A 72,089-nucleotide genomic window follows, 5' to 3' on the forward strand; every position below is an offset into this window, starting at 1 on the left:
AAATGAAATGAAATTTATGATCAAGAAGTTTCCAACAACACCCACGTTTTATGCACTCCCAAAAATCCACAAGGGGACGTCCCCCTTAAAGGGACGTCCAATTGTGGCGGGGATAGATTCATTAACGCAGAATGTTGGTGTTTATTTGGATTCTGTTCTAAGGCCGTTTGTGACATCTTTATCCTCGTATATAAGGGACACCGGTGACCTCTTGAGTAAAATCGACGGAATCACTATGGATGAGGGAGCCTTCTTTGCGTCCATATACGTAGAATCACTATATAGCTCAATACCACATGACATAGGGATACAAGCAGTAAAATATTTCCTTGAAACAAGAGGCACTCACTTTGAGAGACATAATTGTTTTGTTCTGGATCTTCTGAGGTATATTCTAAATCACAACTTTTTCCTATTTGACAGAAAATATTATCACCAACTCAGAGGCACTGCGATGGGGTGCTCATGCGCCCCATCTTACGCAAATTTGACCCTGGGTTGGTTGGAAGACACTGTTGTCTTCCAAGAGTCAATGTCAAAGTGGACTGATCACCTTATGTTCTGGGGTCGGTTCATAGATGATATATTAATTCTGTGGACCGGCCCCAGAGATCTGTTTGACGGATTTGTGCAAGAACTCAATAAAAATGAATTAGGTCTATTTTTTACATCAGAGATCAGGGAGAACGATCTGCCTTTTTTGAATGTAGTATTGAGCAAGGATGAGCAGGGACTTATACAAACAAAAGTCTATAGAAAACCCACAGCATCAAACAATCTGCTTCACTGGACAAGCCACCATCCAGTACCTCTGAAAAGAGGAATTCCAAAAGGCCAATATTTAAGATTACGTAGAAATTGCTCCTCAAATAATGTTTTTCATAAACAAGCAAAAGATTTACAGAAAAGATTCTCAGAAAGAGGTTACCCCCCTCTTTTTTTGACCAAGGCGTACAAGGAAGAAGCTGAGAGGGACAGACAGGACTTGTTGATACCTAGGGAAAGAGAAATGTCCGACTCAATGGGACGCCTTATTGGCACGTTTGATAACTGCAGCAGAGAAGTACTGTCTATTCTTGAGAAACATTGGGGTATTCTGAGGGCTGACCCTAGCTTAGAAAAATATATCTCACCTAGACCATCAGTGACTTTTAAAAAACGGAGAGCACTGAAGGATCGATTAATCCACAGTTTCTATCAAGCCCCGAAAGCCACAGGAACATGGCTAGAAAGGAAAGTGACGGGGACGTACTAATGTGGCCATTGCAAATTCTGCAAATGGATCATACAGAGTAAAGAAGTGACAAGTGCAAGCACTGGAAAAACTTATCAGATACGGGAATTTGCTAACTGCAGCTCCGAAGGAGTAATCTATTTAATTACCTGCAACTGCCCTATGAATTATATAGGGAAGACGTATAGAGAGCTACGTAAACGAATAGGTGAACATCTGGGAGATATCCGGAACATCAGGGATACCCCAGCATCTAGACATGTACGTATGGTCCACAGTGGGGATTTGCATAGTATAAACTTTAGGGTAATCGAGCAGATTTCCCCGTCACCTAGAAAGGGAGATTGGAACAAGACCCTACTTCAAAAGGAATGTAAGTGGATTTACCGGTTCAAATCAGTCTGCCTTGATGGGCTGAATGAGCAATTGACCTTTAATTGTTTTTTATAAACAATGTAGGAGAAAGTCGTTTGCTTTTTAGTATACCCAATGATATTGGTTCTTTATTTACCTGCCTGGGACGTATTGATCTAAAATTGGTCACCCCGCTTCCTAAAAAGTTTTTGCCCTTAATGGGCTTTTTGACCCCAACTATAAGTGTACATCATGAGAATGCCCTGCACAGGGTCCAGGATACTCCACAGATATAATAGGAGTAAATGCCTTAAACATTACAATACAATTAATAGAATATATCAAAGCACTATATTTAATGAAAAATCTTCCTAAAATACAGAAAAAATGTGGATTTGTTCTTTATCTAATGAACGCCCCTGGGCAAATAAAATATTTAACTTCATGAACTCCTTGTTGGAGGCTCTATGCTCTAAACGCAGAAATTTACCCACATGGGAGATGAGATAGAATATTTGCTGACATGAAAATGATATGTTTCCAGAGCACTTCCTAGAATAACAGATAAGTGACTTGGAATTATTTGCTCCATATCTTGAAACCCTAATCCCAATAAATTGAGAGGGAGTTGAGGGTACATAAGGGAGAGCCACCGAGGAATGGGGGCACTAAGAAATTAAGGGTGTACTCCATTGCCAGGTAGGGGTAAGCCGATCAGAAACATCTATTATAAACAATCCCCTGTACATGAGATATGGTCTAATGTCACTATTGAACTGTCTGCTATCTAGGTAAGGATTCTAAAGTGCACTGAATTTATGAGTGGTAGGTGTTCATATGTTTTTCTATGAGCCCCTAGTGGTAACATTTATTTTTCTTACTTGAGACCCAAGTGACCTGACACGAAAAAGAGCGAGGACCAGAAAAGGGAGAGCCGCCGGGGAATGGGGACATCGTTTACATTAGGATGTACTCCATTGGCAGGCAGTGATATATCTAATTAGGGTGAGAGAAGAGGGAATGAACCCCCCCCTTTTTTGCCTCCCTTTTTGATTATATATCTGTTTTTGGCACTTAGAGGCCTCAGAGTCTTGGAATTGGGCTCATAGTAACCTCCATGCTATCTAAGAATTTTTAGTCCACATATGGTTTTTTGTTTTTGTTTGTTTTTTAATGCATATTAATAAAGAATTTTTTTTTTAAATAAGTAGGTATATTCTGCCACAAAGACTATTTGGAGCCCATTAATCTGTTTTGAAGACTATGTGGGGCTCCTTATTCTCTAAGCAGGACTATGTTGTGCCAATTATTCCTCATGGAGGACTATGTGGGGCACATTATTTTGTACGGAAGACTATTTGGAGCCCATTAATCTGTTTTGAAGACTATGTGGGACTCATTATTCTGTAAGGAGGACTATGGCACACATTTTTCTATATGAAGGACTATTTGGACACCATTTATCTGTTTGTAGGACTGTATGGGGACCATTATTCTGTATGGAGGCCTATGTAGAGCACATTTTTCTATATGAAGGACTATTGGGAACCCATTTTTCTGTTTGAAGGAATATGCTGGGAACATTATTCTGTACGGAAGACTATTTAAAGCCCATTAATATGTTTCGAGGACTACATGGGGCACGTTCTGTATGGAGGATTATACAAGGCACATTTTTCTATATGAAGGACTATTTGGAGCTAATTTTTCTGTTTGAAGGAATATGTGGGGCATTATTATGTACGGAAGACTATTTGGAGCCCATGAATCTGTTTGGAGGACTATATGGGGCCCATTATTATGTAAGGAGGACTATGTGGGGCACATTTTCCTGTATGGAGGACTATGCGATACCCATTATTTTGTTTGGAGGACTATGTGGGGCAGATTGTTCTGTATGGTAAGCAATTTGGGATCAATTAATCTAAATGGAGGATCATGAGGGGACCATTTTTTTGTATGGATGACTATGTAGTTCCTGCGACTAGTTTGGCCGGCGACTTTGTCCGATTTTAAAAATATTTTGGCCCTGTGTGTTTTTGAGTTTGACATTCCCGACTACACTATGTCATCTACTATAGTCATAGACAAATGGGAAATAAGGTGAACAATGTCCCGTATTTTGTTTGCCTTTTTAATGAGTTTGATGTCTAAAAGCTGATTTATAGTCTCAGCAGAAACAATAATGTTTCAGAAAGCTAAAACACACACATGTTTATTTTGCCTGACTGAAATGGGAAATTTCTGCATTATTGAAAGTATGCAAAGTGTGAATATTGCCAGGGGTGGAGCAGGCAGTTTTCTTCTCCAGTTAAATTTGCCTTAGAAACATGTCATTTTACAAGAAAGAATGTTTCCTAACATTTTGTCCATTAAAATATTTGTTATCATCGTTTTTGTACATTTACTTGTCAGTCCATTTGTGACGCCCTGGGCAAGCCAGGGGTCACAGGTCATTGCACCAACACACCCTACACCCCAGTTAGGCACATCAAAGCTAACCAAAAATCCTTGTTGCCTTCCTCCAGAGGCTGATGTTCACACCAGGGGGTGGGCCACCGAGGAGGACACAGCTCTGGAGGCGGGAAAACCCAGCAGTTGAGCCCAGGCAGGGCTAGAGTGAAGTTTAGTAGAGGAGGTGAAAGTGAAAGGAAGTGAAGTGGAAGTGGTAAAGGAGGAGTAGGAGAAGTTGAAGGAAGGTGAAAGGTGACAGAAAGAAAGCCTGAAGAGAGTCCAGCTGTGTGCAGGACAGGGTCAGCAAGGTCAGCAACGGCGGTGACTGTCTGGAGGGGGACCGTTTGGAAGTTCCTGGAAGGACCGCGGACGGGTAGTGGCCCGGCGGTCTGGAGCAGTGTACCAAAGGACAGTCAGCATCAGGGCAGGGGCCTCTCGGACCCCGGCAAGGCTAGGAGTCGCCATAATTTGCCGAATCCGTCAGTGAAGGGGACATAGATCCCCCAACAACCAAGTCCCGATTGAAGGCAACAGCCCAACCATTGTAGCAGAAACGCCGCCACCACCAGGGCACCAGTTTCTCAGGGCCAGCGCCTGCAGGCAAAGAGTAGAGCTCCTCCGGTCCAGCTTGAAGCCGGGGAGAGGGTTACCAGTGGGAACCCATCGCTACCAACACAGAAACAAAGGTGCAAGGAAAAGGGACATCACCGTCACCTACTGGGAGAGCAAGTGCAGCCGTCCGTGGGAACCGTCTTTCCAGCCGTGTGGTTTACCGTAAAACTGTGTCAACGTCTCAGGCTGAGTGAGTACCACAGTGCCGCAAGGCACAGCGCTGCCCCCGCGTCCCTGCGCCCATTAGGCCCTGCATCTCCCATCTCATCACCGGGCCCCGGGATCACCAACCCCTACCCACGGAGGGGCGACACAACACCTGGCTGCTCCGCATCACCATCCCCGGGATCCCCATATTGAGCAGCGATGGTGAAATCACCACAACCGTGGGTGGCGTCACGGACAATCTCCCCAACAAAATCCCCTTTTTCACTCACGGGCGAGGAGTGCCGCTCGAGAACCCCCGGGATCCGGCCCACCACTCGAGCCACCACTGAGCAGCAGCAGCCGGACCCGAGCAGAGGGGTGAGCGCGGTGCCGGCACCCTCCTCCCCGCCCGCGACACATTAAAACGACATAATGCTCTAACAACATTGTTTTCAGCAATGACTTGGGAGTCAGAGATATGTCCAGGCATTGTTCCCATGCTGTTCCTATTCCATTTCAGTGGTGTTTGCATCCATATCAGTTATTTTCAGGCACCATTCTGACCTCCTGGAAAAATGCTTGAGTTTCCCTTGACTTCCATTATGCTCATTACTAGAGATAAGCATCCATTCATGAGAAAATCCTCAACTCAAGTAATGAGTACCAGAGCATTTTAGTGTTAACCCATCGCTACTCATCAGTATGTATATATATATATATATATATATATATATATATATATATATATATATATATATATATATATATATATATGTATATATACAGTACAGACCAACAGTTTGGCCACACCTTCTCATTTAAAGAGTTTTCTTTATTTTCATGACTCTGAAAACTGTAGATTCACATTGAGGGCATCAAAACTAGGAATTAACACATGTGGAATGAAATACTTAACAAAAAGTGTGAAACAACTGAAAATATGTCTTATATTCTAGCTTCTTCAAAGTAGCCACCTTTTGCTTTGATTACTGCTTTGCACACTATTGGCATTCTCTTGACGAGCTTCAAGAGGTAGTTACCGGAAATGGTTTTCACTTCACAGGGGTGCCCTCTCAGGTTTAATAAGTTGGATTTCTTGCCTTATAAATGGGGTTGGGACCATCAGTTGTGTTGTGCAGAAGTCTGGTGGATACACAGCTGATAGTCCTACTGAATAGACTGTTAGAATTTGTATTATGGCAAGAAAAAAGCAGCTAAGTAAAGAAAAATGAGTGGTCATCATTACTTTATGAAATGAAGGTCAGTCAGTCCGAAAAATTGGGAAAACTTTGAAAGTATCCCCAGGTGCAGTGGCAAAAACCATCAAACGCTACAAAAAAACTGGCTCACATGAGGACTGCCCCAGGAAAGGAAGACCAAGAGTCACCTCTGCTGCGGAGGATAAGGTTGTCCGAGTCACCAGCCTCAGAAATCGCAGGTTAACAGCAGCTCAGATTAGAGACCAGGTCAATGCCACACAGAGTTCTAGCAGCAGACACATCTCTAGAACAACTGTTAAGAGGAGACTTAGTGAAGCAGGCCTTCATGGTAAAATAGCTGCTAGGAAACCACTGCTAAGGACAGGCAACAAGCAGAAGAGACTTGTTTGGGCTAAATAACACAAGGAATGGACATTAGACAAGTGGAAATCTGTGCTTTGGTCTGATGAGTCCAAATATGAGATTTTTGGATCCAACCACTGTGTCTTTGTGCGACGCACAAAAGGTGAACGGATGCACTCTACATGCCTGGGTCCCACAGTGAAGCATGGAGAAGGAGGTGTGATGGTGTGGGGGTGCTTTGCTGGTTACACTGTTGGGGATTTATTCAAAATTGAAGGCATACTGAACCAGCATGGCTACCACAGCATACTGCAGCGGCATGCATGCTATTTCATCCGGTTTGTGTTTAGTTGGACCATCATTTATTTTTCAACAGGATAATTACCCCAAACACACCTCCAGGCTGTGTAAGGGCTATTTGACTAAGAAGGAGAGTGATGGGGTGTTTCACCAGATGACCTGGCCTCCACAGTCACCAGACCTGAACCCAATCGAGATGGTTTGGGGTGAGCTGGACCGCAGAGTGAAGGCAAAAGGGCCAATAAGTGCTAACCATCTCTGGGAACTCCTTCAAGACTGTTGGAAGACTATTTCTGGTGACTACCTCTTGAAGCTCATCAACAAAATGCCAAGAGTGTGCAAAGCAGTAATCAAAGCAAAAGGTGGCTACTTTGAAAAACCAAGAATATAAGACATATTTTCAGTTATTTCACACTTTTTTGTTAAGTATTTCATTCCACATGAGTTAATTCATAGTTTTGATGCCTCCAATGTGAATTTACAATTTTCAGTCATGAAAATAAAGAAAACTCTTTGAATGAGAAGGTGTGTCCAAACTTTTGGTCTGTACTGTATATATACTGTATATATATATATATATATATATATATATATATATATATACAGTTAGGTCCAGAAATATTTGGACAGTGACACAAGTTTTGTTATTTTAGCTGTTTACAAAAACATATTCAGAAATACAATTATATATATAATAGGGGCTGAAAGTGCACACTCCCAGCTGCAATATGAGAGTTTTCACATCCAAATCGGAGAAAGGGTTTAGGAATCATAGCTCTGTAATGCATAGCCTCCTCTTTTTCAAGGGACCAAAAGTAATTGGACAAAGGACTCTAAGGGCTGCAATTAACTCTGAAGGTGTCTCCCTCGTTAACCTGTAATCAATGAAGTAGTTAAAAGGTCTGGGGTTGATTACAGGTGTATGGTTTTGCATTTGGAAGCTGTTGCTGTGACCAGACAACATGCGGTCTAAGGAACTCTCAATTGAGGTGAAGCAGAACATCCTGAGGCTGAAAAAAAAGAAAAAATCCATCAGAGAGATAGCAGACATGCTTGGAGTAGCAAAATCAACAGTCGGGTACATTCTGAGAAAAAAGGAATTGACTGGTGAGCTTGGGAACTTAAAAAGGCCTGGGCGTCCACGGATGACAACAGTGGTGGATGATCGCCGCATACTTTTTTTGGTGAAGAAGAACCCATTCACAACATCAACTGAAGTCCAGAACACTCTCAGTGAAGTAGGTGTATCTGTCTCTAAGTCAACAGTAAAGAGAAGACTCCATGAAAGTAAATACAAAGGGTTCACATCTAGATGCAAACCATTCATCAATTCCAAAAATAGACAGGCCAGAGTTAAATTTGCTGAAAAACACCTCATGAAGCCAGCTCAGTTCTGGAAAAGTATTCTATGGACAGATGAGACCAAGATCAACCTGTACCAGAATGATGGGAAGAAAAAAGTTTGGAGAAGAAAGGGAACGGCACATGATCCAAGGCACACCACATCCTCTGTAAAACATGGTGGAGGCAACGTGATGGCATGGGCATGCATGGCTTTCAATGGCACTGGGTCACTTGTGTTTATTGATGACATAACAGCAGACAAGAGTAGCCGGATGAATTCTGAAGTGTACCGGGATATACTTTCAGCCCAGATTCAGCCAAATGCCGCAAAGTTGATCAGACGACGCTTCATAGTACAGATGGACAATGACTTCAAGCATACAGCCAAAGCTACCCAGGAGTTCATGAGTGCAAAAAAGTGGAACATTCTGCAATGGCCAAGTCAATCACCAGATCTTAACCCAATTGAGCATGCATTTCACTTGCTCAAATGCAGACTTAAGACGGAAAGACCCACAAACAAGCAAGACCTGAAGGCTGCGGCTGTAAAGGCCTGGCAAAGCATTAAGAAGAAGGAAACCCAGCGTTTCGTGATGTCCATGCGTTCCAGACTTAAGGCAGTGATTGCCTCCAAAGGATTCGCAACAAAATATTGAAAATAAAAATATTTTGTTTGGGTTTGGTTTATTTGTCCAATTACTTTTGACCTCCTAAAATGTGGAGTGTTTGTAAAGAAATGTGTACAATTCCTACAATTTCTATCAGATATTTTTGTTCAAACCTTCAAATTAAACGTTACAATCTGAACTTGAATTCTGTTGTAGAGGTTTCATTTCAAATCCAATGTGGTGGCATGCAGAGCCCAACTCGAGAAAATTGTGTCACTGTCCAAATATTTCTGGACCTAACTGTAGCAGAAAAGACTCCATCTGAATTATTATAATTAATGGCTTCATAGGCGCACATGCCTAAATAACATTTTGCGCATCTGGATATAAGTCCCGTCAGAGCCATTGAATGTAGGGGCAAACGCTATGGGAACTCAACATGACATCAGAGGGAACATTGTTAAAACAAAGCCTGAGAAGCTGAATTTTTTTTAAATTCCTTGCCTTTAACCTATTTTCATTATATTATACTGTAAAAATGAATATGTTACATACTCCTATGTCAAAAAAATGAAAAAATAATTATTGCTCCTCCTGTAAAAATTAGGGAGAAATGGATAGCACAAAAAAACCCTACCAGTATTTAAAGAGTAACTGTCATTGATTTAGTTTTCTTCTGTCTCCTCCTGTGCTGATAGTTCGTTTCTAAATGTTCAATTATCTGGTGAAATCAATACATAGTGAAGTCAGATTTTTATATAACTAATATAGGAGATGACATTACTACTGATCTGTAGACAAGAAAGGAAGGAAGGAACTCAGACTCTAGATACTTCCTCTTCCTTAAGGTACCGTCACACATAACGAGATCGCTAGCGAGATCGCAGCTGAGTCACCGTTTGGTGACGCAGTAGCGATCCCGTTAGCGATCTCTTTATGTGTGACACTTACCAGCGATCAGGCCCCTGCTGTGAGATCGTTAGTCGTTGCAGAATGGTCCAGGCCATTTTCTTCAAAGGCGATGTCCTGCTGGGCAGGACACATCCCTGTGATTGACACTGTGTGACAGGGTCACAGTGACTGCTGAGATCGTTATACAAGTCGCTACTGCGACCTGTATTGTTCCTGCATCGCTGGTAAGATCTGACTGTGTGACATCTCACCTGTGACCTCCCAGCGACTTACCTGCGATCCCTATCAGGTCGCATCGTTTTCGGGATCGCTGGTAAGTCGTTGTGTGTGACTGGGCCTTTACTCTCACTGTTAAATAAAATCTTATCAGCATTAACTGTCATTCCCTATCTACGTATTATAATGATTTGTCATCAATGAATACAGATTTTACCCACGAATTCAAAATTTTGAAAGTGAATGATCAGTCATGGAGGAGAAAAAAAAGCAGGTTTGTCTGATGAGATATATTACAAAGTTTCTTATTTATATGTGCACTATTGATTTATGAAACAAAAAATAAAATAAAAGCTACTCTTTAAAAGGATAATAGATGTGAAAATACATAGATCACTTGACAACAGCAAACAGTTATACTATATGAAATTGTGTTTTATTCTATTATATTTACTCTTTTTAATACAGTTTGTGACTGTTTTGCTGACCTCTTCAGCATCTGTAAAAACAAGACCAACCAAGAGGACAGTTACCTCTATTCACTTTGCCAAACCTAATGCTAACAAAATGTTTTCCTAATTGTGTTCTTTAGTTAAGTAATCACATTGATAGTGTTATGTCAATGTCAAGATAAGGTTGAAATAGCAACTTTTGTGCATTTAAAAAATGGTTGCTGGGTAAGGATTTCTTACAAAGGTTTACTTACAATAATATTTTCTTCACTTATAACCTTAGTGACGGAGATAATTTTCTGCTTAATAACCATGTACAATTTTTTAATCTATCATGCTACTTTATATGTAAATAAATCTGCAGTGTTTCAACATACCCATGTGATTCTGAGAAAGTTTGTTTGTGGTACTCTGTACGTTACTGATACATTTAAGTTGCTATACTTTTTGTTTTTTAATGAAGACATCTAAAATGTGATGAAGAGGAAAAAGTTCTGCCCAGAGCAAGAAGGAGAATACGTCAGTAAATTTCCAGGTGCTTTATTCTGCTTGGTTTCCAATAAAAACGGTCATATAAACATATGAACAGTTAAGACATGATCCTCCACTTGACAAAGGCTACACTCCAGTAGCCGAAACGCGTCGCTGTTGTGTCAATATCCATGGAGGATCATACATACATATATACACAGGTAACAGCACCTGCAGCCCGAGCAGCAGAAGGAAATCTGAGCACATAGAATGGGTGAGCTGAAAGTTTCTCTTTTTGTATCTAAAATGTGATGACTTTTTTTTTTTAAAATGTACAATATTTCAACATTGAATGCTTATATCACTAAACAAAATAGTTAATAAATAAAATATTCCATATGTCTTGTTCGTACCAAACACCAGGTGTTCTGGTCTCGGACCCAAACACAGACTTTTACCTGTACATCCTGTTCCTGTTTGTCATCCGAATAAAGCTTATTGAAAGACTGCAGAGCAGCCAATCAGCAAGCTTATTTGGTGTGGGCACTTCCGGCCCCATGCCAGCCATGTCATGTATTAGCATGACTGTGGTTCGCCAGCACACCACTGTAAAAAAAATAATTATAAAAAAAAATAAAATGACATGGGCTTCCACATTGTTTTTCATAACCAGCCTTGGTAAAGCAGCACTGCAGGCTGCAACCCTCAGTTGTCAACTTTACCTTGGATGGTTATCAAAATTAGAGAATATCCCATAATGTGTTTTAAAATGATTTAAATACACAATTTAAAAAATGGCATTGAGTCCCTCCAATTTTTGATAACCAGACAAGGTAAAGCAGAGAGCTGGAGGCTGGTATTATCAGGGTTTATTTTTTAAGCTGGGGAGGGCAAATAACACTAGCCTTTACCAGTTTAACAATACTAGCCTGCAGCTGCACCAGAATTGGTGCATTACATTAGACGGCCAAACCTGGTGCTTGACCCGGCTCATTCTGATTAACCTGGTACAGTGGCAAGTGGGGTAATATATGGGGTTGATGATAGCTCTGATTTGTGAAAAATCATAGTTGTCATCAAGCCCTAGGTTACTAATGGGGAGGTGTTTATGAGACACCCTCAGTCCTAACCTTGCAAGTTAAAAGAAATAAACACACACACAGAAAAATCCTTTATTTGAAATAAAAAGTGCAAACACCCTCTTTAACCCCTTTATTAACCCCAAAACACATCTGCAGGTCCAACGTAATCCACAAAATGTCCCACAATGATCCTTAGCTCTGCTACATCCAGAGGCTGCAGTGACAGAAAATGTTACCATTCACTGCAGTCTCCAGAACGTACTGAGGGCAGTGGGGAAGCTGTGAGAATTAGTGCACAGGAAACTCCCAAGCTACCCTGTGTAACCTCAGCTGAACTCACAGCCAGATTGCCAGACTGATCTGCCACCGTGTCCCACAATCTGACTGACCAGCAGTGCGGCAGCGAGTTCAACTGAGGTGCCAGCTGTCATGAAGCCCTAGGTTACTAATGAAGAGGTGTTTATGAGACACCCTCAGTCATAACCTTGCAAGTCAAAAGAAATAAACATACACACACACACACACACACACAGAAAAATCCTTTATTTGAAATAAAAAGTGCAAACACCCTCTTTAACCCCTATATTAACCCCAAAACACGTCTGCAGGTCCAACGTAATCCACAAAATGTCCCACAATGATCCTTAGCTCTGCTACAATCAGAGGCTGCAGTGACAGAAAATGTTACCATTCACCGCAGCCTCCAGAATGTACTGAGGACGAGTGGGGGAGCTGTGAGAAGTAGTGCACAGGAAGCTCCCAAACTACCCTGTGTAACCTCAGCTGAACTCACTGCCAGATTGCCAGACTGATCTGCCACTGTGTCACACAATCTGACTGACCAGCATTCCGGCAGTGAGTTCAACTGAGGTCCCAATTTTAGGCTCCCACAGAACAGATAATACTGTAGGAACCAGCAGCTGTTGAACTTGCTTGCAGATTGCGTAACTGTTGGATTGCACAATTCGGCTGGAGAGCAATTCAGCAGCAAGCTCACCTGCAGTTGTAGAGAGTTCTGTGGGAACGAGCTGTGACGTCAGTTTAACTTGATGATGAATTGCCGAGTTCAGCTGAGGTCATAGAGGGTAGTGTGAGAACCTCCAGCTGTGAACTCCTGACTTGAATGATGTCACTACTTCTCACAGCCAGGGGCTCCCTGTCTGTCCTCAGTGTGTCCCAGATACTGCAGTGACTGGTAATGTTTTCAGCAGTGCTAAAAGCATCGTGGGATTTCATGTGTATCACGTCTGACCAGCATGGGTATTTTGGGGGTAATAAAGGGGTGAAATAGGGTGTTTGTATTTTTTATTTCAAATAAAGCATTTTTCTGTGGATGTGTTTATTTCCTTTGACATACAAGGTTAGTAATGGAGGTGTATCATAGATACCTTTCATTACTAACCTAGGGCTTGATGAGCCAAGTATTGTGCCAGAATTGGTGCATCTAATGGATGATCCAATTCCTAAGGTGGCTGCGGACTACTATATTTATGCTGAGAAGGGTCAATACCATGGCGCTTCCCACCCTGATAATACCAGCCCTCAGCGGTCCACTTTACATTGGCTGGTTATAAAAAATAGGTAGGACTCAAGGCTGTTTTTTTAAATTATTTATTTAAATTATTTAAAAAATTAGTGGGATCCTCTTTATTTTTCATAACCAGCCAAGCTGACAACTAAGGGTTGCAACTTGTAGTGGTCTGTTTCACTCATGCTTGTTATCAATTTTTTTTTTTTACAAAGCAATACAGCAAACTGCTCTGTAACCAATCACAGATGCTGACACAGAGGGCATGGGGCATGTATAGCAGACTACAACCTTTCACAGGCGCTGGCACAGAGGGTGAGCGGGAGAGGCAGTGCATATTCATGAAGTTTAATGAGTGGGACAAAAAAGGGCCCAGAAAAGAGTTGAGTTATTTTCCGTAAAACACAGAATGTTTAATTGGCGTGCTCTAACCTGCATTTTGTTTCTTTTTGCAGCCCTCTTGCCCTTCCTATGACTATTTTACAGCCATTTTTAAGCACAGAAATTTGTGAAGCCATTACTTGTGTGAAGTTAATTTTCTGTGGTCAAGTTCAGTTCATGTTCGGTTCCCGAACCAAACTTTTTTTCAAGTCTGTGCGAATTCAGGGAATCTGAATATTCACACATTCAATCATTTCTAGTCAGCAACATTTTTCAAAACTCATTTACTTGATATTAGAATGGTTGAAATTTAACAGCAGTTTTAATTTTCTTCAAGCAAATTTACAAATTTCATTGACATAATAGAAGAAAATGGACCCTATAATTTATTATTGCATGTCTCCCAAATGTGGCAATATCCCATATGGGAACAAAATCTGCTGTTTGGGGCCATATGGCAGGCCTCAGAAGGGAAAAAGTACTATATGATATTTGAAAAGTACATTTGACCGGAATAGATTGCAGCATAATATCGCTTGTATAAATAACCTGAATACTAAAATAGCAGAAACTACAAGTAACCAAATTTTGCAGATTAGATCTCTCAAGGAATACATCAGGGTGCTTTCACAATTTTTTTTAATCATAAGTGCTTTGTGGAATTTTTTTAATATTTGGACGTATAAATAAAACATTATGTTTTTTCCATGGAAATATGGCTCTAGCCCCAAATTTGTAATTTTAGTAATGGTTAACGGGAAAATTTAGGCCTGATAATTTGTTACTCAATTGCTCTCAAAGGCTGTTATGTCCTATATGTGGTCAAAAACTAATGTTTAACTATATTGACAGTGAAATCTTGACTTTGACCAGCTCTTCTCAATTACCCTTGTGTGATAGATATTGGGGTAATATTTTTGGTGTTGATGTCAGCTGTGTAATGTCAGCTAGAGATGAGTGAACCTTTCAAAGTTTGGTTCGCCGAGCTTTACTGAACAAACGCTACGTTTGCCGAACCATTCGCAAACCGAACTCCGAACCTGTTTGAACAACATTTAATTCAAAGGAAAGCCAAACATAAGGCAAAGAAAACACCTTTAGGGGGTTGAAAGTCTTCCAAAACAGCAAAAATATGTTTAACAGTGCAGAACCAGTGTTATGGCATAGCCATTAGCTTCCTAGACTATTGATCTAAGAAATATACAGGTGGATGAGAGACAGGTGTATGGCTGGTGGTCCCATACCCCTGCCAGTACAGACAAGACACAACTTGGAGACCCATCTTGGAGTCTTGATATTTAAAAATATTTCAGGCAGACATTAGGACAGTGGCATCAGTTGCCCACCCCTTCATTCCTCCATAGTGCCTTTGCACACCAGGGCGGCATGGTCCATGCAACCCACAGGATGGGACCTGACATTTCCATTTTAAAAAGTGAGCACATCGCTACCGTGCCTTCTGCAGCAGTGCATCCAGGCTGGATTAGTGCCCTAGAAATTTCTGTACAACAAGGTTGAGCACATGAGCCATGTAATGCACGTGTGATGTCGCCCAGAAATAATAACGCCACCAGGTTTGCACCATTATCGCACACTGCCTTCCCTAGCTCCAGGTTTAGCGGAGACGGCCATTTATCAAACTGGGCCTGTATAGTGATCCACAACTCTGCAACTGTGTGACTGTGTGACTGTTCTCCAATGCATATTGAGTTAAGAACTGCCTGATTGCGTAGACAGGATGTGGGCTGGCATTTTCATTTTAAAATCAAGAGATGCATATGTGACAGATGTGGGCCTCTTGCTAATAACTTTCAAAAAAAAGTTCCAATACTGAGTGTCAGGAATTCATAAAAATTCTTTAATTTATTCCAAATATTAAAACATCAGAGGAGTCTGTACAGGTATGTTGACACGTTTCGACTCTACATAAGTCTCATCCTTAACACCAGGGAAGTATGGTCCATGCAACACACAGGATGTAGGCTGGCATTATAATTTTGAGTGAAAGGCATAGGATTCCAGAACTCTAGCACTACAAACAAAAGACAATTTGGAGACCCTACATGGAGTCTCCACATTTCCAAAAATTGAGGTCAAGCAAAAGGAAAAGTGGCAACAATCGGCACAGACTACAAATAGTCCAATAAAGCAACATGGATGTTTGGGACTGGCCTGTAGCAAGGCCTGAACCAACATTTTTACCTTCACAAGAGACAGCAAGATGATAGACAGGAGTAGACCTCTTACTTCTGGAACCCTGGTACTACAAACAAAAGAGAATTTTGAGACCCTAGTTGGAGTCTCAATGTTTCAAAAATTAAGGTCAGGTAACAGGAACAGTGGGAACAATTACCACAGACTGCAAATAGTCCAACAAAGCAACATAGATGCTTGGGATCGGCCCTAGAACAAGGCCTGAACCAGCATTTCTACCTTCACCAGAGACAGCAAGATGACAGATAGGAGTAGATCTCTTGCTCCTAGAACCCTGTCACTACACCATTGACTAGTCTACACAGTCTGGAACTGGGGTGGCAAAGTCACTGGACATCCCCGACTTGTTCAACTTTATGAAAGTGAGGTGATCTATTCTTTCAGGGGACAGCTAGATGCACTTATCCATCAATACACTGCCAGCAGCGCTGAAGACATGATCTGAGAGAACGCTGGCTGCCAAGCAGGCCAAACCTTCCAAGGCATGAGTGGCAAGCCCAGGCCACTCTTCCATTTTTGAAGACCAAAATGCAAAAGGGTCCAACCCCCTTATGGCATCAATATTGAGCTCCAGATACTCCTGCACCATCCTCTCCAATCGTTCACAATGTGTCAGACTTCTACTCTGTTTAGTTGGTGCACGCAATGGTCTAAAAACTGTGTGTCAAACCTCAAAGAATTTGCTTATTTCATTTGAACTGCTACTGCTAATGTTTGTGTGTTGATGATGCGATATTGTCATGGTTGGAATTCTAGAATGCATGCTGTACCTCACTGCTGTCTTATGGAAAACTACTGTTAAGATGGTCTACAAGGATGTTTCGATACCTCAGCATCCATGCGTACCTTTTCAGGGGGGGAGGCATCTTGCTAAGTTTACTCTTGTACCTTGGATTTAACAGAGTGGCAACCCAATAGTCAGCACTATTTCTAAACCTAACAATACGGGCATCATTGTGCAGATATTACAGACAAGACAACAAGAGACCTATTTTGGAGTCTTGATATTTAAAAACCATTGAGACAGACAGCAGAACAGAGTCATTACCCCCCCCCCCATTTCCCCATAGTGTATTTGCACAATGGGGAAGTATGGTCCATGCAACACACAGCATGTGGGCTAGCATTTTAATTTTAAAAATGAAGAGATGAATGAGTCAAAGGAGTAGACCTCTTGCTCTCAGAACCCTGGTTATACAGACAAGAAACAATTTGAAGACCCATCTTGGAGTCTTGAGATTGAAAACCTTTCAGGCACACAGCAGGACATTGGCAACAATCCCTCCCCCCAATTTCCACATAGTGTGTTTATACAGCAGGGAAGTATGGTCCATGCAACACACTGGATGTGGGCTGGCATTTCCATTTTAAAAAATGAGCACACAGTTAATGTGACTGCAGCAGCACATCCAGGCTGGAATAGTGCCCTAGAAATTTTTGTACAACCATACTGATCTATTCAATGCACATGTGATGCCGCCAAGACAAAGTGCTGTCACCAGGTTTGAACTATGATCGCACACATCCTTCCCTGGATCCAGGTTCAGTGCAGACAGCCATTGATCAAGCTGGGCTGTGTGACTGCATTCTCCAATACATATTAATTTAAGCACTGCCTGATTGCTTTGACTTCAACATAGGATGTGGCCTGGCATTTTTATTTTAAAAAAGCAAGAGATGCATGAGTGAGAGGCATAGGCCTCTTGCTCCCAAAACCCTAGCACTACAGAAATTTTAGAGAACTTCAGGCTGCCCTCTGCTGACAAACGTTTGGAGATGGAAATTTCATTTTTCAGTAGGATTTGACACCTGTGCACACTGCCAAAAGTACCAATACCTTGTTTAATAACCACAGTATCACTGTCCTTGATTGGCCAGCAAACTTGCTTGACCTAAACCTCACAGAGGATCTACGGGGTATTGTGAAGAGAAGGATGAGAGACACCAGACCCAACAATGCAGGTGAGCTGAAGGTTGCTATCAAAGCAACCTGGGCTTCCATAACACCTCAGCAGTGGCACAGGCTGATCACCTCCATGCCACGCCGCATTGATGCAGTAATTCATGTAAAAGGAGCCCCGACCAAGTATTGAGTGCATTTACTGTACATACTTTTCAGTAGGCCAACATTTCTGAGCTTAAAATCATTTTTTCAGTTGGTCTTATACAATATTCTAATTTTCTGAGATAATGATTTTTGGGTTTTTATTTGCTGTAAACCATAATTATCATCATTAACAGAAATAAACACTTGAAATAGATCACTCTGTTTGTAATGACTCCATATAACATATACTTTTCCCTTTTTATATTGAATTACTGAAATAACTTAACTTTTTGATGATTTTCTAATTTATTGAGATGCACTTGTACATATGATCAGTGTTAATTCAGACTTTAATTCAGCTGAATTTCTGCATGAATCCCACACTTGTGCTCATTTGCATTTTTTATGAATTTTTGCCACATGAGTATTTGCACTCTTTTTTGACGCATGCGTTTTTGTCTCAATAAGGTTATGTTCACATGTGTTTTTACATTGTTTTTTTCACAAGTTTTATGTCAAATAAACATTTTAAAGTTTTTATTTGTAATTTTAAAGTTTTTATGGAAAATAAAAGCATTTTTTTTCAGTGTCAGCGAAATCTATAATATTCCAGAAATCTGATTGAACCTGAATTATGTCAATTTTTTCAATGTATTTGCATCATTTTTCACTATTGAAACACCAAAACCACTCACAACACTCTTAGGCCTGAAACACATATCCATGAAACACGTGCATGTGTGGTCCGTTTCCGTGTATACTGGAGACACGGCCAAACGTGCACCAATGTAATTGTATGATAAAAGCTCCACGTGCGTTTTTGATGCATGTCTGTTTGTCCGTGTCCGTGATCAGTACCTGTGTGCGTTTTGCACGGCAGCATGTCCGTTTTCTGCACGCAACACGCAGCACGGACCCAATGAAAGTCAATGGGTCTGTTCGCACGTCCGAGTGACACGGATGCATCTCTGTTTGCTCCCTGTACGTTTTGTGCTTTTTTCATGTGATGTCGGTCTTTTTTCTTTTTCTGTTTCGTTCTCTCCCTCAGTCCGTCGGTCGGTCTCTATGTCTGTCGGTCGGTCTCTCTGTCTTATCTGTCCCTCTCGCTGTCTGTCGGTCAGTTCCCCCCCTCTCTCATACTTACCGTTCCCCGATCTCCGGCGCGGCGCTGCACAGCTGTTATAAAAACTTCGGCGGCTTTTACTATTTTGAAAAATCTGGCCGCCCATTAATCAATCTCGTATTCCCTGCTTTACCTGCCCACCGGCGCCTGTGATTGGTTGCAGTCACACACGCCCAACACGCTGAGTGACAGCTGTCTCACTGCACCCAATCACAGCAGCCGGTGGGCGTGTCTATACTGTGCAGTACAATAAATAATTAAAGAAACCTGCGTGCGGTCCCCCCCCCATTTTAATACCAGCCAGATAAAGCCATACGGCTGAAGGCTGGTATTCTCAGGATGGGGAGCCCCACGTTATGGGGAGCCCCCCACCCTAACAATATCAGTCAGCAGCCGCCCAGAATTGCCGCATACATTATATGCAACAGTTCTGGGACTGTACCCGGCTCTTCCCGATTTGCCCTGGTGTGTTGGCAAAGTATAGACACGCCCACCGGCTGCTGTGAATGGGTGCAGTGAGACAGCTGTCACTCAGCGTGGTGGGCGTGTGTGACTGCAACCAATCACAGGCGCCGGTGGGCGGGTAAAGCAGGGAATACGAGATTGATTAATGGGCGGCCGGCTTTTTCAAAATAGTAAAAGCCGCCGAAGTTTTTATAACAGCCATGCAGCGCCGCGCCGGGGATCGGGGAACGGTGAATATGAGAGAGGGCTGCTCAATTCAGTCAGGGAATTAGCGGTCACCGGTGAGTCCTTCACGGGTGACCGCTAATCAGTACGCGGCACACAGACAGAGCCGCAGCATGACAATGAAGTCGGGTGAAGTTCACCTGAGTTCATTCTCATCGCGCAACTCTGTCTGCTGTCTACCGACATGTATCAACGACATTGTGCATCACACACACACACGGAACATTTTACATGGACAACACACACACATGTCAGTTATTTCACTCACGCACACACGGACATTCCACACGCACATACGGTTAGGATACGGGATACACACGCTGGCCACACATACCATAAAAACGGACTTAAAAAACGGAAAACGGACCCGAAAAATGGCCCGTATCACACGTGCGTGGTTTTAACGGATGTGTGTTGGAGCCCTTAGGGCGGCTTTGCACGTTGCGACATTGCACGTGCGATGTCAATGGGGTCAAATCGAAAGTGATGCACATCCGGCGTCGCAGTCGATATCGCAACGTGTAAAACCTTTTTGATACAATGAACGAGCGCAAAAGCGTCGTTATCGTATCATCGCTGCAGCCTCCGACATTTACATAATGCCGATGGTGCGACAGGTACGATGTTGTTCCTCGCTCCTGCGGCAGCACACATCGCTGTGCGTGAAGCCGCAGGAGCGAGGAACATCACCTTACCTGCCTCCCGGCTGCAATGGAAAGGACGGAGGTGGGCGGGATGTTTACATCCTGCTCATCTCCACCCCTCCGCTTCAATTGGCCGCCTGCCGTGTGACGTCGCTGTGACGCCGCACGACTCGCCCCCCTAAGGAAGGAGGCGGTCGCCGGCCAGAGGGACGTCGCACGGCAGGTATGTGCGTGTGAAGCTGCCGTAGCGATAATAATCGCTACGGCAGCTTTCACTAGATATCGCACGTGCGACAGGGGAGGGACTATTGCTGCAGCATCGGTAACACATTGTTACCGATGTCGCAACGTGCAAAGCCCGCCTTACAGACAACCAGCTGTAAGCCTGGGTGAACCTACCTCTCCAGACCAGACTAGGAAAGCTACAGCTGGCATTATATGACCAGGTTAGCCAGCATATATAGGAGGGGAGTGAATATGACTGGTTCTCCTAAAGCATGTGACAAAAAGAGATTAGTAACCAGATCAGCCTAATTCTAATTCTTGCTAGCCTGCCAAGGAACTACTAGTCTGTGAATTGATGCCCCAGTCTCCCTGCGCTGATCACAGACATCAGAGAAGTTATAAGGCCAGTTTCAGATGTCCGTGTTACAGGTACATGTGACATTCGTTTCAACACGGATGCCACATGTACACATGTTACTCTATGGTGTTCCTCACACGTCCGTATTTTCACATGGACCGTGTTGCCCTGTGTTTCCCTGCACGCACACATGCAGACATGTCCGTTTTTTTTCTGCCAGCACAGGTGTCACACGTACCACATACTGATGTGATCCGTATGACATCAGTGTGACACGTAGCGGAGAAATCACGTGTCTCTGAAATAAAATTATTTTCTATACTCACCTGCCTCCAGCCCTGCTGTCTTCAGCACTGCTGTCACTTGATTCCGACTCCAGCTCATTATACTCATTGAAAATGCACTGCACCAAGGACCTGGAAGCAGCAGCAGTGCCGGGGACAGCATGGCACGGGACAGGTGAGTATCAGCAGTGTGTGTGTACAGCGATGTCAGGAGGTCATCGGAGTATCCAAAGAAATCAGTTGACATCCTGAAGACACCCCTGTGACTCCCGGGCTACCATGGGTGTAGCGACAATGACTTCGGGGGTTCATCAGAGTTCATTGTGAACACTGATTAACCTGTGACTTCCCTGCTGCAACATCTGCAGTATCGCGGATGTCACGGTGGTGTCATCAGGATGTCATCTGAGTTCATTGTGAACACCAATTGTAACGTCACTGCCGCGCCTGCACACACTGCTTAGGGCACCCCTGCAGTGACCTGGACTGATCTTATGAGGTCCAGGTCACCGCAAGGAAGCATACACAGCAGTGTGTGTGTGCCTGCAGGGGCTGCTCTCACAATTAATGGGGAACGTTTGGTTCTATATTGAATGTGACAGCAGTATGGGATTGACATAAGCCCCCCTAATTGGATTACAGTGGACCAGTATTAGGGCTTTGATAGGAAAATAAATTGGAAAAGAGGGTGTCTCTTATCTTTATTTATTGAATAATTTTCTTTTTTTATGTCTTTTCAGGTTCGTTTTTGGGGAACGTCGTGGGATCTCGCCACGGATTACGACGGACCTTGTTTTATTATTTATAAAAATCAAACAAATTAGTGAACAAGGGCTGGAATTGGTTTTTTTTTTTCTCAAATAAACTTTGTTATTCTCCTTTCAACTACTGAATTAGTAATGGTGGTGTCGACTAGACGCCACTCATTACTAATACCAGGAATTGTTGCCAGCTGTAGCTGGCATCAACCCCACAAATATTACCCTGGTTGCCACCACACCAGGGCCATAGAAGACCCGGATCCAACACCAGAATTGGTGCATCTAATGGAAAGGGTCAAATAACCATGGCCCTTCCCACCCTAATAACATTAGCCCCCAGTTGTCTGCTGTACCATGGTTGGTTTTAGTAAAATGAAGTGGACCCCACGTCATTTTTTTTTTTTAATCTAAAATTTTAAAAAATAAGCGTGGTATCCCCTCTATTTTTAATAGCCAACCAAGGTACACCAGAGAGCTGAGGGTTACAGCCCGCAGCTGCTGCTGTTCCTGCGCTGGATCTAAAAATTGGTGGGACTCCCACATAATTTTTTTTTATATTAAAAAATAAAAATGCTGTAAATCAGCTCTCCAAGCTAGCTACAGTATCTCTATATCGCTATTCTATCTGTTCTTTATTTCTGTCTATTTTATGTTCTTTCTTATTTTCTTTCTTTATATCTCTCCATCTATTCTATCTATTTTATCTGTTCTGTCTATCCATCCATCCATCTATCTATGTTTCTATTCTATCAATCTATTTATATACTTTATCTGTTCTATCTATCTATTTTATCTGTTCTATCTGTTTATCTTTCTATATCTATCTATGGTTTTTCAGGCTTTGCCCATTTTTCACATAATTAAAAACCATTCATTTCAGTATCATGCATTTTTTACCGGTACCAGTCACACAGATGTCACATGTATGCAAACACGGACATCACATGGACGTCACACTGACATCACACGAACAACACACCTATGACACAAGGATGTCACACAGATGGACCATACCAGTACGTGTGGCTTGCACCTGTACACGGATGTCTGAAAGGGGCCTAAAGCAGAAGAATCTAGAGTTCCAACAGACCCTGACAATGACATGACAGTTGATGATGCTAGCCAAATATTGCAATAAACGATGAATTAGACAAGAATCGTCAATCTAGGATATGTGAAACTCAACCCATCGATTAAGACCCAAGGCGGAGGTACAGGAAAAAGGTTTGAGATGCCATGTCACTTTTTAAAAGAGACTACACATGAAATACATTATGAATTTTAAATGATGCAGGAAATGCTGGATGGAAAACAACACAATTAATGACCTCTGTAATTTTATATGGATCAATAAATCTACTCACAGGTCTGGACCAGGAACACGTTTAAAATTAGCCTCACATATATATGTAGAATCCATGACACACAAATGTTGCTGAACCTTCTTCCATGTAGACGATAAGACAAATAAATCCATCCCAGATACCCCTGACAAATAGACCTAATGAAACGTACAGAACTGGGAATGCCGATCATAGACACAAGGTGTTACCACAGTAGATGCATGATGACGATTATTAATGGCAAATTCAACAAGAATAAGGAAAGTGGACCACTGTTCCTGATTTTTAGACACAAAACAACATAAGGCTAGGTTCACACACTGCGTTTTTTTGACGCTGCGTTTTTTGAATCAAAACACGCACAAAAACGCACCCGCGTCAAAAAAACGCGGCAAAAAACGCACGCGTTTTGCCGCGATTTGGTGTGTTTTTTTGCTGCATTTTGCTGCGTTTTTGCTCACTGCGTTTTTATGCGTTTTTTATCAGTGAACAATGCCATTAAAGATTGTTGAAAAAAAAAAAAAGGTCTGATGTCATTTCCTTCTTCAATATGTTCTTCATTCTCCACTAGTGTATGCAATAGAGCAGACAGCTGCAGAACTACAAGGCTCAGCATGCTCCATACAGGACTGTATTCTGGAGGGAGAGGCAGAGGGAGCAGAACTACAAGGCTCAGCATACTCCATACAATAGTGTATGCAGGAGAGCAGACAGCAGCTGCAGAACTACAAGGCTCAGCATCCTCCATCCAGGACTGAATGCAGGAGTTTTTTGCCCCCAAAAAAATGACGTGGGGTTCGCCATATTTTTGTATGCTAGCCGGGTACAGCAGGCAGGTACAGGCTGCCCCCAACCCCAGCTGCCTATTTGTACCCGGCTGGGAACCAAAAATATAGAGAAGCCCTTTTTTTTAATTATTTCATGAATTTCATGAAATAATTTTAAAAAAAAAATTACGTGGGCTTCGCCCAATTTTTGAGTCCAGCTGGGTACAACTAGGCAGCTGGGGATTGGAATCCACAGTGCAGGGTGCCCATGCTTTCTGGGCACCCCCGCTGTGAATTGCAGTCCCGCAGCCACCCCAGAAAATGGCGCTTTCATAGAAGCGCCATCTTCTGGCGCTGTATCCAACTCTTCCAGCTGCCCTGATGACGGGTGGTTCGCTGGGTAATAATGGGGTTAGGGCTAGCTGTATATTATCAGCTGGCCCTAAGCCCGAAATTCATGGTGTCACGCCAATATTAGACATGGCCACCATGAATTTCTAGTAAAGATAAAAAAAAAACACAACACACAGAAAAATATTTTTTATTAGAAATAAAACACAACACAATTAGTGACTCCATCTTTATTGAAATAAAGAACCCCCCTCTGCAGTAATCCTGGGTCAAGGGTCCCGCGCCGTCCAATCCGGATCCAATATCATCTGGTGGATTTGCTGGAAGGCAAACCAATCAGATGATGTGTCAGGTTCTAGGGGCTGAAGCACATCACACATCAGCTGATTGTATAAAAGCCGTTTATACAAATGCAGATGCATCGGTGCAAAAAAAAAAAATACTCACTTATGTGCTGATTACCGGCAGCTCCTGGAGCGATTGGAGGAGTCTGATCCCGTCCGATCGCTGCAGGAGCTGTCGGTAATCAGGGATGAACTCTCCTGACGTATCCACTGATAGGTTAAACCGGCCGGGCGCCCGCGTCACCGCGATACTTACGATCAGCTGATGCGTCAGGTGACTGCATCAGGTGATCCATCGCCAGGTCCTGCATCCATCGGAGGTGTCCCGGCCGTCTGCACACAGCCGGAGCGGGGGTGGCGATACTGTGAGAGGAGATGGGAGCGGGCATGGCACTGGGAGTCTGCAGACAGGTGAGTATGAATTTTTTTTTTTTCTACTGTTCACTTTTGTTTTCGCAGCCGCTTCCACCTCCCGCCCGAACATGGCTCCGCACGGCAGCTTACATGCACAGGACCGAAGGTGGAAGCGGCGGTGACGGTACCGGGAGGATTCACGCTTCTGTATTTACTGACAGAAGGAATCCTCTTCCTGTACATGTCACTTTACTACCCACCTCCTGCGTTTATAGCTGCGTTTTTGGTCTTAGAAACGCACCAAAACGCACCAAAATGCAGCTATTTGCGTTTCTCATTGCGTCTTTCAACATCCCATTGCACTCAATGGATGAAAAGCGCAGTGAAAAACGCGGAAATAATTGACATGCTGCGTTTTTGTGGCACCACAAAAACGCAGCTGAAAAAAAACGCTGTGTGCAGACAGCAAAAATGAAAACTCATAGACTTTGCTGGGGAAGCAAAGTGATGCAGTTTTCTGAGCAAAAACGCACCCGAAAACTGCACAAAAACGCCGCGAAAAACGCACTGTGTGAACTTACCCTAAGTGGTTTCCCAAATTCTGATTAACTTGTTTTGTTTGCCTATTAGCCTGAGGGTGGAATGCCGAAGAGTGAGATAGTTTAATCCCTAGCCGAGAGCAAAAAGCTCTCCAAACTTTAGCAATGAATTGAGTTCCTCTATTTGAGGCAATATTAGTGGGACGTCTAAGGAGTTTAACAATCTCATGAACAAAGACATGAGCTAAAGTTTTGGTATTAGGTAAGAGCATTAAGGCGACAAAATGTGTAATTTTTGAAAACCTATCAACAATCGCCAAAATTACTATTTCCAGCAGAAGAGGACAAATCAGTTATAAAATCCATTGAAATATTTGTCCAAGATTGACTGGGAAAACTCAAAGGCTGCAAACATCTAGAAGGATGAGAATAAGATGCCTAGGAGCCTGTACAGATGGCATAGACAGACACATAAGATGTTACATCCCTAATAATTTTGGACTACTAAAAGTAACACAATATGAAATCATGAGTTTCATAAACCCCAGGGTGTCCAACAAGAACAGAATCATGATGTTCCCCCAAGATAATAAGTCAAATATTCAGAGGAGCAAATTACTTGTTCACTGGAACCCCAGATGGCACAATACTTTGAGGTTCTGCAATCTCAGACTCAAAATCAATACAAAGTGCTGCATCATCACTTCTTTCTAAAAACTGGGGACAGGTTCCTCACAGGGTTCCCCATACAGAAATTAAACCTATTGAAAAAAAATGACCAACAAGGTTGTCTCATTGCAAGATGCTTTGCAGACTCAAAGTAGAGAAGATTTTTATGGTCGATAATTACTGTAACATTATAGATAACTTCCTCCAAAAAGTGTCAGCACTACTCAAATGCTAATTTGATTGCAAGTAATTCCCTTTTATCAATATCATTCTAATGTTCAGCCAATGACAGTTTCTTTGAGAAAAAGGTGCATGACCCAGCTTACCAAGAGAAAGACCTTGAGACAACACAGCTCCTACTCCCACTTCTGATGATAAACCTTCACTATAAAAGGCTGAAACACATCAGGTTGTATGAATACAGGTGCTGACGAGAAATATTTTTTAAGACTCTCAAACACATAAAAGCATCTTGAGAAAAATTTGAGAAGTCTGTACCTTTTTTAGTCATTTCAGTAAGAGATTTTCCTTTGGCATAAATTTCCTAATAAACTTTCTGTAATAATTCACAAAAAACCTAAAAGACATTGCAGAGCCTTAATTTTTCAAGGACAGTTTCATTTTAATATAGCCTGTAATTTAATGGGATCCATCCAAAAACCCACAGCAGAAATTATGTAACCCAAAAATAGAAGTTCTGGTATCGCGAATACACACAGCTAAATATGAGACTCATAATCCTGTGATTATATAAGAATGTCATCTAAGTAAATGATTACAGACTTCCCCAAAAGATGAGAATAAACATATTTAATGAAGTGTTGGAATAATGCAGGTGCGTTGGTAAGTCCAAACGGCATCACTAGTTTTTCGACGTACCACTCTAACATATTAAAACCTTTCCACTAATTCCCTTGCTTGGCCTGGAACAGATTACAGGCCCCTCTAGGGTCAAGTTTAGAAAACAATTTAGCATCAGCAATATGACTAAAACCATGAGGAATGAGTGGAAGAGGAAAAGGTTTCCGAACCATTATTTGGTTGAGCTCCTGGAAGTCCAGCACAGTCATAACCCAACATGCTTCTTTTTGACAAAAAAAGAATTGAGCAGCAACTACTACTGCTTAGTATGTGTTCAATTGTGGTATGTGGTGACGTGTTATTCTGCAGGATTAAATAGGATAACTGAAGTGAGCACCAATATATATTATGAGTGCCAGCCAAAAAATGCATAGTACATAAGGATAAGGCTGCACATCAAAGTTAGATAATAGTATAATGCTATAAGCATACCGAAAAACATTGAAGCATACAATGAAAAGTGCCACTTGCTAACTTGAAAGTTTGAATAATGAAATGCATACCTGCCATGAATATTAGGAAAAAGGAGATATTTAGCAATCGCATTGATCAACGTAACTGAGCCCCAAAACCTCGTCAAGGTATATCTCTATATTGGGGTCCCTAGCTCTATGATCCTAACTGTGTGTCATCTCATTGCAATTAAAAACTGCTATGTGTGGAGAGGGGTAACCAAGGACTTTCTTATATAGGAGATGGAAAAAACATGGCCGAAAGGGGCGGAGCTGTTCACATTCAGAAAAAAACTTCATAATACTAAAAAGGATAACTGAAGTGAGCACTAATATATATTATGAGTGCCAGCCAAAAAATGCATAGTACATAAGGATAAGGCTGCACATCAAAGTTAGATAATAGTATAATGCTATAAGCATACCGAAAAACATTGAAGCATACAATGAAAAATGCCACTTGCTAACTTGAAAGTGTGAATAATGAAATGCATACCTGCCATGAATATTAGGAAAAAGGAGATATTTAGCAATCACATTGATCAATGTAACTGAGCCCCAAAACCTCGTCAAGGTATATCTCTATATTGGGGTCCCTAGCTCTATGACCCTAACTGTGTGTCATCTCATTGCAATTAAAAACTGCTATGTGTGGAGAGGGTTAACCAAGGACTTTCTTATATAGGAGATGGAAAAAACATGGCCGAAAGGGGCGGAGCTGTGTTCACATTCAGAGAAAAACTTCATAATACTAAATAGGATAACTGAAGTGAGCACTAATATATATTACTAGAAGGTGGCCCGATTCTAACGCATCGGGTATTCTAGAATTTACGTATTGTGTAGTTACTGTATGATTTTTGTTATATATATAGATGATGTCTGTAGTTGCCAAGTAATTGTGTAGGGCGCTGTAAATGTTCTGGGTGTTGTCTGGGTAGGGGTGTGTGAGAGCGGTGTTGTTTGTGTGTTGCATTGTTTGTAGAGCGCTGTGTGTCTGCAGCGTTGTGTGTGTGTGTGTGGTGCTGTGTGTTGCGTTGTGTTGTTTGTGGAGCGCTGTGTGTCTGCAGCACTGTGTGTGTCTGTGGTGCTGTATGTGTTGCACGGTTTGTGTGGGTGTGTGTGTGTTTTGGGGGGAGGTATGTTTTGTGCAGTGTGTGTGTGTTGGAGGAGTAGTCCTGGAGGGAGAGGAGTATAATAGTAGGAATAGTCCTGGGGGGAGAGGAGGATAATAGGAGGAGTAGTCCAGGGGGAGAGGAGTATAATAGGAGAAGTAGTCCTGGAGGTGAGGAGTATAATAGGAGGAGTAGTCCTGGGGGGAGAGGAGGATAATAGGAGGAGTAGTCCTGGGGGTGAGGAGTCTAATAGGAGGAGTAGTCCTGGGGGGAGAGGAGTCTAATAGGAGGAATAGTCCTTGGGGGGAGAGGAGGATAAGAGGAAAAGTAGTCCTGTGGGAGAGGAGTATAATAGGAGGAGTAGTCCTGTGGGAGAGGAGTATAATAGGAGTAGTAGTCCTGGGGGAGAGGAGTATAATGGGAGGAGTAGTCCTGGAGGTGAGGAGTATAATAGGAGGAGTAGTCCTGGGGGTGAGGAGTCTAATCGGAGGAGTAGTCCTGGGGGGAGAGGAGTGTAATAGAAGGAGTATTCCTGGGGGGAGAGGAGGATAATAGGAGGAGTAGTCCTGGGGGTGAGGAGTCTAATAGGAGGAGTAGTCCTGGGGGGAGAGGAGTCTAATAGGAGGAGTATTCCTGGGGGGGGAGAAGAATAATAGGAGGAGTAGTCCTGGGGGGAGCGGAGGATAATAGGAGGAGTAGTCCTGGGGGGAGAGGAGGATAATAGGAGGAGTAGACCTGGGGAGAAAGGAGTATAATAGGAGGAGTAGTCCTGGGGGGAGAGCAGAATAATAGGAGAAGTAGTCCTGGGGAGAAAGAAGGATAATAGGAGGAGTAGTCCTGGGGGTAGAGGAGGATAATAGGTGGAGTAGTCCTGAGGGAGAGGAGTATAATAGAAGTAGTCCTGGGGGGAGAGGAGTATAATAGAAGTAGTCCTGGGGGTAGAGGAGTATAATAGGAGGAATAGTCCTGGGGGAGAGGAGGATAATAGGAGGAGTAGTCCTGGAGGTGAGGAGTATAATAGGAGGAGTAGTCCTGGGGGGAGAGGAGGATAATAGGAGGAGTAGTCCTGGGGGTGAGGAGTCTAAAAGGAAGAGCAGTCCTGGGGGGAGAGGAGTCTAATAGGAGGAGTATTCCTGGGGGGGAGAAGAATAATAGGAGGAGTAGTCCTGGGGGGAGAGGAGGATAATAGGAGGAGTAGTCCTGGGGGGAGAGGAGGATAATAGGAGGAGTAGTCCTGGGGGTGAGGAGTCTAAAAGGAGGAGTAGTCCTGGGGGGAGAGGAGTCTAATAGGAGGAGTATTCCTGGGGGGGGAGAATAATAGGAGGAGTAGTCCTGGAGGGAGAGGAGGATAATAGGAGGAGTAGTCCTATGGGGAGAGCAGGATAAAAGGAGGAGTAGTCCTGGGGAGAAAGGAGGATAATAGGAGGAGTAGTCCAGAGGTGAGAGGAGTATAATAGAAGTAGTCCTGGGGGGAGAGGAGTATAATAGGAGGAGTAGTCCTGGGGGGAGAGCAGGATAATGTGAGGAGTAGTCCTGGGGAGAAAGGAGGATAAAAGGAGGAGTAGTTCTGGGAGGAGAGGAGGATAATAGGTGGAGTATTCCTGGCGGGAGAGGCGTATAATAGGAGGAGTAGTCCTGGGGGGAGAGCAGGATAATAGGAGGAGTAGTCCAGGGGAGAAAGGAGGACAATAGGAGGAGTAGTCTTGGGGTAAGAGGAGTATAATAGGAGGAGTAGTCCTGGGGGGAGAGGAGTCTAATAGGAGGAGTAGTCCTGGGGGATGAGGAACATAATAGGAGGAGTATTCCTGGGGGGAGCGGAGGATAATAGGATTAGTCGTCCTGGGGGTGAGGAGTCTAATAGGAGGAGTAGTCCTGGGGGGAGAGGAGGATAATAGGAGGAGTAGTCCTGGGGAGAGAGTAGGATAACAGGAGGAGTAGTCCTGGGGGGTGAGGAGTATAATAGGAGGAGTAGTCCTGGGGGGAGAGGAGGATAATAGGAGGAGTAGTTCTGGGGGGAGAGGAGGATAATAGAAGGAATAGTCCTGTGGGGAGAGGAGGATAATAGGAGGAGTAGTCCTGGGGGGAGAGGAGGATAATAGAAGGAGTAGTCCTGGGGAGAGAGGAGGATAATAGGAGAATTAGTCCTGGGGAGAAAGGAGGATAAGCATGGTACACATCAGGTAAGTATTCAAAGAGACAGTGCTGGGTAACTTGTTGGTCTCCTGCTGTGCAGCACGCATCAGCGTGTGACAGCGGGAGACCAACGATGTGAATGGGCAGGGAGCCGGCATACGCTGGTAACCATGCTATACAATATTAGCCGATGTGTACCATGGTTACCAGTGTACCCCGCCCCCCGCACACACGGGAGCCCACACCAGCGTACGCCGGCAACCCCAGCAATGCGAGGGTATGTGTCGGCTGGGTTGCCGGCGTACGCTGGTGTGGGCTCCCGGGGGTACAGCACTAACCTGGGAGTCGGGGCTCCGTGTCGGTTCGGGGAATGCGTGCGGGGGGCGGGGCCAGAGCGAGCGTGCAATGCGTGAGGGGGGCGTGGCGTGGCCGAGTTGCCAATGCGTGCAGGGGGCCGGGGCGAGAGGTTAATCCGTGTGAGGGGCGGAGCCTGGGCGAGTCGCCAATCCGTGCGGGGGCGGAGCCGAGGCGAGGTAAGCGGCCAATGATACGCTTGTCACGGTAACGACAGGATTTTGGAGCAAGACAGACAGACAGACAGACAGAATAAGGCAATTATATATATAGATGAGTGCCAGCCAAAAAATACATAGTACATAAGGATAAGGCTGCACATCAAAGTTAGATAATAGTATAATGCTATAAGCATACCGAAAAACATTGAAGCATACAATGAAAAATGCCACTTGCTAACTTGAAAGTGTGAATAATGAAATGCATACCTCCCATGAATATTAGGAAAAAGGAGATATTTAGCAATCGCATTGATCAATGTGACTGAGCCCCAAAACCTCGTCAAGGTATATCTTTATATTGGGGTCCCTAGCTCTATGACCCTAACTGTGTGTCATCTCATTGCAATTAAAAACTGCTATGTGTGGAGAGGGGTAACCAAGGACTTTCTTATATAGGAGATGGAAAAAACATGGCCGAAAGAGGCGGAGCTGTGTTCACATTCAGAAAAAAACTTCATAATACTAAATAGGATAACTGAAGTGAGCACTAATATATATTATGAGTGCAAGCCAAAAAAATACATAGTACATAAGGATAAGGCTGCACATCAAAGTTAGATAATTGTATAATGCTATAAGCGTACCGAAAAACATTGAAGCATACAATGAAAAATGAAACTTGCTAACTTGAAAGTGTGAATAATGAAATGCATACCTGCCATGAATATTAGGAGCTGTGTTCACATTCAGATTCAGTTACATTGATCAATGCGATTGCTAAATATCTCCTTTTTCCTAATATTCATGGCAGGTATGCATTTCATTATTCACACTTTCAAGTTAGCAAGTGTCATTTTTCATTGTATGCTTCAATGTTTTTCGGTATGCTTATAGCATTATACTATTATCTAACTTTGATGTGCAGCCTTATCCTTATGTGTTATTCTACAGTGTCTTATTTTTTATACATGTCCCTCTGAACTGCAAATTGCTGTGGAACTGGTTGGCATAATAATAATAATAATAATAATGAGGAGGAGGTGAAGCATAAGAAACCTTTGGGAAAATCATGCTGTCCTTGGTTTAGGCAGTATGAAACTTTTGACAGTTCTCCTTTTTAAGGCAGCCTTTTTTTAAATATAACATTAACAAAGTAACAAAGAAGTTCTGTAACAAAGAGACAGCAAAAACAGCACAAACAACTAAATACAATAATACAGCATAATATTCCAAATCCATAATGTCTGACCATAGTCATAAATCCTATAAACCAAACATTTGCATTCACTCCTCCCATAACTCCCCATACTTTAGCAAGTAAATGCACAAAGTAAATAGTAGATGTGGCTACAACAGAGTTACCCAATCGATTTTTTTTCTTTTCACTTTTTTGAGGGGTGCAGAGGTGTGATGGTGGTTAGAACAAACCAGTTTAAACCTCTAAAGAAGAATATAGGCATTGGCAATCATTTTTCCAATTGGTAAGATTTGGCTGCTTCTCAAACTTCCATGCCATAAAACCATTTTCCTGAAAAGAGAAGAAAAGCATAACTGATGTTTTTACCTATTCTGGAACAGTTGGCAAGGGTGGTTTTCCAGTCTCTGGAATAACACTGTAAGACAGGAGGTCAGATGTAATGGATTTGTGTCCTTTGGGTCAAGTTTTTAAACCTTACTATGTTACTATGATAAAACACTAAAATAGAAAAAAATAAGATGAACGATGACAACTGACATGACTTTACCTTGACCTCCATTCAGTATAAAGCACTTTTGGCATCTAAATCAAAGAATATTTTCAATTGTTTCTCTTACGAACATCTTTATACTGTTTTTATCCTTAATTTTATGGTTAGTTAAATAAATAATTTCAAGGTTCTTCACAGTAAAAACTGATATACTATCCTTCTGAAGACACCTCAGCACAAAGTTAATATTACACTGTATATTGGAAGTGAATTGAATCTGTGATAGGAATGGTGGTAACATTTCCCCTCCTAATTGAATTCTTTTACATTGTTCACACTTCTGTTCCTATGTTTCATTCTGTAAAAACCTTCTCTACATTTGTGAAAAGCATTCCTTATACCACACACTATCAGATATAAGAACAGAACATATACTTCAAGACGTTTGCATATCCACAACAAACGGTAAAGTCAAGCACAGAATATTGCCTATTCCTAGAGAGCAGAGTTATAATTGTGGTTTAATTTAATGATGTCTGATTTTGTAAAATGATAAACTTATTCATTTACATTTTTTTCCATTCGTTATTTCTGCTACAATATGATCATACCTTGAAGATTCAGTTGTAAACCGGGCATTCTATTTTAGTGACAAGATAGCTTTTGGCAGATAAATAAACTGTCTGCTTCCAATACACAGTAAATGAAAGTTGTCCAGCCAAATCAATGTAAGCTGCCAGAACAGGCAGTTTTGGGATTTTCTTTAATTAACCTGATGTAGAGCAACTTTCATTGCAGTATGCCTACAAGTAAGCTCTAATTATTTTATTACATTTAATTAAGAAAAACGTAACATATAACATTTTGTCAGGGTTTGCGTGCTTTTGGAATTTATTAGTCAACCCTTCTATACAAAGAAAAACTTTTAAAGTGAATTTCAAAATCTTTTGTGGTTCATTATCCCCTTCAGCCCCAAGCCTATTTGGACCCTAAAGACCAGGACATTTTTTGCAATTTTGACCAGTGTCACTTTATGAGGTTATAACTCTGGAACGCTTCAACGGATCCCGGTGATTCTGAGATTATTTTTTCGTGACATATTGGGCTTCATGTTAGTGGTAAATTTAGGGCAATATTTTTTGCGTTTCTTTGTGAAAAAGCGGAAATTTCGCGAAAATTTTGAAAATTTTGTAATTTTCAAACTTTTAATTTTTTATGCTCTAAAACCAACGAGACATATGACACAAAATAATTAATAAATAATATTTCCCACATGTCTACTTTACATCAGAACAATTTTGGGGGAAAAAAAAAAATTTAAGGAATTTATAGGGGTTCAAAGTTTATGAGCAATTTCTCATTTTTACAACAAAATTTACAAAGCCACTTTTTTTAGGGACCACATCACATTTGAAGCGATTTTGAAAGGTCTACATGACACAAAACACCCAAAAGTGACAGCATTCCAAAAACGACACCCCTCAGGCTACTCAAAACCACATTCAAGAAGGTTATTAACGCTTCAGGTGCTTCACAGTGACTAAAGCAATGTGGAAGGAAAAAATGAACATATTACTTTTTGCAACAAAAATGTTAATTTAGCCTCAAATATTGCATATTCACAAGCGTAGCAGGATTAAATGAACCCCCAAAATTTGTTGGGCAATTTCTACTGAGCACGTAGATACCTCATATGTGGTGAAAAACCACTGTTTGGGCGCACGGCAGGACTCGGAAGGGAAGGAGCGCCATTTGACTTTTTTGAACAGAAAATTAGCTGGAATCGTTAGCCGCACCATGTTGCATTTGGAGAGCCCCTGAGGTGCTGAAACAGTGGAGCTCCCCCACATGTGACCCCATTTTGGAAACTAGACCCCTCATGGAATTTATCTAGATGTTTATTGAGCACTTTGAGCCTCTGGGGGCTTCACAAAAGTTAATAGAGTTGAGCCGTGAAAATAAAAAAAAAAAATTTTACCACAAAATTGTTACTTCAACCAGGTAGCTTTTTTTTCACAAGGGTATCAGGAAAAATTGCACCATAAATGTATTGTGCAATTTCTCCTGAGTACACAGACACCTCATATGTGGTGGAAATCAAATGTTTGGGCGCACAGCAGGGCTCGGAAGGCAAGGAGCGTCATTTGACGTTTCAAACGCAAAATTGTCTGGGATAATTAGCAAATTCCATGTTGTGTTAGGAGAGCCGCTGAGGTGCCGAAACAGTAAAGCTCCCCCACATGTGACCCCATTTTGGAAACAAGACCCCTCATGGAATTTATCTAGATCTTTATTGAGCACTTTCAACCTCTGGGGCTTCACAAAAGTTAATAGAGTTGAGCCGTGAAAATAAAAAAAACAATTTCACTACAAAATTGTTACTTCAACCAGGTAGCTTTTTTTTCACAAGGGTATCAGGAAAAATTGCACCATAAAATGTATTGTGCAATTTCTCCTGAGTACACAGACACCTCATATGTTGTGGAAATCAAATGTTTGGGCGTGCAGCAGGGCTCGGAATGCAAGGAGCATCATTTGACGTTTCAAACACAAAATTGTCTGGGATAATTAGCGTATTCCATGCTGTGTTTGGAGACCCCCTGAGGTGCTGAAACAGTGGAGCTCCCCCACATGTGACCCCATTTTGGAAACTAGACCCCCATAGCATAGAAAAAAAAACCAGAGCGCACGCACGAATGTTCTGCAAAAAAGGGGGGGGGACTAGGTGGGATGGAAAAAAGAAGTCCGGTCCAAAGTCGAGTATGACTGCAGGACGATTGCTGATCAGGTACCTAATTGTTCAAGTTTTTTTTTTTATTTGGGGTGCACAAAAAAAGCAAAAACTAGAGCAACAATTACGTACCTGATCAATCAATCACGTAGCTGATCAGCACTTGGCGGCAAGCAGGTGGGGGAGGAGGGGGGGGAGAGGGAGTGGGAGATGTGATTGGGGATAGTTAGAAAAGAGCCACAAACAATACTTACAGGATGGATCAGAACAGCGGCAGATGGGGGGGGACGGCAGATGGGGGGGCAGCGGCATATAAAGGGAGCATCTGTGATTGTTAGACGGAGGCGGCTGGGATAGGATGGAGGCGGCAGGGATAGGGTGGGGGTGGATGGGAAAGGGCGCAGTGGATGCAGGAGCGGCAGAGGATGGGGGAAGGGGGGATGGGGGGATGGGTGGGAAGGGGAGTGGGAGGTGAGATTAGGGATAGTTACCCTACAGGATGGATCAAGGCAGCTGGATCACAGGAGATGAAGGAGGCAGCAGATCGGGGAGGGTGAGAGGTGGGAGAGGGAGCGCAGCGCAGATCACGGAGGAGACAGGTGAGCAGAGCACAGATAACGGGGGTGAGAGGTGAGGGAGAGCGGACAGCAGATCATGGGGGTGACAGGTGAGGGAGCACAGATCACGGGGGTGACAGGTGAGGGAGCGCAGATCATGGGGGGGAGAGTGGAGGGAGCACACATCACTGGGGTGACAGGGGAGGGAGCACACATCACGGGGCTGACAGGTGAGGGAGCACAGATCACGGGGGTGACAGGTGAGGGAGCACAGATCACGGGGGTGACAAGGGAGGGAGCGCACATCACGGGGGTGACAGGGGAGGGAGCGCACATCACGGGGGTGACAGGGGAGGGGGCGGGTAGCCGATCATGGGGGTGAGAGGTGGGGGGGAGCGGGCAGCACATGACGGAGGAGAGGGGGCGCGCAGCATATAACGGAGGGTAGGGCGCGGGCAGCACATAACGGAGAGGGGGCGCACAGCACATAACGGAGGAGAGGGGGCACGCAGCACATAACGGAGGAGAGGGGGCAAGCAGCACATAACGGAGAGGGGGCGCGCAGCACATAACGGAGGAGAGGGGGCGGGGCCTGGCAGCACATAACGGAGGAGAGGGGGTGGGGCCAGCAAGAACATAACAGAGGGGGCGGGGCCGGGAAGCACATAATGGAGGAGAGGGGGCGCGCAGCACATAACGGAGGAGAGGGGGCGGGGCCGGGCAGCACATAAGGGAGGAGGAAGCGGGCAGCCGATCTCGAGTGGAGGGGGCTGGCAGCACATCACGGAGGTGAGGGGACAAGCAGCGGATCACGAGGGAAAGGGGCCAGGCAGCAGATCGGGGGGAGCGGTGGCACTGTGGCAGATGGAGGGCGGTGGCGGCTGCAGATCGGGAGGTGTGGGGGTGAGGGTGCAGGCAGCAGATACGAGGGGTGGGGGTGCGGGCAGCAGATCGGGGAGACAGGTGGAAGATCGCGGAGGGCAGCGGCGGCGGCGGATCCGGAGGCTTTTCGCCGGTTTCATACAGTGCAATGGCAGTGCGCCAACTTCCGGGTCCCATGCTCCGGTCACGTAAGAGCATGGGACCGGATCTTGTCGCCCTGCCATTGCACTGTATACACTCATTGTGCTGGCGTGCTGCAGGGCCGACAAGTGAAGCTGATGGGGCGGTCACCGGAAGCAGGTCCACTGTGATTGGAGAGATCGGTCACAAGGCCGATCTCTCCAATCAGAGCTACTGGAGCTGGGGGAGGATGATCCAGTGAGGTCACCCAGCTCCAGCCAATGGCCAGTGCTATAGCTGCACTGGCCAGGGCTGGATTTCAATGTTTCAGTCACTTTAAGTGGCTGGAACATTACAGTGGCTGTGATTGGTTGAGCGGCGTTCATCAGCCAATCACAGCTTCCGTAGGTCCGGGGATTGCAATCACCGGAGGCTCCGGTGCCGCGATTCCGCCATGACGGAAAGATCCGTCCTTGGTCTTTAAGGCCTAGGGCACCATGACGGATCTTTCCGTCCATGGTCGGGAAGGGGTTAATAATAACCCAGAAACCAATTTTCCAACCAGAACAAAAATATAAAATAAGCTGGTTTTAAGTTTTAAAAGCTACTTAAAGAGATACAACCATCAGGATTTTCATATACAGTGTGTCCACCCATATCCTGTCCATCGCCATTAACTTGAGAACGGCGGCAGTTATAGGCATAGAAGTGGTGTTTAGGTATATATAATAGCAGGGACTAAAACTTAACTTTTAATCTAACAATCTAACAATAAAAACACAAAGTGCTTGTGCATTACTTGTGCAATACAAAACGGTTTTTGCCAAATGGCAAGAAAAAAGGTAGATCTCACCCAAATTTTCTTCACAAATCCAAATACGGAGTCACAGGCTTGAAGCACCAAGGTCAGCAATCGGGTTAATGTGTATCAGCCCCTGTCGTGCCCCGTGAATGAGCTTCCGCACCCTAGTAAGTTGTCTGCTCCGCAACCTTGTAAAGGAAAAAAAAGAGACGCCCTCTTTTTTAGTTTTATTGTTAAATTAAAAGTTAAGTTTTAGTCCCTGCTATTATATTTACTGATTTAGGACTATTGGGCATTACTTCTCTGCATTGCAGAATTTGCTTTTGTACTTTGGTGTCTAGGTATAGTAAAGTATCCATGTGCTACCAATGAAACCACCTATAGCGCCACCTGGTGGAAAACAACGGAGTTAGCATTTTTATCTCAAAAATGGAAAAAGATAGGGGGCGTGGCCTGGCAATGGCTCTGAACAGATATGACCATTGAATCCTCTGCTGCTCCCGGGGGGGATTTTGGCATGGAGAGATAAAGTCCCACAGCTTAAATTAATCACCGGTACATCTAAAGTCCCCTGCAGCCACCTGAGACTGGTTCCAGCGTAATCTGAGCAGTAACACCGGAGAAAACAAGCAGATCTAGCCGGAGGGAGTGCTTACCTGCAGGCCTCAAGATGGCTCCTGGAGTCCTGCGCTGTGCCTCTTCCTGAAGCTTTCTGCATGGAAAAATCCTGGGACACCTTCTCCCTGGAAGCCTTGGTTCCTGTGGCAGCTACTTGACTGTGGAGGTGGGAGCTTCAGAGTCCGGGTGTAAAGAGAGGTGTTCCTAAACCAAACCCCTGAGTCCACAGAGGTGCGGTGAATTATCCTGCAGGGGGGGCAGACTCTCACAGGCAGTAGCGTGCAATAGACCCTGGCATGCTGGAGTTGCCTGAATGCTGTGGCCTGCAGCTACACAGGACAACAGCTCTCACCGTGATAAAGGGGAGCTGACAGCTAAAGTGGTAAGCCAAGCGTTTTGAATGGACATATCCTGGAATCCAGAGGCCTGGATGAGTGGGCACGGTGAGCTGTGACAGATCTGGATCTGTTTGTCTTTGTCAAATATGCACAGTTTGTAAAGACAGAGGCACTTAAGATAAGTTGATTACTTGACACTAAAGGGTGCTTTACACGCTGCGACATCACTACCAATATATCGTAGGGGTCACGTCGTTAGTGACGTACATCTGGCGCCGGTAGCGACATCACAGCATGTAAAACCTCTGAGTGACCTAATACGATCGCAAAAGAGGTAAAAATCGTTGGTATTGGAGAGGTCGCTCCAACACCAAAAATCGATGATAGGTGAGTAGCGAGGTTTTTTGTCGTTCCTGCGGCAGCACACATCGCTATGTGTGACATCGCAGGAACGAGGAAACTCACCGTACTTGCGCCCACCGGCAATGTGGAAGGAAGGAGGTGGGCGAGATGTTACGTCCTGCTCATCTCCGCCCCTCCGCTTATATTGGCCGGCCGCTTAGTGACGCCGCAGTAACGTTGCTATGACGCCGAATGCACCTCCCCCTTGAAGGAGGAATTGTTCGGCGGTCACAGCGACATCGCTGACAAGGTATGTGCGTGTGATGCTGCCGTAGCGATAATGTTCGCTACGGCAGCGATCACCACATATCGCAAGAATGACAGGGGCGGGTGCTATCGCGCTCGACATTGCTAGCAATCGCTAGCGATGTCACAGCGTGTAAAGCACCCTTAAGGGTACCATCACACTTAGCGGCACTCCAGCGATCCCACCAGCGATCTGACCTGGCAGGGATCGCTGAAGTGTCACAACATGGTTGCTGGTGAGCTGTCAATCAGGCAGATCTCCATAGCGATTAGAGATCAGCCACCAGCTACCAGTGACCCGTGTAACGACGCTGTGCTTGGTAACCATAGTACAGATCGGGTTACAAAGCAATGCGCTTTGCTTATAGTTACCCGATGTGTACCTTGGCTACGTGTGCAGGGAGCAGGGAACTGGCTTCTAGAAGCTGCAGATGCTGGTAACCAAGGTAAATATTGGGTAACCAAGCAAAGCGCTTTGCTTGGTTACCCGATGTGTACCTTGGTTACCAGTGTCCGCAGAAGCCAGGTCCCTGCACATTCAGATCGTTGCTCTCTCGCTGTCAAACACAGCGATGTGTGCTTCACAGCGGGAGAGCAACGACCAAAAAATGGTCCAGGACATAAAGCAATGACCGGCAATGTCACAGCAGGGGCCAGGTCATTGCTGGATGTCACACACAGCGACATCGCTAGCAAGATCGCTGTTGCGTCACAAAAACCGTGACTCAGCAGCAATGTCACTAGCGATGTCGCTTAGTGAGACGTGGCCTTAACTGTGATTGCTGGATTCATAGCAGGCCCTGACTTTCACATTGTAATCTTCCTGTGCAGCAACCTGGGAGGGTGTGAGTTAAATCTCAATGGCCTCATACCTGTGACCCGACAGAATCCTACACCCTGGCAGACAGGAAGACATAGCTGGACATTACTATCTTAACTTCATTACTGGATTACTGAGTCAGTTTCCTAATATCCTGTAAAGTAATATAGTCTCAGAGACAGCTATGGTCAGGAAAAGCAGAAAACCCTCCCCATCACCATCTAACTCTTCATCTACTTCCAGAGACGGTGATATTCAGAAGTTCCTGGTAGATAATACAGCCTTGCAACAATATCCTAATGAAATGGATAAGTCTGCTCACCCGGCATTACCCCCCCAAAGATCAGAGGACACAGCAATGTGTAATCAAGATGCTGAGTGCTCGCCTCCCAACTGTGGCACTGCTTTGGGGTCCTACTTATCTACATCCCCATTGGCATCTCAAGCTTCCCCAGCACAAAATCCCATGATGGAAGAGATAAAAGACCTGCGGTCTCAGATGGCTGAGATCCCCACCAAGCTGGATATGGAGGGATACTTCTCTCGGTTGGAAAACATATGTAGATCAGAGATAAAGGGCCTCAAGATACGGTAATGCAGGTATCAGATAGAGTGACAGAGCTTGAAACCTCCGTATCGGCTGTCAAGGAGAATCAGACATCTCAACAACAGCTGGTTGAACACCACTCCGAACAAATAACCTCCTTATTTGGCATAGTAGAGGACTTGGAAAACAGAAACCGACGTAACAACATTCGCATTCGGGGACTGCCAGAGGCCACCGGAGTGTCAGACCTGATCCTCACACTCCACGGCCTTTTTAACACCCTTCTAGAGAGACCACAAGAGGAGGAAATAATATTTGATAGGGCCCACAGGGTTCTTAGACCCCGCTCCAACGATCCCAATAACCCCAGGGACGTCATTTGTCGGATCCACTACTATGACCTAAAAGAGGAGATTATGCGACAAGCCCGCAACAAAGGCCCGCTGGACTTTGACGGAGCACAGATCCACTTTCTAGCGGACTTATCAAGGGCGACCTTGCTGAAACGAAGATCGCTGAGACCACTCCTGGATGTCCTGAGGGAGAGGAATATCCCATATACGTGGGGATTCCCCTTCCAGCTTCAGGTTCGCAATCAGCAGGTTTTCTTCTTCCTTAGGAACCCCCAGAGCCTGCGAGCCTTCCTGGAAGATCTGAATCTCCCTGAGATTACCATTTCAGACTGGCCTATAAACCCATTTGCTTCCACAGGTCTGAATGTAGCTCACAGACGTCCGGCTTTACCACAGCGGGAGAGACGCCAACCCCCGATCACTTATGACCGAGGAATTAATGACTTCATGAGACCCTGAACATACACCATCAGGTTCTGGCATGATCGGAGTCACTTGATCCCGGATTGGCGCTCTGGATTTAGCCGATTTGTTAAGTTTGCTAAAAAGTCAGATGACTCATATCTGGTTTCTGTGGGAGGTGAGCAAGGGACTGCAATTTTCCAAATATGTTATGTTTGCCACTTGGGGAACTGCACTTTAGAACAGAAAGGTGGCAACAAATCCGGTATCTTTGAGTAGTTAAAGCTACATGCATCTAGGGATTGCCTGTCTTTTCCCCAAGTATCATAAGTTGGTATGATGTAGTATTTCATACTTAACATTAACTGGTTACAGGATTGATCTTGTTACTAATCATCCTTAGCCAGTGATGTTTGTTTATTGGCTACTTATTTTTTATATGGATTGCTCTGCCTGTTGAGACCCTCCGGGAGCTTTATGATGTCACCTTGTAAGACACACCCCACTTAGGGCGACTTGTTTTATACACAAGTCCTTTTTCCTGAAGGGAGGAAGGTTCCCTTTGCACATCACTAAGGAACGCTCCCTGTGAAAGTTCTCAACCTAGGAGCGAGAACTTGGCCTAGCTTTGTTTATAGGCTTTAACCTTTTTCTGTTTACTTCTTTCTTTTCTGTCTCTTCCCCCTTCCGCTTTCTCTTTTTTTTTTTTCTTATTCCCCTCTCCTGGGGTGCCACAACCCTAACCCTTTGTAGTCCTCTTGCCCTTGGTCTCCCTCGCTGTGGGCGCTAAAGATGGCCTCCATAAAAGTAGCATCTTTCAATGTCTGAGGTTTCAAAACCCCACAAACGCACTCCCAGATTCTTAATGGGATGCACAAGATGGGAGTCCAAATACTTTTTCTACAAGAAACTCATTTCAAAACAGGACACTTTCCGGAGATCAAGAACAGGTACTTTCCTACCTGGATTCACGCATCAAATCTTAATTCACAATACAAAGGAGTCAGTATCGCACTTCACAAAAATTAACAGGGCACGGTGCTGGACACGGAGATAGATATAAATGGTCAATTTGTGCTGCTGAAACTCTCAATTTTAAATCAAATCTATACTCTAGCTAACATTTATCTCCCAAATAAGGGTCAAACTGAAGCTGGACAGCGTTACCTGAGGAGGCTGGAGGGATTCAAACAGGGTCTGCTGATTATCGGAGGTGATCTGAACATGGTCATGGACAGGTTATCTGACTCATCCACTGGTAAGTCATCTGTGACCCCAAAACAGATTGCTTCTTTCAAAAGATCACTTTTTCAAGAGAGGGTAGTAGATATTTGGCGCATACTACACCCCAAAGATAGAGACTATACACATTTCTCCGCAGTACACAATTCCTATAGCAGGATCGACTACTTTATGATAGACCATCGGTTGTTAAGTTTGGCTCCGTCCGCCTCGATCCGACTGATGACCTAGTCAGATCATGCCCCTATTTTTCTTACCTTTTGGCCCCCAAACTCTTTTCCCCGTATCTGGCAGTGGCGTTTGAACCCCAATTTATTAGCTGATAATATTGCATTACAAACAGTTGAGACCACAATTGCAAATTTCCTCTGCAATCATCAGGGGGACGAGACCCCGATTCCAGTCCAATGGGAAGCTCTTAAATGCGTTATCAGAGGGACTCTTATAAGAGAGGGTTCCCGAATGAAAAGAGAGAAAGTCATCTAAATTTACCGGCTCCTCCATCAAATTCACGAACTAGAGCAAAAACACAAACAAAATGCAAATCCCGAAATTCTCATTAATCTTAACAAACAGAACGAAGATCTTAAACTTTGGTTTGATCAGGCCTACTTGCACCAAAAAGAAAGGATGAAACAATTCTTTCACAAATTTTCAGATAAATGTGGGGAGTCCCTATCCAAAAGCATACATCCTAGGCTACTAAACACTTTTATCCCTAAAATTCGATCGGGGACAAATGAGTTAGTACATGAGCAGATTTCAAACGCTTTCAAAGAATATTATGAGACTTTATACAATATTGATGGGCAACAAGCTAATACTCCCTCCTTGTGACACCACGCAAAAATTGATAAATACATACAAGACACGGCCTTACCTGTTCTTGCTGATGATATCTCCTCTTCTGTTGAGCAAGTGTTCTCGGAAGAGGAAGTTCTTCAAATTATAAAAGATGCCCCGAATAACAAACGTACAAGACCCGACGGATATACGGCCAAATTTTACAAAATATTTGCGTCCCAACTCGTAACCTTCCTGACCAAGGTTTTTAATGCAATCTCAGTATCTAACCCTTTCCCCAAACAATCACTCGAAGCCCACATTACAGACATTCCAAAAGCAGGAAAGGACCCAGAACGTTGTCAAAACTACCGACCAATTTTGCTCATCAATCTGGATATTAAGTTTTTTTCCAAGCTTAACGCCACAAGACTCGCGCCTCTTCTGCCTCGACTGATATGTAACGATCAGGTTGGGTTTGTCCCGCAAAGAGAAGCGAGGGATAACACTCTAAAAACTATGCTTCTTATATCACATGCGCATAAGACAAAAACACCCTCTTGTATTTTATCAGTCGATGCAGAAAAGGCCTTTGATAGAGTCAGCTGGCCTTTCCTCTGCTCTCGGCTAAAACCCCTCTGCTAAAGTGCGTTGCAATTGAAATTATTCAGACCCATTTAACATAAAAAACGGCACTAGACAGAGATGTCCGCTCTCCCCTCTACTATATGCCATCGTGATGGAACACCTTGCCGTAGCGTTAAGGAAAAACCCCAATATTCATGGTATTCAGGTCGGAAATAGCATGCATAATCTTGCACTTTATGCCGACGACTTACTAATATATATCACAGATCCTGAGTCTTTTCTTCCATCCATACTTAAAGAATTTGATATGTATAGCATAGTCAGTAACTTCAAGGTAAACCTTGCAAAATCTGAAATTTTGAATATCAATATTCCTGAGGAAAGGCAGCGACATGTACAAAGCTCCTTCCCGTTCAAATGGTGCCTTTCATCACTAAAGTACTTAGGGATTAATCTTTCGTCGGATTTGACCCAGATATACTCACAAAACCATAAACCATTATTAAATCGTATCATAGCAGATCTCAAGGTCTTCGACAGGGTCAGATTATCATGGTTCGGACGAATCAATGTCCTGAAAATGGACATTTTACCAAAGCTACTTTATCTATTTCAAGCGGTGCCAGTCATCCTTCCTAGCACATTTTTCAAACTTCTAAACAAATCATGTAATCGGTTTATTTGGAGAACGAGCAAACCGCGATTGGCGAACAGATTTCTTACCAGACCCAAAAGTAGAGGAGGAACGGAGTTACCAAACTTCCACCTGTACTATATCGCCACTGTTTTGGCTAGGGTGGTAGATTGGTTCCACAGATCGGACCAGAAGGGATGGGTGGCTGTAGAGTCTTCTTTGTCAGATTTGAGCCTATCATCCTTGCCATGGATCCCAAAAAACACACGCCCGGCTAGAGATTCTATCTCCTTTTTGACAAGGGATCTCCTTCGGGTATGGGGTAAAGCAGTAGCTAAATATAAGCTCTCAGACAAACTCGGACCGATGACACTTTTATTTGATAACCCTACCTTTCCTCCAGCAGTGGGAGTTGATACATTTCTAATCTGGTCCTGTAACTCCAAAACGAGACTTCAGCAGACCCTCGTTGGCTCTCTAGCTGTCCCCTCTTTCCAAGAGTTGAGAACATTATGTCTGGATTGCCCTCTTCCATGGTTCTCCTACCTACAATTTAGATCCTTTCTTTCATCTTTCCTGTCGTTTTCCAGAATCAGAGTTCCGCATTTTGCCTTTGAGAAACTATTGATCCAAACCTCGACTCCTGAACACACGGTTTCCCAAATTTACAATATCCTCATATCTATACCTGATACCTGATCTTAAAGATTTGTGCTTTGTTAGGGAATGGGAAAAAGAGTTGAATGTTTCCCTTCCAGAGCGCGAATGGGAGAAGGCCTTCTTATGTGCACATAAACTCACGATGGCTTGTAAACTTCAGGAAAGGAACTACAAAATTCTCACTAGGTGGTATAGGTGCCCCACTGATCTACTGAGGTTCTATCCCATTCCCACCACATCAGACAATTGCTGGAGATGTGAGACAGCCAAGGGTACTATGTTGCACATATGGTGGGAATGTCCTTCGATTCACCAACTATGGGGTAAGGTCTTCGAGATCTTTAGTCATATCTCAGGTGAGCGACTTCCCATTTCTCCTCAAACTGCCCTTTTGTCGATGCTCCCAGGGTCCTTTAAGACTATCAAAAGGGGTCTACTTAAACATTGTCTTTCTGCCACCAAGTCTATTATCCCCAGGCATTGGAGATCTAGGGAAGCCCCAACTATAGCGGACTGGTCTCTGGAGATGGATTATATCTGTAGAATGGAAAGATTATCGGCTCACAGTGAGTCTGAATCTGAACAGTTTTTCCACACGTGGCAGGATTGGATTATGTTTGGAGAGTCCTCTGATTTCTCAATGGTCCTCAGAAGGGACATTCCATTCATGGTCAAATAATACATGGCACCATCCTTGCCCCTTCCTGTTTTGTTTTTCTTTTCTTTTCTTTGTCCTTCCATCTCTATTCTCTCTCCTTTCTCTATAATTCTTACTACACTATTCTGTGATTTTAGATTTACAATAAAAAAAACAGTTTCTGCATATGGTAGCAAATACTGGGATTGTTATTTTCACATTATATGAGACACTAATTTCCTATGTTCGCCCTTGAGTTTAGTTCTGCAGGATACTTAAAGACACGTGTTGTCTAGCTTGGGCGGTCTATTTTGAGTGATTTACTGTCTATATTGTAATGGTGCAATTGCACTTTGTATGTATCCTGTCTCGTTGATACACTTCAATAAAAGATTTTGAAAAAAAAAAAAAAAAACGGAACAAGATAGAGAAAAAAAGTGAATTACTAAGTTGTCGGGCATCATCAATTCAATACGAATCGACACCTTGCATGCAGAAATGCTATGATTAGAACGTGTAAAACTCACAAGGCTGCGGACATGAAGCGAATTCTCATGGAGACCTTCCTACAAGTCATTGAGTATGGTGGCTACGTGGAGTGGCCTCCACGCTCACCTGACCTGACCCTATTGGACTTGTCTCTGTCAGGTCACATCAAACAGCAGGTGTATGTGACCCCTCCACCAACATTGCAGGACCTACAACAACATATTACAGATGCTTGTGCAAATGTTTCACCTACCATATTGCACAACGTACAGCAAGCTACAGTATGCTGTCCAGAGTTCAGATGTGCATTGCAGTTGACGATGGCCACATTGAGCATCAAGGTTAAATGAGTGTCATATGCATGACCAGCATTCAATGGGTTGGTGGGGTCATGGGTTTCATATCATAACATTTTTGTATGCAAGATATCCATTTGTATTGAAATCATGATGACCTACAATTTTTAATTTTCTTTTTTTTCTCTATATCGTTCCGTTTTCGAGATAAAAATGCTTACACCATTGTTTTCCACCAGGTGACACTACAGGTGGTTTCATTGCGTAGCGCATGCATACTTTACTATACCTAGACACTACTTCTATGCCTATAGCTGCCGCCGTTCTCAAGTTAATGGCGGTGGACAGGATATGGGTGGACACATTGTATAAAGTAATGCCAGTGTGTCGCCCTGGACAAGCCAGGGGACACAGATAACAACACACACCCCCACCCCCACCCCCAGCAGTTTCACAGCAGACATCCCCAGTGAAACTTGATTCCTTTCCCCGGGCTCAGACTGACACACCAGGTGGGCGGAGTGAGGAGATGGGACGCCCACCCAGGAGTGAGCTGGCCTGAGACAGGAAACAAGCACAGTCTAGTCCTAGGAGAGGAAGAGTGAAGGTCTGCAGAGAGGCAGACAGAGCCAGGGGCCTAGGTTGGAGCCTAGGGCCTCGTAGAGAAAGTCCGGCAGACGCTAAGTGCCGTCTGCAGGGAGCCGGGGAGACAGCTGGTGGAACCGAAGGTAGCCGGGGCTGGGCAGTGGCCCACCGGTACGGAACCGGGGAGCCAGCTGGAAGCCGGAGTGCAGGAGAGGGGTGCACGGAGGTGGAAGAAAGGACTTACACCATCAAACTGGGTCAGGGGAGAGACAACATCCGCAGCCGTCTGAGGGTACCCGTCCATCCAGCCGAGTGTTTTACTAAGAACTGTGTCAGTGTCTCAGGCTGAGTGAGTATCACAGTGCCGCAAGGCACAGCGCTGCCCCCGCGTCCCTGCGCCCACCAGGCCCTGCACCCCCCAAGCCATCTCCGGGCCCCGGGATCACCAACCCCTACCCACGGAGGGGCAACACAACACCTGGCTGCTCCGCATCACCATCCCCGGGATCCCCGTATTGAGCAGCGGTGGTGAAATCACCACAACCGTGGGTGGCGTCACGGACTATAAACAATCCCCACACCCAACAACCCCCTTTCACTTACGGGCGAGGAGTGCCGCTCGAGAAACCCCCGGGATCCGGCCCACCGCTCGAGCCACCACTGAGCAGCAGCCGCCGGACCCGAGCAGAAGGGGTGAGCGTAGTGTGCTGACACCCTCCTCCCCGCCCGCGACAACTTGGCGTCACGAACAGGATCCTACCGCTCTGCCGTTTGGTAGAGGTGCGCCTTGTTACCGCCGGAGGTGTCCGGCCGAAAATTTTGTAAAACCGCCATCTTGGGCGCGAAAATTTCCCGCTCGTGCGTCTTCCCTGAGCAGGAAAGGCGCGAAAGTGGAGCCCCGCCCCCTGAAGAAGGAAGTGCCAAAAAGAAGCTAAGGGGGACGGGATGGCGTCCGGCCGCATGTGAACCGCGACTGTGGAAGCAGGGACGCCAGGACTCTGCCAGCATTTGGTTCCTGGAAGAGGCCGCCGCAGCGATGCAGCGAGCCGTTACCCCTGTTACCGGTAGCGGACCCCGCAGCGTCTGTGGGGGAGGACCCAGACCTGGGGTCCCCAGGCCTCACCTTTGTCACCGCCCTGCCACCAGCCCCAGCAGTCCGCCCAGCCGCGACGGAGATGATGACAGCTCCGGCAGTCCGCCCGGCCGCACCGGCAGCGAAGTACCGGTCCCGTTGACCAATCTGGAGCCGTTCCTGGACTGGGGTCAAGGGGTGCTGCCTGGGTTTTAGGGGCAGCACCAAGGCTAGGTTGTTTGGGTGGGTGACTGAAGGACCCGTTACACAGTTATTATTAAAAGTGTTTGACTGTTATTGCAACGTTAAAGTAATGTGCATCCCGTTGTGGGAGGATTGAACATGCTTGTGTTTGATGTTTTTATCTTTTGCAGTTTAAAAGAAAAATAAAACCGGTGATGGACGGGCAGCCCGAGGACGGTCTGCATTTTGCTAAGGGGGAATGTGTCGCCCTGGACAAGCCAGGGGACACAGATAACAACACACACACACACACACCCACCCCCAGCAGTTTCACAGCAGACATCCCCAGTGAAACTTGATTCCTTTCCCCGGGCTCAGACTGACACACCAGGTGGGCGGAGTGAAGAGATGGGACGCCCACCCAGGAGTGAGCTGGCCTGAGACAGGAAACAAGCCCAGTCTAGTCCTAGGAGAGGAAGAGTGAAGGTCTGCAGAGAGGCAGACAGAGCCAGGGGCCTAGGTTGGAGCCTAGGGCCTCGTAGAGAAAGTCCGAAGGTAGCCGGGGCTGGGCAGTGGCCCACCGGTACGGAACCGGGGAGCCAGCTGGAAGCCGGAGTGCAGGAGAGGGGTGCACGGAGGTGGAAGAAAGGACTTACACCATCAAACTGGGTCAGGGGAGAGACAACATCCGCAGCCGTCTGAGGGTACCCGTCCATCCAGCCGAGTGTTTTACTAAGAACTGTGTCAGTGTCTCAGGCTGAGTGAGTACCACAGTGCCGCAAGGCACAGCGCTGCCCCCGCGTCCCTGCGCCCACCAGGCCCTGCACCCCCCAAGCCATCACCGGGCCCCGGGATCACCAACCCCTACCCACGGAGGGGCAACACAACACCTGGCTGCTCCGCATCACCATCCCCGGGATCCCCGTATTGAGCAGCGGTGGTGAAATCACCACAACCGTGGGTGGCGTCACGGACTATAAACAATCCCCACACCCAACAACCCCCTTTCACTCACGGGCGAGGAGTGCCGCTCGAGAAACCCCCGGGATCCGGCCCACCGCTCGAGCCACCACTGAGCAGCAGCCGCCGGACCCGAGCAGAAGGGGTGAGCGTAGTGTGCTGACACCCTCCTCCCCGCCCGCGACACCAGTGCTATACTTGCGCTAGAATGTTGAATGTATCTGAACCTATTGTTCAGAGATTGGATGTTTTATTTCAGAAATATGTGCAAGTAAAGTTACAGCAATGCACTGCTATTTGATTGATAGCAGCTACAGAATATCTAATTTTTGGATCAGGTTTTGCTGTCTATTTCCACCTCTGTCTGCTGCCTGGCTTTGGTAGATGTTAGACTTTATGGGCTGCATTTCAAACATGCCCCTATCACATGACAGAAATGACTCATACCTGGAAGGAGCCCATACAGTCTAGCATCTACTAATGCCAGCAAGGCAGACAGGGGCCGGAATAGGTAGAAAAACTAAACCCACCTATTAGATATTCTGTAGCAGTTATCAATCAATTAGCAGTGCATTGCTGAAACTTTACTTGCACATATTTCTGAAATAAAACATCTAATCTCAGAACAAAAGGTATGCTTAAGTTCAGCATCCTATCGCCAGTATAACACTGGCTTTATTTTATATATGAAAATCCTGATGGTTGGCTCTCTTTAATATAAGAATATGAATGTGGTCATATAGCAGAGCCACATCAATATTCAGTATCCTGTGTGTTTGACTTCTGAAAAACTGACTTTTTGCGTCAAAGGGTTGTCCAGTCTTCTGATTAAAGTTTGTAGTCATTATGTGTAATTGTGGACTTTCTGAATCCCAAGGGCCTGTGCACAGATTGCAGATTTGTTGCAGATTTGTCATGTTTTTTTCTGCCCAGATTTGTCACAATTTCCTAATGCCAGCAAAGTGATTGAAAATCCTGAAGTCTCATTCACACATTGCTTATTTTCTAATTGCAAATTTGGGGCAGATTTAAATCTGCAGATTGTCAATTCCTTAAGTGTTTTTACTGCTATAAGGATTCTCAAATTTAGCCACTGATTGCAAACAGTCACATGACCACAAGTAAGCACACATTTTGTCCGCAGTCATGTAAAGACTAGATGTGCTTAGCCTCTCTCTCTCAATACAAGTGAATTGAGCAAGAAAAAACACATCTAGTCAGAATGGGACTAGAAGTATGCAAATCACTAATCGTGGTTACACCATAAAATCCTGACTGCATACAGTGTGTGCACACTGTTAGGATTAAAGGGTGCTTTACATGCTGCGACATCGCTAACGATAGCTAGCGATGTTGTGCGCAATAGCACCCGCCCACGTTGCTGTTTCGTCATGGGGTGATCGCTGCCGTAGCAAACAATATCGCTACGGCAGCATCACACGCACATACCTGCTTAGCGATGTCGCTGGAGACACCGAACAATCTCTTCTTTAAGGGGGCGGTTCGTTCAGCGTCACAGCGGCATCACCTAGCGGCCGCCCAATAGCAGAGGAGGGGCGGAGATGAGCGGCCGGAACATGTCGCCCACCTCCTTCCTTCCTCATTGCTGGTGGTCGCAGGTAAGGAGATGTTCGTCGTTCCTGCGGTGTCATACATAGCGATGTGTGATGCAGCAGGAACGACAAACAACCAGCGGCATGCACCACCAACGATATTATGAAAAGGAGCTACGTGTCAACGTGTTTGATGTTTTTGCGATCGTTGATCGTCGCTCCTTTTAGTCACACACAATGATATCGCTAACGGCGCCGGATGTGCGGCACGAACACCGTGACCCAGACGATATATCGTTAGCGATATCGTTGTGTGTAAAGTACCCTTAAGAATTCTGTATCCACATAAAGTGATGGCAGACTTTCATAATTAACCTGGACAACTCCTTTCATGTTAGATAGATAAAAGTCATATTGAACAAATGATATTCAAAAATGATAAATATATTCTTGTAATATGAAAGTCCTAATTTAATTTTCCGTTAAAATTACAAAACAATGGAGTGAATTGATGGAAAAGCTATATACCCATTCACCCTATATTAAGGTAATATGTATATTTTATCTCCTGACCTTCCCATACAAGTACACACTCAGTGTGGCCAAGCAATAATGCATCATTACTGGTTTGAGGAAAAAAAAACACTGTCATACACCTATGCCATTGAATTTTATCCAGGTAGAATAATTGATTGAGCATAAAAAATTCAACATGCCTAAGCTTTCCATCCATTTAATTAATCTGTTGATCCATAAATATTAGATGATTTATCAGTCTTACAAAAAACAGTGATGAGGATTACAAGAAAGATCTATATCTATTTATCTATGTATATGTATTACAGTTGCAATTGAAATTATTCAATGTGCATTGTAAATTAGGTTTCTTATGAAGTCTTTATACTGTTTGCAATAAACCAATGATTTAATGTTTAGAAGTCCTGGATGAATCTTCTGTAGTTTCCACAGTCAGTTGACGTGGATTTCTTAGAAAATCTCTGATGGAATTTGAAAAAAGCAGTTGCAGCATGAGTACCCAAAAATATTAGATAACTGAAGGCCATTTTCCATGAGAAATGTGCAAAGATTTCTCCAGAACACAGCCGCAAGGCATCACATTTGCAGGTCATTTTTGTTAAAGGGAATCTGTAAGTAGGGTTTTTGCTATGTAATCTGAAGAAAGTATGCTGTAAGAGTTAACATAGAGATTTCAGCCTCGTGTCTCTTATCACAAAGTGTGTTTTTGTTTTCCTTCAATGTTAGTTTAAGTTTTTGACCTTAAATACTAGACCAATTTTTACAATTTTTACCAGTGTCACATTATGATGTAATAACTCTGGAACACTTTAATGGATCCCACTGATTCTGAGATTGTTTTTTTTTTCATGCCAAATTGTACTTAACTTTAGTTATAATTTAGAACGATAATATTTGTCCACTGGTGCTACACTGGTATGCAATAGGGGTGCTGCTGGTAGTAGGCTGACTATATGTGCTGGGCTGTCAGAGGTACATAAACTAATCAATGATATAGAGAACTACCATGCATATATTCAATAACCATAGGAATTAAAGTGCTAAATATAGATAGCAAGATATATCAGCATTAGAGATGAGTGAGCAGTAAAATGCTCGAGTACTCAATGCTCGGGTCGAGCATATTGAAATGCTTGTGTGCTTGACCCGAGCACCAAGCCCAATGTTAGCCTATGGGAAACTCGAGCATTTCTCCGGCAGCACCCCCGGCCATCTGGAAAAAGCACAAAAATGTCACAAATGTACAACAGTGCTCAAATGACATGGGAGTATCATGGAGAAGATCCCAGTAAGCATTTATGACTCCCATGTCCCTGTTTTGAGCAATGTTGCCTGAGTATTAAGGCGAGGAAGAATACTGTGTTCCTCCTCCCGTGTGACATGTACTTTTGCTTAGTAGCGTATGTGCGGCAGCTTGTCTCTGCATGTACATTCGCTGCTAAGCGAAATCAAAAGTGAACAGTAGAAGAAAAAAAAATAATATATTTACCTGTCTGCAGACTCTCGGGACACGTCTGATCGCTCTAGGACCTGCCGGTGATCAGGTGATGCGGTCACTTGACAGCATCAGCTGATCATATAAGTCCAGCGGTGAACAGCTGGCTTTTTACCGCCCGGCCGGTTTAAATGATCAGCTGATGCCATCTTGTGACCGCATCAGCAGATTATCGGCGGGTCCTGGAGCAATCGGACGGGAGTCTGCACAGAGGAGTATAGTTTTTTTTCTACTGATGCATCAGCTGATTGTGTAAATGGCTTTTAAACAATCAGCTGATGTGTCATGTGATTCAGGTCCTTGAACCTGATACATCATCTGATTGCTTTGCCTTCCGGTAAACCGATCAGATGATATTGGGTTTGGATTTGACATTGCGGGACCCTCGACCCAGGACTACGAAGGAGGGGAGTTCTTTAGTTCAATAAAGATGGAGTCACTAATTGAGTTGTGTTTTATTTCTAATGAAAATATTTTTTTGTGTTGTGTTTTTTTTATCTTTACTAGAAATTCATGGTGGCCATGTCTAATATTGGCGTGACACCATGAATTTCGGGCTTAGGGCCAGCTGATAATACACAGCTAGTTATAACTTCATTATTACCCAGCGAGCCACCCGGCACCAGGGCCACTGGTAGAGTTGCATACTGCGCCAAAAGATGGTGCTTCTATGAATGTGTCATTTTCAGGGTGGCTGTGGACTGCAATTTCCAGCAGGGAGGGCCCAGAAAGCTTGGACCAACCTGCGCTAAAGATTCCAATCCCCAGCTGCCTAGTTGTACCTGGCTGGACTCAAAAATTGGGCGAAGCTCACATCGATTTTTTTTAATTATTTCATGAAATTCATGAAATAATTAAAAAAAAGGGCTTCCCTATATTTTTGGTTCATAGCTGGGTACAAATAGGCAGCTGGGGGCAGTCCTTACATGCCTGCTGTAACTGGCTGGCTTACAAAAGTATGGCAAAGCCCATGTCGATTTTTTTTTTTTTTAAATCATTAAAAAATAAAAGTAAACACCCAAACACATAACCCTAACCCAAGGGTTAGAGGTAAAAATAAAAATGTGTGGGCTACTGCTGCATTTTCTATTGCTAGCTAAGGGTAACCCAAGCAGCTACTGGTTGTTACCTCTCACTGCTTGGTGTTATCTTCACTGGCAATGGAAAATCCAGGGAAGCCCTTTACGTTTTTTTCCAAAAAAACGAAAAAAAAATGACGTGGGCTTTGCCATATTTTTGTATGCTAGCCAGGTACAGCAGGCAGGAACATGCGGCCCCCAACCCACAGCTGCCTATTTGTACCCAGTTGGGAACCAAAATATAGGGAAGCCCTTTTTTTAATTATTTCATGAATTTCATGAAATCATTTTAAAAAAATGACATGGGCTTCGCTCAATTTTTGTGTCCAGCCAAGTACGACTAGGCAACTGGGGTTTGGAATCCGCAGCGCAGGTTGGCCCAAGCTTTCTGGGCCCCCTTGCTGCAAATTGGAGTCCGCAGCCATCCCAGAAAAAGGCGCTTTCATAGAAGCGCCATCTTCTGGCACTATATCCAACTTCTCCAGCGGCCCTTGTGCCGGTTGGCATGCTGGGTAATAAGGGGTTAACCCACTTTGTTTTATCAGCTGGTATTAAGCCTGAGATTCTTAATGTAAGGCCAAGTTTGACCCGGAAATTAAGAATCTCCTTTAAAGGGTTAAAAAAAGACACCACACAGAGAAAAAATACTTTATTAGAAATAAATTCACAGATACACTTAGGGACTCTGTAACGGTGGGCAGGGGGCGCCTCAGCAGCAGTCGTGGTACCGTGCCCGGAGGGCACCAAGCACACCCCAGCCGCGGCCGTCACAGAAAACAGAGGAGCACATGCAGCGAGCAGTAAGGGGAATATGGAGAGCTGGGGATCATCCCACAGGAAATGGGAAATACCTGGTTTCTCCAGCACAGTGGTCCTCTCCTCATCACCGGTATCATCCTTAGCAACAAGGAATCGTCCAATTCAACCAGGCAACTTATACAGGTTTTCTTTATTAAAGACCATCTTACAGCCGTACATTAGCTCCATCCTTCTGTCTTTCTCACCTCTGGTAAGTACGTATTGTGACAGGCTTTGAGACTGGTCACCATGACCTCACACAGGTAGTTCAGGGCCGCCACCGAAATGAACTACTGGATATAGTGTCCTTGGACACTACTCCACACTACAATCCCCAAAAGGTGCCCATAAGGCTTACCCCTATTTGCCGCACTGCTTCCCAGCAAGCCACAATCTTTCCTCAGACTTTCTCAAGCCTCCAGCTGCAGGATCCTGAGCCAGCCTCAGGACTCAGTAGTGTGGTCCAAATTTTGTCTCTTTTGGCAGCTCCCTCTCTCCTGTGTCTCCTTCTTTACTCCATCATCAGAGGTGTCCCACTTCCCACTTTCCTTCATTCTGGTTTCTTTCTCGTCCCCTTGCTCTTGCTCTGTCTTGTGTCCCAAACTTAACTACCTTTAACCATCTCTATCTGCACACCACTGTAACTTTTTCTCCATTTTCCTTGTTACAAGTTCCACATAGCCAGCAACTTTGCTGCTCCACAGGCCTATGGCCTGACCAATCCACGCTGGGACCCTAACTGACATTTCCACAGAAACAGTCTCTCTACCTATGCACTAGCTTCTTCCCTATAGGCTAATTTTAAAATCCCAACTGTCTGTTACCAGGCAGATTTAGCCTTCAACTGCATACCTATGCCTGTTCCTAGTGTCAGTGTCCTACTCTTGGATGACATCTAGTGGTGGCCCCATAAAACTACACATTATTGTAACAAATCATTAATAATTCTATACAACATATTCTATAAATGCTTCACAACTATGTTATGTCTTCAGAGGGGGCATCTTCTCTCTCTGGGGTTGCGACCACCCTCCTACAACTCCATGTTTATTACTCCCTCTCATCCCTCCACGATCCTGGTCTTCTGTTTTCTTGAACCCATGCAGTTCTCCTATATCACACAGCACAGGGAGGAAGAACGCTGCTTCTCCCCATGCTGTGCAATCGAGCAGAGGCTGCGGTGGGTTGGTAGGCGGTGACGTCACCACTGCCACCATTGCCATAGTAACCTACTGAGCAGGTTACTACACCAGCGGTGATCTTCGATCAGCTGATTCCCAGCGCCGCTATTCAGCAGCTCCTGCATAAGCCGCTGTATAGCGGCGCCGGTAAACAGGGAGTTAACTCTTGCGGCTCCTACAGGAGCCAGTGCATAGCGGCCCCAGTAATCAAGTGATCGGAGATCACCGATGCTATAGTAACCCACTCATTAGATTACTCTGGCAACGGTGGCAGCAGTGACGTTACGACTCCTATTACCTAAACTACCTAAAACACACACTAAAGTCTGTCCCTAGCTCAACAGCACCTCCCCCTACACTAGGTGACTGTGGATCACACTGCCGAGCACAGCGCCATCAGGTGTCATATAGAGCTGATGACGTTGTGCGGCCAGCCAATCACTGTAATGCCACAGCCAAGTTGGTTGTGGCATTACAGTATGTGACAGACAATCCCTGAATTTCGGCTGACTCTGTAAATACCACCCACATGCAGGGAGGAGGAGTCAAGCATCTTCCTTAGCATCTCGCCAGTACTCGGAGCTCACCGAGTATACCAAGCACTGAGATGCTCGGGCGAGCACTGAGTAGCGGCGAGCATGCTCGCTCATCCCTAATCAGCATTTAAAAGTGACTGAATGAATGTCTCCCAAACAAACAAAACAAAAATGGCTACCGAAGGCAGCCAGCTGACTTAAAGGGAACCTGTCACCAGATTTGGGGCCTTTAAGCTGTGGCCACCACCAGTTGGCTCTTGTATACAGCATTCTAACATGCTGTTTAGAACATGAAAAACACTTTATAATACTCACCTAGGAGGTCGCTACGGTGCAGACTGGTCAAATGGGTGGCACCATTCTCCGGGACCGGCACCTCCTCTTTCGGCCATCTTGGTCTTCCTTCTTCTGAAGCCTGGACGTATGGCGTGTCCTATGTCATACACACTTGCTGGCACTCAGGTCCTGCGAAGGCGCACTTTGATTTGCCCTGCACAGAGCAGATCAAAGTATTGTAATGCGCCTGCGCAGAACCTCTATACCGGCCTGTAAAAATGACGTAGGATGCGTCATGCACGCGGCTTCAGAAGAAGGAAGACCAAGATGGCCGAAAAAGGAGGCGCCGGCACCGGAGAACGGCGCCACTCATTTGATCAGTCTGCACCGGAGCGACCTCCTAGGTGAGTATTATAAAGTGTTTTTTATGTTCTACACAGCGGCCTGGGTGCTTATGTACAGCATGTTAGAATGCTGTATATTAGAGCCCACTGGTAGTCGCCGCAGCTTGTAGGCTCCAAATCTTATGACAGGTTCCCTTTAAGGTTAGAAATAATATAATGACTAATGATATTATGCTGCAGAATAAAGTAATATAATAACTCATGAGATTATGATGCAGAATGAAGTACTCATAAGGTCTAATAGTACATAAGCCACAAATGGTAGGAATAATGATAATACATGCACATATGTCCCTGTTAGTTAAATAACCCTGCTGAAATGGCTCAGCTATAATTTGTAGGCAACAGGTAAGTTATGCCTTAATAAGGTAATAACACAGCTAGGTGAGTCTATGATACAGCTGCTGCATTGTTAATCGCTCTGCTGCAATAGTTAGTAGTACAAGTGATTAGCTTAGTATGCAGAGTTGGTAGCACTGTTGAGGGTTACCAAAACATATACACAGTGTGCCATAATGTGGAGTCGTGTCAAAGTGACAACCATTCTAAAAACTGTACCCCTTCAAGTACTCAAAACTCCATCCAAGAAGTTTATTAACCCTTCAGATGTTTCACATGAATTAAAACAAAGTGGAATGAAAAAAAAACTATCTACATTTTCCCTAAATTCACTTTCAGAAGAAATAGCACAACAAAATGAACCACAAAATGTGTTACTCAGTTTCTTCTAAGCATAATGGTATCCCACATGTGGTCAAAAACCTCTGTTTGGACAGACAGCAGGGCATGGAATTGATGGAGCAATATTTGAGTTTTAGAACACAAATTTCGTTGAAATAGATTGCAGTCGACATGTCAAATTTGCAGGGCCTTTAAGGTACCTAAACCGCAGACACCCCCACAAGGGGCCTCATTTTGGAAACTAGACCTCTCAAGCACTTTATCCATTTGAACAATGAGCAGGTTTACAGGTGCTTCACAGAATTTGCTAATATTAGGTTGTCATTTCGAAAATATTCATTTCTTATACCAAAATGTTGTTTTAGGACTGAATTTTTCACTTTTAAAAGAAGTGTCACCAAACTATGGACACCACAGATTGTTAACCACTTTCTTATGTGTGAAGAGATACCCCACATGTAATAAAAAAGCCAGAGGTGTGTGCCATTGGTAATGGGATTTTGAGTTGCTGTCAAAACACCATGTGAAATGGAGACTTGGCGGAGGATTCACTCACGTGATTGTTATACGAGAATTCAGCCCAAGTTAGAAACTTGACTTAGTCACTATGGTACTCGTTGATGAAGTGCCGCAGGAAGTTCGTTAGGATCTGATTCACCCATTCCATTTGGCCATTGGACTGCAAATGGTAGGCTGATGAGAAGTTCAAGGTGAAATCCAATAGTTTGCAAGTGACCCTCCAGAACCGACACATATATTTGGACACCTCTGTCAGACACGATAGGGAGCGGTAGACCAAGCAGCCAGAAGATGTGCTGGATGAAGTGCCCATCAAGCACTGGTGCTAAGGGAAATCCGCTCAGCGGCATGAAATAGGTCATTTCTTAAAACCTGTCTACTACCACACAGATGGCGGTGCAACTGGAGGACTTCAGGAGGTCTGTAAAAAAGTCCATTGCAGTATGCCTCCAAGGGGCAAATGGCACCAGTAGAGAAAGCAGTAACCAAGCAGGAAGCTTCTTTGGGGTTTCTTGCAGGCACAAGAGGGACAGGCTGAAACAAACTGAAACAAATTCCAGGACATCTTGTCACAATGTTGGTCACCAATAATGTTGAGAGATCCACTGAAGGGACTTCTGTTCAGCATTGTGAACCAGTTTGGAAGAATGACCCCACTGAAAAACTCGCTTCCTGTCTGCTTCAGCAACAAACATCTTACCAGGAGGGACTTGAGATATGTCTATGGGAGCCATCAAAATTATCGTGGACGGCTCAATAATGTGCTGAGGCTCCTCCTCTTTGTCTGCCAACAGAAACGATCACGACAATGCATCAGTTTTGACGTTCTCAGCTGGTAGGTCACGTTCCTGTGATCAGTTTAGATAATTTAAGGATGCACCAGTCCATCCAGAAGATATTGCCATTCTTCCACAGCCATCTTGATCGTCAACAGTTCTTGGCCGCCAATTGAGTAGTAGCACTTGGCAGGAGAGAAGGCACTGGACAACAATCTACAAGTTACCGTCTTACAGCAGACTTCTATGTGAGGACCGCACCAGCACCAAAGAATGAAGCATCTACTTTTAGGATGAACTGCTTCCTAGTATCTGGTCTATGCAGCACCAAAGCTGAATAGAAGACCTGCTTGAGGGTAACAAATGCATATTCTGCTTCTGGAGTCCACATTTTTGGATCCACCCCCATGTGGGTCAAAGCCGAGATGGGAAGAATTCCAGGACCAATGTTGCTTGATAAACTGACGATAATAATTGGCAAAACTGAGGTCTCACGGGGTCCTTCTCTGATATCACAAAATCAACAGAGCGAGAGATGATTGAACAATCCAACGATCCTTTATTCCAAGTAAATCAGAAAGTCCATAAAATAATCCACCACACGGAGGGTAAAATCATCCAGTAATTGGATAAATGTCACAGGGATCAGTGACAATCCTCCAGCAGTCCTTTTCCAGGGAAATCAGGGTTTCTCACAGTCTCTCTGGGTTGTCAGCTTCTCCTTCAGAGGATCAATCTTACTCCTTCTCTCTTGTCTTTCTCAGCCAGAATGAGTAATCCCCCAGGTAAGCAGAGAGTTTAGGTGGACCCCAGACCCCCCTCCCCCAGACTTAGGGATAAAAGCCCAGCAGGGGGTGATTAACCTGCAAATAGGACAATGTTCACACAAGGAATACACAGAATGGACAGAGCACCACGCTTAAAATATGAGCCTACACAAAATTATATACAACCCCCCATATTCCACTATCACACAAGGAATGGCTGGATCACTTTCAAACCATCAGGCGGGAGTCACTTTAGCACTGCAGATACCTTGACCGGATCCATCCTCAGGCCAGTGTCCAAGATTACGTAGCCAAGAAAAAGCAGAGAAGACCGTTTGAAAAGGCATTTCTCGTATTTGGCAAAGAGATCATGTTCCCTTAAGCGGGCTTTACATGCTACGAGATCGCTACAGCAATCTCGTTGGGGTCACGGATTTTGTGATGCACATCCGGCCGCTGTAGCGATCTCGTTGTGTGTGACTCCTAGGAGCGATTTTGGATCATTGCAAAAATGTCCAAAATCGCTCCTCATTGACATGAGGGTCTATTCTCAAATATCGCTACTGTCTCGTGGGCGAAGTTGATCCTAGTCCCTGCAGCAGCACACATCGCTACGTGTGACGACGCAGGAACGAGGAACCTATCCTTACCTGCCACACGCCAGCAATGAGGAAGGAAGGAGGTGGGCGGGATGTTTGTCCCGCTCATCTCCGCCCCTCCGCTTTGATTGGCCGGCCGCTTAGTGACGTCGCGGTGACGTCGCTGTGATGCCGAACGTCCCTCCCCCTTGAGGGAGGGATTGTACGGCAGTCACAGCGACGCCGCCGACCAGGTAAGTGCGTGTGACACTGCCGTAACGATAATGTTCGCTGTGGCAGTGATCACCAAATATCGGCATAACGATAGGAGCGGGTGCTATCACGCTCGCCATCGCTAGCATCGGCTAGCGATGTCGCAGCGTGTAAAGCCCGCTTTAGTCTCGGAATACACAGAATGGACAGAACACCATGCCTAAAATACGAACCTACACAAAATAATACACAACCCCCCATATTCCAGCATCATAACCTCTCCCTCCTTCTTAATAATTGAGTATGCCATAAGGTCTACACAGACCTATGGCCATCTCACTTAAGTCTATGTTGCTCAGCTGTGGATAGTCCCTTGTACAGCGGTAACATTGTAAGGATTAGATTCCCTTTGTGTCCTCCTTCACACAAACTGTGTTTCCTGCACCCACAAATCGGCATTGTAGATCTCCCACATAATTTCCTAGGAGAATATCTGCAGGTAGGCCGCTCATCACCCTAAACCTTGACCCCAAAACCAAAGTCCAGATCTACCATCGCCTTTTGGATATTCCTCCTTTGTCCTCCAGCCAATTCAATAACAATCGCCTGTAGCCGAACCACCTGGGGATCAGCTATTGTGAGAAATGCCCCGTAGTCACAAAATCCAATGACTCTCTGCCCATTCAGCATGACCTCCAGTAAGTTATTACCTTGATGGTAAGAGGACCTCAGGGCTATGGCTCACACCCCATAAACACCTAGTGGCCGACTAGGTGAGAACTCGTCCCCCATTGCATATGGCTGAAGAGCATGAAAATGTCAATTTGGTGCAATGTCATTCCTCAATCGACCAGCAGGGCAAGTGTCTTGCAAATGCTTAGGCTGCCCACATTGATAACACACTGTGATGCGCCATACTCCTTCCAATGTGCATTCTGGAGAAGGCAGTGGGAGAAACTGGTGACAAAAGCCGGAGCCCATACACTCCAACAGGGGCATCTATGCTTCAGGGGTCAGCGGTACACTCCAGTGGAGGTGGTGGTACCTCTTCCTCAAGCGGGATTGAATACACAAAATGCACTGGACGAGGTAGAGGTGCAAGGGGGTCTCGCCGAGTCCTTGCAGGACAACTGGATTGCAGGTGTGCAGATTGCCCGCACCCATAATATTTCCTCTTTGTGATTCCTACAAGGCATGGTCGGAACTGTTGGGGCCCAGAATTGTGAGCCGTGGTTGTCATCAGTCTGCGGCTGGTTGGAGGGGCAGATATAACCAGAGGAAGTCAGGGCGCAGAAGCAGGCAAGTCTTTATTTTACAGAAGCTTCCTCCATTGTGGTCAGATAGTAAGGGTCTCATCAGCCAGGGCTGCAGCTCCATTCAAGGTGCATGGCATGCACTCTCTGACCCATTCCCTTATTTCTGAGGTACACTTGTAAAGAAATTGTTCTATAAGAAATACCTTAATAACATCTTCCACAGTGAAGGCGTTTTCCACTTCCAGCCATCTCCAACATTACTGGGACAGCTTATGGGCATACATCCAAAACGATTACTCCCTCTGCCGGACTACATTGCTTCTTGTCTCCAATGTGCTCAGTGAGCAGCTTTCTCCTTATACTCCTGAGATAAACCTGGGCCCATAACTGCCATCTCTTCTTCGAACCACACCAACCACTGGCTTTTTGGGGCAGGGATCCCAGTCTCCAGTGCTTGTCCATTAGACATCTGGTAGAAGGGGGTCTGGCTCCCACCTACTAGTAGATCAATTAAGGCCTCTTTAGTCAGTCCCTGGTAGCTCAGGCCCAGATTTCTGGCTCTGTCCTGTAGACTGGATACAGTTGAGTTTGTGTACTCACTCTATTGGTGGTTCTCCATTAGGTTGCGCTCTATGGATCCCACCACTACCACCAGTTGTCACGGGGTCCTTTTCTAATATCACACAATCAACAGAGTGAGAGATGATTGAACAATCCAATGATCATTTGTTTCAAGCAAATCAGAAAGTCCATAAAATAATCCAACACACGGAGGGTAAAATCATCCAGTAATGGGTAAATGTCCCGGGGATCAGTCACAATCCTCCAGCAGTCCTTTGCCAGGGAAATCGGAGTTACAGCTTCTCCTTCAGAGGATCAATCTTACTCCTTCTCTTTTGTCTTTCTCAGCCAGAATGAATAATCCCCCAGGTAAGCAGAGAGTTAAGGTGGATCTCAAGACCCCTTTCCCAGACTTAGCGACAAAAGCCCAGCAGGGGGTGAGTGACCTGCAAATAGTACAATGTACACACAAGGAATACACAGAATAGACAGATCACCACGCCTAAAATACGAACTTACACAAAATTATATACAACCCCCCATATTCCACCATCACACGAGGAATGGCTGGATCACTTTCAAACCATCAGACGGGAGTCACTTTAGCAATGCAGATACCTTGACTGGATCCATCCTCAGGCCAGTGTCCAAGATTACGTGACCAATAAAAGGCAGGGAAGACAACTTGAAAAGGCACTTCTCGTATTTGGCATACAGATGATGTTCCCTTAGTCTCGGCAACACCTGACTAACCTCTCTTTGTGTATAGGCAGATCAGAAGAAAACACCAAGATGTCATCCAGGTACACTACCAAGCATGAGTATAGCAATTCTTGGAGCATATCATTGATGAATTCCTGGAAGACTGCTGTGGCATTGCTGAGCCCGAATGGCATTACCCGATACTCATAGTGGCAGTCAGGAGTATTTAAGGCTGTATTCTATTCGTCACCCGACTATATCCAGATGAGGTTGTATGCACCAGGGAGGTTGAGTTTGTAGAAAATCCTGGCGCGTCAGAGCCAGTCGAACACCAGGGAGGTCGAGTTTGGAGAAAATTCTGGCACATCAAAGCCAATTGAACAAGTCTGTATAAGTGGCAGTGGTTATTTATTCTTTGCTGTAACTTGATTGTGACTAGTGATGGGCGGACCCAGACTGTAGAAGTCCGGATCCGCGAGGGTTCGAAAGTACCCAAGTGCCGACCCCAGGCCTGGAGTTCTAAGGGAACTCTGGGTAAATATCAGGGTACAGCAACTCAGGTAATTTACAAAAAGGAAAATAAAGAAAAAAAAAGGAGAGCAGGCTTGTTATACTTACCGAGTCTCTCACGTGGCAGTACACTGCTTCTGGGCCACTCATACCATTTCCGTGGCCGCTCATTATTTTTCATGCATATGCAATACTTCTGCCACCCAACGGCAGTCCTCGCATCTCTAATTGGTTACACTCAGATGCGCCCCCATCCTGTCTGACTGCTTTCAATCAGAGATGCGGGGATTGCCAGTGGGCAGTGGAAACAGTGCATATGCATGGGAGCTAATGAGCGGCCCCAGAAGTAGAGTTACAGCCAAGCAGAGACTGGTAAGTGTAAAGCGCATGCTCCAATCCCTCTATCCCTTCTAGCACCATTTTTAAGCACCTGATTTGGGTCCTCATAGACTTACATGGTGACTGGCATCCGGCCAGATATGTGAGATCAACTCTAGGCCTGAACTGAGTTTTTTTTTTAAAAAAAAAACCTTGTTGGAGTCTTAGATTCCGGGAATCTGTGCGTTTGCTCATCACTAGTTGAGGCCTCTATAGATTATACATTGCCAAAGAGAGCCATCCTTTTTATTTTCAAATAAGAATCTGCCTCAGGATTTTTAGATGAATCCTCTTGCCAAATTTTCCTTAATGTACTTGGACATCAACTTGAGACAAGCGGTAGATACGACTGCGAGGAGGAGTCGAACCGGGAAGCAGGTCGATAGGACAGTCATACGGCCTTTATGGTAGTGGGGTCTCAGCCTTCTTATTGTTGAAGATGGTGGTGTAGGCCCAATAGGTGGACGGCAGTTCAAGTAGGTTAGAGAGTTTCACAGGCTGCTGAGCAGGTTGCACAGAAACAAGACAACATTTGTGGCAGGAGTGACCCCACCTGAGTACCTCTCAAATTCTTGAGTCCAAAACCGGTTCTTGCTTCCAAGGTCATGGCAGGCCCAGTAACAGTGCTTAAGACAGACCCGGAAATATGGGGATATCGATTTTTTCAATATGCAGCATTCCCAGTCCATTAACTTCCTTGATGCCACACTACATGACCCTAGACAGAGGCTTCTTTCTACCAACAGCACAGTAATGGGAGTTTGAAGCTGACGAACAGGAATCTGATACCGATCCACTATCGTCTGCTGTATGAAATTTTCATCAGCACCAGAGTCCAGTAGGGCCATCTCGCAGACTGTAAGTCACCATGGGTTATTGACACAATTATATATAGAGGTCAAGAGGACTTACTTTCAACTATGGTAGCCTCTCCTACCAACCGTAGGCTGGGTATTTTCCCAGATTTTTAAAACAGAAGAGAATCAGGTACATAGAACTTCCACAGTAGAAGCACCCCTTACTGGTGCAATGGATCTCATTGCGACAACTGGCTGGACGCACTGATTTACCTCCATGGGCTTGAAGGAAGCAGCAGAGGTTACTGGTAGAGGTATGATGGGCCTCTAGAATGAAGGAGACATGCACAATGACCTATTTTCCCAGTTCATCTCTTTGGATCGTTCTTGGAACCGAAGGTCAATGTGGATAGTCAGTGATACTAGGTCATCCAGAGAAGATGGCACATCTCAAACCACCAGCTCGTCCTTTATTCTTCCAGATAATCCTTCCCCACCAGGCAAGGGGGACAGGACAGCATAGAGATGCCAGTGTGACAGCAGAAACCATCCACAATTGACCACATTTTGGAAACTAGACCCTTCAAGGACTTTATCCAGGGGTATAGTGAGCATTTTAAACCCATAGGTACTTCACAGAATTTGATAACATTAGGTCATCATATTGAAAATGTAAATTTTTTTCTGAAAAATGTTAGTTTAGCACCAAATTTCTCTGTTACAAGAGGCACCACAAAAAAGTGGACCAAACAGTTTGTTACTCACTTTTTTCTGATCGCGGGGTTACCCTACATGTAGTCAAAAACTTCTGATTGGCCAAATTGGAGGTCTTGAAATAGAAGGAAAAAAATGTGAATTTTGGAAAGCACATTTGGCTGAAATAGGTTGCAATCATCATGTTATATTTGCAGAGCCCCAAGGTAAAAATACATCAGAAACCACCACCAGTGACCCTATTATGGAAACTAGACCCATCAAGGAATTTATTTAAGGGTGTTTTGAACATTTTGTACTCATAGATGCCTCACAGAACTTTTTAAAATGTGGATGTGACAATGATAGCTAAGTTTTTTTCACTAAAGAGTTGTTTTAGCCCCCAATTTTTACTTTTAACAATGGAGAATAGGACAAAATAGACCCAATAATTTGTTACACAATTTCTCTCAAACACAGTGACAGAAAGTGAACAGTCCTATTTGAATTTTGGAATGCAAATTTGAAAGACGTGTTGCATTTGTACAGCCCCTAAGGTGTCAAAAACATAGAAACACTCACATCTGACCCCATTTGGCAAACTAAACTCTATAATGATCTCATCTATTGGTGGGTTGAGTATTTTTAACCCATAAATCAAGAGGAACTTTATTAGATTGGGCGGTGAAATCGAAAAACGTAGGGATTTTCCACTAAAATGTTACTTTAGTCTCAATATTTTCATTCAAAGGTTATCAGCAGAAAATGTACAGGACCATTTGTTATGCAATTTTTACCAAACATAGCTGTACCTCATATTTGGCTGTACACTACTATTTTAGAAAGCGGTGTGGATCAGATGGGAAGGAGCTCGACTTGGTATTTAGAATGTATATTCTGTTTGAATAGATTGTGAAAGTCCATTAGCTGAGACCTTGAGTTGTCAGATCAGCAGAAACCTGACAAGGACCTCATATTAGAAATGTAACTGCGTAAGGAATTCATCTAGGGGTGTAGTGGGTATTTTGATCCCAAAGATGCGTCACAGAATTTTATAACACTGGGAACTAAAATATAACATTTTAGTGGTATTTTTTTATTAGCTGCAAATTTGTCAGTTTTCACAAGGATTTAAAGGTGAAAATTGACTTCCCAATTGATTGCACCACTTCTCCTGAATGCAGCAATACCCTATATGTCATCAGAAACTACTGTTTGGCCACATGGCAGTACTGAGCAGGAAGGAGCACTATTTTGTTTTGGAGTACAAATTTTGCTAGAATACCCTGCGAATGACATTTGCGGAGCCACTAAGGTGACAGAACAGAATACAAAAATGTAAGTTACCCCATTGTATAAATAGTACTTCTCAAATAATTTATCTATGGCTCCAATGACTACTTTGTAGCATCCACGACAAGATCTTTTTCTAGAGAATTACAAGCATGTCAGTTTAGTGCCCATAAATTGTGCCCCATATATTGTAGTGCCATGGTACATTGTGCACAATTAGTGCTTCTGGAGAAATACACCCCTTAAAATGTAAAGTGCACCTTCCCCATTACAATGATGCACACACGTGTCAGATTACAGTGGTTTAGGTATAGTGGGGCTCACAAGAAGAGGGGCATTTAGATTTACAATTGGAGATTTCACTGGATTTTATTTGAGGGGTGGGAGTTATATAGCAACATGTGCCCCCTTCATATTCCCAGTGACAGATGATGAAACTGAATGGACGCTGGTTTTCTGGGGTTAAATTAGAGTTTTTATTGGTAACATTTTGGAGATACAATAGTAGGTTCTGCCAAGCAGAAAATGTAGCCCAATAGTCCAATATAATAGTGGATAATAGCAGGGACTAAAACATAGCTTTTAATAAATACATTAAAAAAGTACCAAAGTGCTTGTGCATAAATTGTGCAAATAACAAAATAAATAGTGATGCCAAATGGCAATGTATCAGACAAATCTCACCCAGATCTTCTCCATGGGCAAGATTAACCACCGGTCCAGGATTGGTCACAGACTGGAAGAACCAGGGCAAAGCATCGGGTAATGGATTAATGAACCCTGTCATGCCCCGTGAATGGACTTCCGCCCTGACAAGGGCAGCCCCAAATGAGTTGTCTACCCCACAACCACAAAAAATAGATGTCCTCCCGACGCATTTCCCTCTTAATAACAAGAGTTCCTCAGGGGAGACAGAAAGAGGGGAGATCAGCCTGCAATGTCAGGAGAGAAAGGGGATCAACCTGCAGTGGCAGGGATCAACACAGGCTAGTGGATCAAAAAGACCTATGTGCCCGGGTAGACAGTGATACAAAGTCACTGAAGCCTCCCACCACTTTATACTTGTTCAATAATTATGAGTACTAGAGATGAACGCACTGGCCGTGGTTCGGCTCGAGTTCGGTTCGCCGAACGGAGGTCTCGTTCGAGTTCGGTTCGTCGAACCGAACTCGAACCAATAGGCTATAATGGGAGGCAATCACAAACACATAAAAACACATTATAAATGTACACATACAGTTAATAAACATTGCCATAACACTTACCGGTCCCCGCGATCCCTCCTGCACTCTGTCTCCTGCCGCTATTCCATCCGATGATCGCTGAATCCTCCCGGTGACCGGCACTGCCAGCAGTGATGCAGGACCTATCGTGACGTCAAAATAACCATGTGACCAGTCACGTGGCTATTATCTCATTGGCTACAGACTGGTCACATGACTATGACGCGTCATGTAGGACCTGCGAGTGCATCTCTCCAGTACACGGTGCGCATTTGTGTATCGCCGTGTACCGGCGACATGCTGTAGCACACGGTCGACTCCACGTTCCATTAGGGACCCGCTGACACAGCCAGTCATTAATGGAGATCACCGTTGCCATAGCAACGCAGTTAGCGGTGACGTCACCGCTAACCTCGGCTCCGGAAGCACCGTTGCTATGGTAATGCGTCTGTTAGCGTTACCGCTGTTACCGCTGACAGCCAGCAGCACTGATCACTCACGGAGTGAAGGTTGCATGCTGCTTTCCGTGCAGCCTTCACGGAGTGAAGGCTGCACGGGAAGCAGCGTCTTCCCCCATGCAGCAGTGATGGAGCAGAGCTGCATTTGTTGAACGAGAAAGACAGAAGACCATGGATCGTGGAGGGCTGACAGGGAATAATAAAGATGGAGTCTCTAATGTGTCTGTGTATTTATTTCTATTAAAGTATTTTTTCTGTGTGGTGTCTTTTTTTTAACCCTTTATTGGAGATTCTAAATGGCCGGGTCAAACGTGCCTGACATTAAGAATCTCTGGCTTAATACTAGCTAGTAAAACAAAGCTAGTATTAACTCATTATTACCCAACAAGCCACCCGGCTTTAGGGCTGTTGGAAGAGTTGGATACAGCGCTAGATGATGGCGCTTCTATGAAAGCGGCATTTTCTGGGGCGGCTGCGGACTGCAATTCGCAGCAGAGGCGCCCAGAAACCTCGGGCTAACCTGTGCTGTGGATTCCAATCCCCAGCTGCCTAGTTGTACCCGGCTGGACACAAAAATGGGGCGAAGCTCACGTCATTTGTTTTTTAATTATTTCATGAAATAAGTGAAATAATTAAAAAAAACGGGCTTCCCTATATTTTTGGTTCCCAGCCGGGTACAAATAGGCAACTGGGGGTTGGAGGCAGCCCATGGCTGCCTGCTGTACCTGGCTAGCATACAAAAATATGGCAAAGCACACGTCATTTCTTTGGTGGGCAAAAAACTTCTTCATACAGTCCTGGATGGAGTATGCTGAGCCTTGTAGTTCTGCAGCTGCTGTCTGCTCTTCTCTGTACAGACAGACAGCAGCTGCAGAACTACAAGGCTCAGCATACTCCATCCAGGACTGTATGCAGACGTTTTTTGCCCCCTGAAAAAATTATGTGGGCTTCGCCATATTTTTGTATGCTAGCCAGGTACAGCAGGCAGGCACGGCTGCCCCCAACCCCAGCTTCCCATTTGTACCCGGCTGGGAATCAAAAATAAAGGGAAGCCCTTTTTTTATTATTTCATGAATTTCATGAAATAATTAGAAAACAAATGACGTAGGCTTCGCCCCATTTTTGTGTCCAGCCAGGTACAACTAGGCAGCTGGGGATTGGAATCCGCAGCACAGGTTGGCCTGAGCTTTCTGGGCTCCACTGCTGCAAATTTCAGTCTGCAGCCGCCTCAGAAAATGGCACTTTCATAGAAGCACCATCTTCTGGCGCTGTATCCAACTCTTCCAGCACCTGCCTGCTATACCTGGCTAGCATACAAAAATATGGCGAAGCTCAAGTCCTTTTTGTGTAGTTTTTTGGCAAAAAAAATAAAAAATGCTTCCCTGGATTTTCCATTGCCAGTGAAGGTAACACCAAGCAGTGGGGGTTAGCAGCCAGTAGCTGCTTGGATTACCCTTAGCTAGCAATACAAAAAATGCAGCGGGAGCCCATATATATTTTTTTTAATTATTTATTTAAATAACTAAAAACAAAATGGGCTTCCCTGTATTTTGATTGCTGGACATCACAGTGCTGTAAAAATAAATCTTTAAAAAAAATGACGTAGCGCTCTGCGGTATTTTTGATTCTCAGCGCAGATAAAGCAGACAGCTATGGGTTGCCACCCCCATCTGCCTGCCGTTACCTTGGTTGGCAATCAAAATACAGGGAAGCCCATACATTTTTTCTATTTAAAAAATAGTTAAAAAAAAATGACGTTGGGTCCACCCATTTTTGATAGCCAGCTAGGGTAAAGCAGACGGCTGTAGCCTGAAAACCACAGCTGGCAGCTTTACCGTGGTTGGGGATCCAATGTGGAGGTCCCCTCAGGCTCTTTTTTTATAATTATTTTATAAATATTAATAATTACACAAAAAAGTAGGGTCCCCCCCCAAATTGGATCACCAGCCAAGGTAAAGTGGACAGCTGTGGTCTGGTATTCTCAAGGTGGGAAGGTCCATAGTTATTGGGCCTTCACAGCCTAAAAATAGCAGGCCGCAGGCACCCCAGACGTGGCGCATCCACTAGATGCGCCAATCCTGGCGCTTCACCCCAGCTCATCCCGTGCCCTGGTGCAGTGGCAAACGGGGTAATAAATCGAGTTGATACTAGCTGTAAGGTCACCTGACATCAAGCCCAGCAGTTTGTGATGTCATGGCGTCTATTAGATACCCAACATCATAAACTGTCAGTACTAACAAAAAAAAAATCGACAAAAGAAATTTATTTGAAAAATCAGTCCCCAAAACATTCCCTCTTTCACCAATTTATTGTAAGAAAAAAAAATAAAGGGGTCCCACGACGACTCTGGAACGTCTAGAATATGGGGGGAGACACTCAGGGAACATATCCCCCATTTTCTAGGAGTGCAGACCCTTCATGTGAGGAGTGTGGGTGCAATGAATCTGCACTCACTCTCCCCGGGTCCACAGCAGCAGAGTCCATGTCGTAATGGTTGCTACCAAAGCTGCAATGCCCTGCTTATAAGGTAAGGGCATGCCTATTCCGGAGAACTATTCTACATTTCCAAATATTGGTATTTGCTGATATTATTGCTATTCCACCTACTATATATTTGGGATAGGATCTTGGAGATTGAATACCCCTTTAAGTCCAGTTATCCAGCTGAATGAATACTTAACAACAGAGCTCGCTATTTAGATGTGTTTTCTTGTGGCGTATAATTGACTTTCATGTTTGGTAGT

The sequence above is a fragment of the Anomaloglossus baeobatrachus genome, chromosome 2 (genome assembly GCF_048569485.1).
Source record: "Anomaloglossus baeobatrachus isolate aAnoBae1 chromosome 2, aAnoBae1.hap1, whole genome shotgun sequence".
Lineage (NCBI taxonomy): Eukaryota > Metazoa > Chordata > Amphibia > Anura > Aromobatidae > Anomaloglossus > Anomaloglossus baeobatrachus.